The following is a 71,305-nucleotide window of genomic DNA, read 5'->3' on the forward strand; positions in this document are numbered from 1 at the left end:
GCCCACAAGGAGTCTGGCATTGTACCTCCAGCATTGTTGTTAGCATTTTGGTCACACTGACATTGTTAAATCATAGAAATTGCTGCCTGTAGCGGCAAGTGACATGACATCATTCATAAAGAAATGGGTATAAACAGGATTGTTGCACAGGGAGAAGCGATCTCATTTACAGTTTCCTGCTGGATCCCTCATACCTTTGGCAGCTCATCAAAATAACCATCAAAACCACTGAGAGCCCAGGCAAATTCACACGCAGGACACTACAGAGAGATTTCACTCACGCACTTTGTCAGGAGGTGTGCAATTTGCTTCGGTCCAATGACTGAGTGAAGCATTGAATCCCCTAAGGGCTGGCAAAGCTTGTGAACAAAATATCTTTTTGCAATTCAGAGAAAGCCCTCACAAATTTGTCACTTCCAATTGCTGGTGCTCATTTCTCTTGCTTCCCTTCCTCTGGCCTCCCTGGCCTCAACACCAATCACAGCTCCTCTACAAATCAAGATTTTTGGGTCAGAAGAAATGGTTGTTCCCTGGAACCAGAGAGAATTTTCTCAAAACAAAGATCTCATTTTCTGACAAGTGCATTTTATTTAAGGACAGATGAAATGAGAAAAGAGATTTTTGAGGAGAAAAGTACAAATTGGGCTCTCGTTAATCCCTTTATCTAGAAATCTATACAAGTTTTTTGGGTTAATGGGTTTCTTCATGTTTTTTTGCTTGATTTTTCTATTGAATTTTTGAATTACACATGAAAAATCAAAAGAAAAACCAACGCGGGAGTTAAGTTTTGGCTAAGTGTGTAGGTGGGTTTTTTCTAGATGCTAGGAGAGGATGATACAGGAATAAAGAAATTATTCTGTCTCCAAAATGCAAGATTGTTGTAAAATGGAATTGTAGGTACAGTTTTCCAACCTTGGAGATGGCGTTGATTTACTTGTTTTTACAATGAGATTTCTCCATTGGGCACTTAGGCCATCAGCTTACTTTAAGCGTTTGCCAAAGGCCCCACCAGCTGGCTGTGAATTGATGCAGATTTTGGTGAGCTGAAAGCTATATTCTAGTAAAAGCCACCGAGTCCTGAACAGTCTGAAACCTCCTAAAGAAACCAAGCTCCTCTTACTTTTATCTTCACAATGATAGTTTATTTTCCAGGAATTCTAGCCACAGATACACATCATCCCCGGGATTCTGCTCTGTATCATCTCAGCAAGCAGCTATTACAGAAATATCATAAAGAAGTGAGACCAGTTTACAACTGGACCAAGGCCACCACAGTCTACCTGGACCTGTTCGTCCGTGCTATATTGGATGTGGTAAGGACCATCTTGCCCCTTCCTATTCTTGTTAACGTCTTTTAAAACAGTCTGCAGTTCATGCAGGAGCCTATGAGAGGTTATATTCTTGAGATTGTAGTTGAACTGGCAGGGAAGTTGTGCTAGATTCATTTTAGCAGTTAGGTAAAATATTCATTAGGCAAATCATGCTTTCTAGCCCCCAGTGGACACTGTGTAGGGCAAATCGTCTAGATCATGGAATTAAGATGTTTTAAGAATTGTGAAGCTGAGTGTGGTGGCTCATGCCTGTAATCCTAGCACATTGGGAGGCCAAGGTAGGCAGATCACTTGAGCACACGAGTTGGAGGCCAGCCTAGGCAGCATGGCGAAACCCTGTCTGTACCAAAAATACAAAAACTAGCCGGGCCGTGGTGGTGCATGCCTGTAGTTCCAGCTACTCAAGAGGATGAAGAGGGAGAATAGCTTGAGCTTGGGTGGTTGAGGCTGCAATGAGCCATGATCATGCCACTGCACTCCAGCCTGGGTGGCAGATCCAGACCTTGTCTCCAAAAAAAAAAAAAAAAAAAAAAAATTGTGGTCATGGATCATAGTACATATTGTATGAATATTGCTGAAACCAAAAACAGTAATAGGTATTTTATCCTATGGTTCACATTTGTTATGATAATAACAGATTTAAGAAGAGATTCACTACTTATTGCTTGAGATTTAAAAGAGAGAAAAAAATGCCTTATTATCTTGAGTTTATAAGGGGGCTTTTATATCTAAAGCGTTTGCTAAGGATGGTGGAGAGAATTTGTTTATTAAAGCATCCTTTTTCTCCTATGTCTGGAAGATGGGCTGTGGGAATGAAACGAACACTGTAAAGTAGTTGGCAGAGTTCTTAGGAAGCCATCAACAAGTGATGATCCTGATGGTTAGCACCTCTTCCTCTTCCTCCTTTTTTCTAATTACAAAGTCTTTGATTTCAATTGGTCCCAGAGTTATTTTGATTTCTCTCTTTTTTCTTTTTCTTTTTTTTTTTCTTTTTTGAGATGGAGTCTCTCTCTGTCACCCAGGCTGGAGTCCAATGGCACGATCTCAGCTCACTGCAACCTTTGCCTACCGGGTTCAAGCGATTCTCCTGCCTTAGCCTCCCTAGTAGCTGGGATTACAGGCATGCGCCACCACGCCCGGCTAATTTTTGCATTTTTAGTAGAGACGGGGTTTCACCTGTTGGACAGGCTGGTCTCAAACTCCTGACTTCAAGTGATCCATCTGCCTCGGCCTCCCAAAGTGCTGGGATTACAGGCGTGAGCCACCACACCCGGCAATTTCTCCTAAAAACAGTCTTTACTGAGCTCGTTTTGTTAAAGTAATTTAATCATTGTTTTTCCATTTACTTCTCAAAAATTGTTTTCTTTTCTTTTTTTTTTTTTTGAGACGGAGTCTCGCTCTGTCGCCCAGGCTGAAGTGCAGTGGCACGATCTCTGCTCACTGCAAGCTCCGCCTTCCAGGTTCACGTCATTCGCCTGCCTCAGCCTCCCGAGTAGCTGGGATTACAGACATGCGCCACCGCGCCCGGCTAATTTTTTGTATTTGTAGTAGAGATGGGGTTTCACTGTGTTAGCCAGGATGGTCTCGATCTCCTGACCTCATGATCCATCTGCCTCGGCCTCCCAAAGTGCTGGGATTACAGGCATAAGCCACCGCACCTGGCCAAAAATTGTTTTCTAATTGAGGTAAAATATACATATGTGGAAATACACAGATATTAAGTGTACAAGCTGATGAGTGTTGCTAATTACATATACCCATATAACATTTATTTATTTATTTATTTATTTTGAGATAGAGTCTGGCTCTGTCACCCAGGCTGGAGTGCAGTGGCACGATCTCAGCTCACTTCAACCTCTGCCTCCCAGGTTCAAGTGATTCTCCTGCCTCAGCCTCCTGAGTAGCTGGGATTACAGGCATGTGCCACCACACTCGACTAATTTTGTATTTTTAGCAGAGATGGGGTTTCACCATGTTGGTCAGGCTAGTCTTGAACTCCTGACCTCAAAAGATCTGCCCACCTCAGCCTCCCAAAGTGTTGGGATTATAGGTGTGAGCCACCACACCCGGCTATTTATTTATTTTTTGAGATGGAGTCTCACTCTGTTGCCCAGGCTGGAGTGCAGTGGCACCATCTTGGCTCACTGCAACCTCTGCCTCCCGGGGACAAGCAATTCTCCTGCCTCAGCCTCCTGAGTAGCTGGGATTACAGGTGTCTGCCACCACACTCGGCTCATTTATATATTTTTTAGTAGAGATGGGGTTCCACCATGTTGGCCAGGCTGGTGTTGAACTCCCGACCTCAAGTGATCTGGCCGCCTCAGCCTCCCAAAAGTGCTGGGATTACAGGCATGAGCCACGGTGCCCGGCCATATAACCCATATCTCTATCAAGATATCAAAGATCCCCAAAAAGGTCCCTTGTTCCCTTCCTAGTCCATCCCCATCCTCTTCACCCACAGAGACAAATACTCTTCTGATTATTTCTTTCAGCAGTGATTAGTTTTGCTGGTTGTAGAACTCCATGTGATGAAATTTTATTGTGTGTACTTGATTGTGTCTGGCTTTTTCACTTGGCATTTTGAGATTCACTTCTGCTGCAGTGTGTATCAGTAGTTTGTTCCTTTTTCTTAATAAGTAGTATTCAGTTATGGCTATATCATGATTTGTTTATCCATTCTCCTGTTGACAGGCATTTGGGTTGTTTCTAATTTTAGGATAGTATGAATAAAGCTGCTAAGAATTTTCTTGTACGAGTCTTTTTGTGTGTATGTTTCCATTTCTTTCTTTCTTTTTTTTTTTTTTTTGAGACCGAGTCTTGCTCTGTCACCCAGGCCGGAGTGCAGTGGCGCTATCTCGGCTCACTGCAAGCTCCGCCTCCCGGGTTCACGCCATTCTCCTGCCTCAGCCTCCCGAACAGCTGGGACTACAGGCATGTGCCACGACGCCCGGCTAATTTTTTGTATTTTTAGTAGAGACAGGGTTTCACTGTGTTAGCCAGGATGGTCTCGATCTCCTGACCTCGTGATCCGCCCCCCTCGGCCTCCCAAAGTGCTGGGATTACAGGCGTGAGCCACCGTGCCCGGCATTTCCATTTCTTTTAAGTAAAACCTAGAAGTTCTGTGACTGGGTCACAGGAGGGTGTACACTTAATGAGAAACTGCCAAACTGATTTGCAAAGTGGTTGTGCATTTTACACTCCCACCAGTAAGCTATGAGAGTTCCTATTGCTACACATCCCTGCCAACATTTGGTGTTACCAGTCTTTTTAATTTTAGTCATTCTAGTAAGGGTATAATGGTATTTCATTGAGGTTTTATTAAAATTTCCCTAATGGCTAATGATTTTGAACTCTTTTTCATGTGCTTATTGGCTACTTACAGATTTTTCTTTATGAAATGCCCATTTAAGCCTTCTCTTATTTTTAAAATTGGGTCATTGGCTTTTTTTATTGTTATTATAGATTTATAGGAGCTATTTATACATTCTGGGCACAGTCTTTTTTTAGATATTACCTCCTATATTATATAATATGTAGTTATATCATTATTATAATATAATAACATATAATATAGTAATTACATAATACATACACATATTATATAATAAGTGTTTATTCCCAGTCTGTGTCTTCACTATTCATTTTCTTAATGGGTCTTACAATGAATAGAAATTTTCAAATTTGCTGACATTTGTTAGTTTGTTATGGTTTGAATGTGTCCCCAAAATTTCTTTCTTTCTTTCTTTTTTTTTTTTTTTTTGAGACAAAGTCTCAAAGGCTGGAGTGCAATGGCACTATCTCAGCTCACTGCAACTGCCACCTCCAGGGTTCAAGTGATTCTCTTGCCTCAGCCTCCCGAGTAACTGGGATTACAGGTGCCTGCCACCATGCCCGGCTAATTTTTTTTTTTTTTTTTTTTTTTTTTTAGTAGAGACGGAGTTTCACCATGTTGGCCAGGCTAGTCTTGAACTCCTGACCTCAGGTGATCCGCCTGCCTCGGCCTCCCAAAGTGCTGGGATTACAGATGTGAGCCACCATGCTTGGCCTTTTTTAAAAAAAATTTTATTTTTAGACGAAATCTCTCTCTGTCACCCAGGCTGGAGTGCAATGGCGCAATCTTGGCTCACTGTAACCTCTGCCTCCCAGGTTCAAGCAATACTCCAGCCTCAGTCTCCCGAGTAGCTGGGACTACAGGCAAGTGCTATCACACCCGGCTAATTTTTCTATTTTTAGCAGAGATGGGGTTTCACCATGTTGGCCAGGCTTGTCTCAAACTCCTGACCTCAGGTGATCCACCTGCCTCGGCCTGCCAAAGTGCTGGATTACAGGAGTGAGCCACCACGCCCAGCCTCCAAAATTTCATCTGTAAATTCATATGTTGATGGTATTTGGAGGTGCGGCCCTTGGAAGGTAATTAGGATGGTGGCTATATAAGGAGAGAAAGCTGACCTGACATGCTCTTGACCTCTTGCTGTGAGATGCCCTCCTCCATGTTATGATGCAGTGAGAAAGCCCTGATCAGATGCAGCTCCTTGAGCTTGAACTTCCCAGCCTCCAGAGCTGTGAAAAATAAAATTTTTTTTATATAAATTACACAGTCTCAGGTTTTCAGATATAGGAACAAAAAATGGACTAAGACAAAGTCCATTTTAATGAACTGTTTTTTAAATTTTTAAAAAGATTTTAAAAATGTTTTAAAAATTAAATTAAATTGGCTGGGCGCAGTGGCTCACGCCTGTAATCCCAGCACTTCGGGAGGCTGAGGCAGGTGGATCACCTGAGGTCAGGAATTTGAGACCAGCCTCAACGTGGAGAAACCCTGTCTCTACTAAAAATACAAAATCAGCCAGGTGTGGTGGTACATGCCTGTAATCCCAGCTACTCGGGAGGCTGAGGCAGGAGAATTGCTTGAACCTGGGAGGCAGAGGTTGCGGTGAGCCGAGATCATGCCATTGCACTCCAGCCTGGGCAACAAGAGTGAAACTCCATCTCAAAAAAAAAAAAATTAAATTAAATTAATTTTGTTTTCTTGAGACAGTCTTGCTCTGTTGCCCAGGCTGGAGTCCAGGGACACAATCTCACCTCACTGCAACCTCCGCTTCCTAGCTTTAAGCAATTCTCGTGCCTCAGCCTCCCAAGTAGCTGAGATTACAGGTGTGTACCACCACACCTGGCTAATTTTTGTATTGAATTTTATTTTCTAATTAATATATATTACACGTTTGTTGATGACAGGCATTAGACTCTAGTCTTCTCATCTGGTTTTGGTATCAGGATTGTGTTGGCCTTATAAAACAGAATTGTTGAGAATTGTTTCCTTCTCAGTGTTCTGACAGCGTTGTATAATGTGAATATTTTTTCTTCCTTAATGTCTGATAGAATTTACCAGTAAAATTATAGGGGTCTGGAACTTTCTTTGTGGGAAGGTAATCAAATGCAAATTCAAATTTATTTACACATATTCAGTTTTTTCTTGTGTCAGTTTTGTTAATTTGTATTTTTAAGGAATTTGTCTCTTTCATGCAGTTTGTCAAATTTATTGACTTAGTTGTTCATATATTTTTTTCTATTATTTTCATGCCCATAGGATCTCTAGCGATATGGCTTTTGTGTCTCATATTGGTAATTTGTATTTTCTCATATTTTCCCTTGACTAATCTTGTCATAGTTTTACCAATTTTATTTTTTTCAAAGAGCCAACTTTGGGCTTTGTAATTTTTTGTTTTGTTTTGTTTTGTTTTGCTTTGAGTCAGGGTCTCACTCTGTTACTTAGGCTGGAGTGCAGTGGTGTGATCACGGCTCACTGCAGCCTCAACCTCCCATGCTCTTTAGATATCTTTACATATTTATTTTCTTCTACTTACTTTGTTTGTGTTTTTGAGATAGAGGGAAGAGACAGACAGAGTCTCTGGGACCCAGTAATCTGATTTTTTTTCCCTCTAGTTTTGGCTTATACAGAATATTATATAAATGGAATTATATGTTATTTTACATTTTGTGCATGGCTTCTTTCACTTAGCATAATGCCTTTGAGATTTATCCATGTTGTTGCATAACTCAGCAGTAGTAGTTTATTGTACAGATGCACTACAATTTATCTGTTTACCAGTTGTGGGACACATGGATTGTTTCCATTTGGGGGCAATTATGAATAAAGCCACTATAAATATTTGCATACGTTTTTCTTTCTCTTGGATAAATGCTTAGGTATAGTATTGGTGAGCTGTGTGATGGGTCTATGTTTAATTTTATAAGAAACTGTCCAGCTTTTTTCCAAAGTGGCTGTTATCATTTTGCATGTCACTCATAATGTGTGAGAGCTTCAGTTTCTCCACATAATCATTACTCCTTGAAGCTGTCAATCTTTAAATGTTTTTTTTTAGACGGAGTCTCGCTCTTGTCGCCTGGGCTGGAGTGCAGTGGCATGATCTCAGCTCACTGCAACCTCTGCCTCCTGGGTTCAAGCGGTTCCCCTGCCTCAGCCTCCTGAGTGGCTGGGATTACAGGCACCCACCACCGTGCCCGGCTAATTTTTGTACTTTTAGTAGAGATGGTTTCGCCATGTTGGCCAGGCTGGTCTCTAACTCCTGATCTCAGGTAATCTACCTGCCTCAGGCTTCTGAAGTAGTGGGATTATAGGCATGAGCCACCGCACCCGGCCCAATTTTAAAAATTTTAACCATTGTAGTAGGTTTGCAGTAGTATCTCAACGTAGTTTTTAATTTTTATTTCCCTAACATTTGAACATGTTGAACATTTTTTCATGTGCTTATTTGCCAATTGCCAACTGTATATCTTCTTTGGTAATATGTCTGCTCAAATCTTTTATTTATTTTTAAAGTTGGGCTGTTTATTATTTTATTATCAGGTTACAAGAGTTATTTATATACTCTGAGCTTATTTCTTGACTCTATTCTATTCAACTAATCTGTATGTTTGTCTTTCTAACAATACCACACTGTTTTCATTACTGTAGCATTATGGAAGTCTTGAAATAAGATAATGTGAATCTTCTAATCTTGTTCTTCTTTTTAAAAATTGTTTTAACTTTTCTAGGTTGTTTGCATTTCCATATAAACTTTAGAATTGACTCATCAATGTCTATTTTTAAAAACTTCTGGAATTTTGATTGGTACTGCGCTGAATCTATAGATAAATTTGAGGAGAACTGACATCTTAACAATACTGAGTTATCCAGTCCATACATACAGTGTATCTCTCTGTTTAGTTCTTTAATTTCTTTTATTAATGTTTCATCATTTTTAGCATTTTGCATACATTTGGTTAAATTTATTCCTAAGTATTTCACATTTTTTGTTATTATAAATGGTATTTTAAATTTGAATCTAGTTGTCTGTTGCTAGCATACAAAAACACAGTTGATTTCTAGATATTGGTCTGGGATTCTGTGACCCTTACATTTCTTTTTCGCTTTAGAGGCTTTTTTTGGTAGATTCTTTCAGATTTTCTGTGTAGAAAATCATGTTGTCTGTGAGGAAAATCAGTTTTGCTTCTTTCTTTCTGATCTTTATACATTTGTTTCCTTCTAGTGTCTTGTTACCCTGACTAGGGCCTCCAGTACAATGTTGAACAGAATGGTATACTGCTCTATAAATATTAATTCAATAAATGTGGTTGATAGTGGTGTTGAAATCTTCTATTTTTTTTTTTTTTTTGAGATGAAGTCTCACTCTTGTCCCCCAGGCTGGAGTGCAGTGGTGCAATCCCAGCTCGCTGTAAACTCCGCCTCCCGGGTTCAAGTGATTCTCCTGCCTCAGCCTCCTGAGTAGCTGGGATTACAGGTGCCTGCCACCACACCCAGCTAATTTTTCTACTTTTATTAGAGACAGGGTTTCACCATGTTGGCCAGGCTGGTCTTGAACTCCTGACCTCAGGTGATCCGCCCACCTTGGCCTCCCAAAGTGGTGGGATTACAGGCGTGAGCCACTGCACCCGGCCGAAATCTTCTATTTTTTTTCTTCCAGTTGTTTTATTAACTTGATGGAGTGGAATGTTAAAATCTCCAGTTATGATTGTTGTTGTTATGATTTCTCTCTTTGGTTCTGCCAACTTTCGCTTCGTGTATTTTGAAGCTATGTTATTAGGTGCATACACATTTAGACTTATATTTTTCTTTTCTTTGGGGTTTTTTTTTTGAGACAGTATTTTACTCTGTCGCCCAGGCTGGAGTGCAGTGGCATGACTGTGTCTCACTGCAGCCTCAACCTCCTGGGCTCAGACAATTCTCCTGCCTCACCCTCCTGAGTAGCTGGGACTACAGGCACATGCCACCACACCCAGCTAGTTTTTGTATTTTTGGTAGAGACGGGGTTTTGCCATATTGCCTACCATGGTCACTAACTCCTGAGCTTAAGCAATCTGCCCACCTTGGCCACCCAAAGTGCTGGTATTACAGGTGAGCCACTGTGCCCAGCCTATATGTCTTCGTAATGAACAGATCCTTTTACTGTTATGAAACGCTCCACTTCATCTCTGATAATATTCCCTTTTATGAAGTTTTTCTTATGCTTGCTTCCCACATGGCATATTCTTGGCCATCCTTTTATTCCCAATCTATTTGTATCATTTGATGTCCTTTGTATTTGAAGTCATTTCTTATAACAATATATAGTTAGGTACATGCTGAAAAGAAATATATAGGCAGACCCTGTGTACACTTCACTCAGTCTCTCATACTGTTAACATCTTGCAAATATATATATATGTTACAGTGTCAAAACTAGAAAATTAACACTGGTACAATCTATAGAGCTTATTCAGATTTCTCCAGCTTATGTGTACTCGTGTGTGTGTGTGTGTGTGTGTGTAGTTCTATGTAATTTTATTACATGTGTAGCTTTTTGTAATCAGCACCACAATCAAAGTACATAATTGTATCAACACCACAGGGCCCCCAGGTGCTACCCCTTTATAGCCACATTCCTTTCTCTCTGCTGACTCCTAACCCCTGGCAACCACTAATCTTTTCTCCATCTTTAGGCTATTTCAAGAATATTATATAAATGGAATCATACAATATATTACCTTTGAGATTGGCTTTTTTCCTTTAGCATAATTCCCTTATGGTCCCTCTGTGTTGTTGTGAACACCAATAGTTCATTTCTTTTTGTTGCTGAATACTATTCCAGGTTAGGGCTTTTTTTTTTTTTAAACCAGTATGACAATCTATGCATTTTTTTTTTTCAATATGGAGTCTCACTCTGTCCTCCAGGCTGGAGCACAGTGGCCCAGTCTTGGCTCACTGCAACCTCCACGTTCTGGGTTCAAGCAATTCTCCTGCCTCAGCCTCCTGAATAGCTGGGATTACAGGCATGCGCCACCACACCTGGCTAATTTTTGTATTTTTAGTAGAGACGGGGTTTCACCATGTTGACCAGGCTGGTCTTAAACTCTTGACCTCAAGTGATCTGCCTGTCTTGGCCTCCGAAAGTGTTGGAATTACAGGTATGAGCCACAGTGACCAGCCAATCTATGCATTTTAGTGGAAATGTTTAGCTCATTTGCCAGTACCATCTTGCTATTTGTCTTCTAGTTTTCTCATCTGTTTTTTGTTCTATTCCTCATATCCTGATTTATTTTCCGTAATTTTTAAATTTTTATAAATATTAAAAATATTTTAAATATTGGATTATAGTTCCTCTATTAGCTTTTTAGCGATCCATCTTTGTATTTTTTTAGACTTTGCCTTAGGAATTTCCATATTCATCATTAACTTATTACAGTGTACTTAGAATTAATATTTTGACACTTCACATAAAATGTACGAAACTTACAACAGTAAAATTCCATTTACCTGCTCCCGCCTCTTTTGTGCTACTTTTATCTTCAATTTTACATTTACATACAAAATATACCCACAAAATGATGTTATTATTTTAAGGTAATCTGTTAAAATAATTTAATGATTCAGTTTCAATTTATTTTAATAGGGATGTTTTTCTATGTTACTATTTTAGTGCTAGCAGTGAATCAGAGTCTTTGATTTTTTTGGACTGAGAATTAGGCATTTAAATCAATGAAAAAATAAATTTGAAACTTAAGAGTACAAGGTTTAGGCAGGGCGCAGTGGCTCACGCCTGTAATCCCAGCACTTTGGGAGGCCGAGGCAGGTGGATCACCTGAGGTCAGGAGTTCGAGACCAGCCTCAACATGGAGAAACCCCTGTCTCTACTAAAAAAATACAAAATTAGCCAGGCATGGTGGCACATGCTTGTAATCCCAGCTACTTGGGAGACCGAGGCAGGAGAATTGCTTGAACCTGGGAGGCGGAGGTTGCGGTGAGCCGAGATTGCACCATTGCACTCCAGCCTGGGCAACAAGAGCAAAACTCCATCTCAAAACAACAACAACAACAACAACAAAGAGTACAAGGTTTAAATTTTTTTTCCTTTTTACTGATTCAGGTTACTTTGGTGTCATTTTCCCCCAACTTAGATAAACCCCTAATCAATTATTTCATTGTAAAGAGGAATATTTAAATAGTACCCCTAAAATTCCTTTTTTTATTATTTTAGTTTTGTTTTTATTTTTACTTTTTTTGAGATGGAGTTTCACTCTTGTTGCCCAGGCTGGAGTGCAATGGCGTGATCTTGGCTCACCACAACCTCTGCCTCCCGGGTTCAAGTGATTCTCCTGCCTCAGCCTCCCGAGTAGCTGGGATTACAAGCATGTGCCACCACGCCAGGCTAATTTTGTATTTTTAGTAGAGACTGGGTTTCATCATGTTGGCCATGCTGGTCTCAAACTCCGGACCTCAGGTGATCTGCCCGCCTCAGCCTCCCAAAGTGCTGGCATTACAGACGTGAGCCACCGCGCCTGGCCCAGAATTCCCTCTTTTAAACAACAAATTGTACTTTTCCCAGTTTTTTGTTTGTTTGTTTGTTTGTTGAGATGGAGACTCACTCTGTCACCCAGGATGTAGTGCAGTGGCACCATCTCAGCTCACAGTAACCTCCGCCTCCCGGGTTCAAATGATTCTCCTGCCTCAGCCTCCTAAGTAGCTAGGATTACAGGCACCTACCACCATGTCCAGCTAACTTGTATTTTTAGTAGACATGGGGTTACACTATGTTGGCCAGACTGGTCTCGAACTCCTGACATCGAGTGATCCACCCACCTTGGCCTCCCAAGGTGCTGGGATGACAGGCATGAGCTACTGTGCATGGCCATATTTCCCCAATTATCCTATTAAGTAAGAGTCCTAGCCCTAAGATCTTAGAAAATATTGTTTGTTTAAATACCAGGAAATACCTCTTACTAAAAAGCCTAGTCTTAAACAGCTTGAATAGAAAATTCCTTCAAGTTTTTTATTTTTATTTTTTTTGAGACAGAGTCTCACTCTGTCGCCCAGTCTGGAGTACACTGGTGCAATCTCGGCTCACTGCAACCTCTGCCTCCTGGGTTCAAGCGATTTTCCTGCCTCAGCCTCCCAAGTAGCTGGGATTACAGGTGCCCACCACCACACCTGGCTAATTTTTATATTTTTAGTAGAGATGGGGTTTCACCACATTGGCCAGGCTGGTCTTGAACTCCAGACCGCAAGTGATCCACCCACCTCAGCCTCCCAGAGTGGTGGGATTACAGGCATAAGCCATCCCGTCCTGCCCATCTTTTTCCTTTCTGACTTCCTATTTATTTTTATTTTTTATTTTTTTTTTGAGACAGAGTCTCACTCTGTCACCCAGGGTGGAGTGCAGTGGCACGATCTCGGCTCACTGCAACCTCCGCCTCCCAGGTTCAAGTGATTCTCCTGCCTCAGCCTCCCAAGTAGCTGGGATTATAGGCACCCACCACCATGCCTGGCTAATTTTTGTACTTTTAGTAGAGACGGGGTTTCACCATGTTGGCCAGGCTGGTCTTGAACTCCTGACCTTGTGATCTGCCCGCCTCAGCCTCCCAAAGTGCTAGGATTACAAGTGTGAGCCACTGTACCCGGCCCCTTCGTATTTATTAAGATAAAGAAAATTGCTGGCCGGGCGTGGTGGTGGGCACCTGTAGTCCCAGATACTCGGGAGGCTGAGACAGGAGAATCGCTTGGACCCAGGAGGCAGAGGTTGCAGTGAGCTGAGATCGCTCCACTGCACTCCAGCTTGGCGACAGAATGAGACTCCATCTCAAAAAAAAAAAAAAAAAAGTTGCTCAGGCTTTCCTTTAGAGGTTTATTTGGAGATAAATGGAAAAGGTGTAAAGTATTTATATTAATATTTTCCCTTGGAACAAGTGTATCGAATTGGAAATATTTTTCTAACTCTTTCTTCCTACCCTGACAAAAGAAAGTAAAATCAGATTCCTTATGGTAGGTAAGGAGAACACCATTATCTTTTTAAAGATGTGGGATTTCCCTACCAGAATTGTAGAATATACTTGTTTGTTATTAGACTATGTTAGACATGTCATCATATTGAATCTGGCAAATTTTCTTACAGAAATCTGAAAAAATTTTATATTCTGTCCCTCTAGTTTTATCCCTGTCTATATTATCTTCTTACATTATCTTACATTATCTTCTCCGGGTTCTCAGTACAACAATGAGCCTGGACCCATGGTTGTTTCCTGCTTGTAAGTCATTCATTCTGCTATTTCCCCTACCAAATGTCTTTCTCTTCATTCTCCATCTGCAAAATATTGTAGTCCTTCAAATCTCAGCTCTTAAAATAAAATTTCCTCATTTCTCCAAGGTGAGAGCACTTCCTTTAAATCCACTTAAGTCTGTGTGGATTTTCTTTTCCTTCCTTTTCTTTCTTTTTTCTTTTTCTTTTTTTTTTTTTTTGAGATAGGGTCTCACCCTATCATCCAGGCTGGAGTACAGTGGCGTGACCTCAGTTCACTGCAACCTCCCAGGCTCAGGTGATCCTCCCATCTCAGCCCCCCAAGTAGCTGGTACTATAGGTGTACACCACCATATCAGGCTAATTTTTGTATTTTTTGTAGAGACTTAATTTCGCCATGTTGCCCAGGCTGGTCTCGAACTCCTGGCCTCAAGTGATCCACTCACCTCAGCCTCCCAAAGTGCTGGGATTACAGGCATGAGCCGCCGGGCTGAGCCAAGTCTGTGTTTTTATTTTATTTATTTATTTTTTCTGAGCGAGACTCCGTCTCGCTCTGTCGCCCAGGCTGGAGTGCAGTGGCGCGATCTCGGCTCACTACAAATTCCGCCTCCTCGGTTCACACCATTCTCCTGCCTCAGCCTCCTGAGTAGCTGGTACTACAGGCGCCCACCACCACGCCCGGCTAATTTTTTGTATTTTTAGTAGAGATGGGGTTTCACCTTGTTAGCCGGGATGGTCTCAATCTCCTGACCTCGTGATCCGCCTGCCTCGGCCTCCCACAGTGCTGGGATTATAGGCGTGAGCCACCGAGCCCGGCAAGTCTGTGTATTTCTTAATGCACAGTTATTTGTTAAAATGTTAAATTATGCCCTAATGTAGTGTATGCTACTTGAGGGAAGGACTTTCTTACTCATATTCATATTTTCCATAACATGCAGCACTATGTATTTGATTTCCAAGATATTGGATTGATACTTGTCCAATGAATGAATGAATTAAAAAATATAAGGGTCAATTCTAGGATTATCTTTACAAATGGCTACTCTAAAAATGCTCTGTAAATGTCTCTATTGCATGTAGGTGGGATAAGCCTAAAGTTAGTTCCAGAGGCAGGGACAGCTCTGAAGGACTTGATAAAAATCACTCACAGATTCTGCACAGACAAGGACACTCCCAACGTGAATAGATAACTTGTTGGATGCATCTGCCAGCATCTGAACTGCTGGCAACTTTTGTTTAGAATGAAGAGCTTTCAGCCCAGCACCTCGCCTCCATTATAATGTTTTGCCTCCTGTTTTGTTTATATAAAAGACTACAGTCTTGTCTTAGAATTTCTGGGTATTATGAGTACCTTAGGGAAATCTGATTATAGAGATAATCTACTCAACAGTGAAGAGTTTCAATTTGTTTCTATTGAGTTTTGTCAATTCCGAATCCCAGATACCTTTGTATTCCAGTCCATTGACTAGAGCCTCCCAGCCAGACGTTGAGGCATCTGTTTCTATAGTCTCCGGAACTGGAAAAGATAAATAAGAATGTAGGGGAATTATCTGTATATTTGCTAACCACCAATTTAGATCTAAATAGACTCCCTCTGTTAGGAAGACTAATGAATTCCAATTCTCTGAAATATCCTTTGCTTTTAACAAGCAAGATGGAAGGTATCTAAAGAAAAAAAAACGGGGCGAGATACACAGAGGGAAAAGCTGTGAATAATGCCACCAGAGAACCAATTATGTTCACCAGCTGGCATTGAGAAACTTGTTTCCTTTGACAAAAAAAGATTTTAGTTTTAGCCTCAAAATACTTTTTGACATTGTGTTCTTCAGGGCTGAATGACGAATCCTCTCAACCACCCCCATAAAGTGTTAGAAAAAAATTCTTAACATCATTGTTATATGTAATGTGGCAAAGCAATGGGCAAGAAGAGAAAAACAAGCTAAGGCATCAATATGGCAGTTAAGAAGAGTCAACTGGATAAAATGATAGTGAAACGAAACATGAAAACAGAGACCCACCTCCCAGCCATATGACTGAATCAATGAGGCACATTCACGGGGTATGACAGTGATAAACAAACTGGTAAGAACATCGAATAGATGTAAAAATGTATTTCTTGTGAAAGCATAGTCAACTACTATATATCTCAGTGATATAAACTGCATTTTGAACTTTTTTTCTTTCTATTTGTGGGGAACCTCATTGATTGCAACCAAGCCTAGAATGGAACCTTTTGTGCTTTAGTGGGTGAGACGTAATCTATTTCATGATCTCTCAGTTGGTAAAATTTGCAAAGAAGGCTGGGCACGGTGGCTCACACCTGTAATCCTAGCACTTTGGGAGGCCAAGGTGGGAGGACTGCTTGAGTCCAGGAACTTGAAACCAACCTCGGCAACATAGCACCACCCTGTTTCTACAAAAATTAATAATAATAAATTAATTAGCTAGGCATGGTGTTGCACATCTGTGGTCCCAGCTACTTGGGAGGCTGAAATGGGAGGATCACTTGGGCCTGGGAGGTTGAGGCTGCAGTGAGCCATGATTGTGCCACTGCACCCCAGCTTGGGCAACAAAGCAAGACCTTGTCTCAAAAAAAAAAAAAAAAAGCCAAGAAGTGGTGTCACCTAATCTCGAGCTCTCATTAGAGCTTTTTTTTTCAGCTACCAGGACTCCCGTTGAGCCAGTCTTGTCTGGGAGTCCCCTGTGGTCCATCTGCTCCAAGTTGTTCCTTGGGGAAATACTTGTGAATTCAAGGTTTTCACTTTTTATACTACTTTAAAACTTGCCTTTCCCAAGTATCTATTTAACTTCCATTAATATCTGTAGAACAAGTTCACTCAGACCAGGCTTTGTTGAACCACTAAAGCAGGGCGACTACGTTTCCATGTGCTCCGAATGCCTTCTCTTTCTCAAAGAGAAAAAATAATGCTTATTGTTAGTAATTTGCTTTCTTGATTATAAAAAGGGGAAATTTAAAAAAGTTTCTTGTTTCTCTTTCAAATGATGCCACCTGGCGCAGAGCCACTGTGTAGTCTCTGTACTGCACAATTCCAGGAGCACCATCAACATGGACTATAATATCAGTGGTGCCTTCTGACTCCCTATCCAACCTGAATTCTCCAGAGTAGTACATAGTCTTGACCCTGTGCACAAAGAATGTGGATTTTTATGTCGCTGGATAATTGGACAATTAATTTCGTATACCCAGTTCTGGGGAGGAAACGAGAGCTGTTAGTTGATTTCATGCCATCAACTTCCTAAACACTTTCATTTACTGAAATTTGGTATTGTACTAAATATTACAGAAATACGAATGTTACCTAAGTGACTCTTGAGCTTTGAACCTAAATCAGCAAAGGAAATGTTTTACGAATTTGTTTTTTTTTTTTTTTGAGACAGAGGCTCGTTCTATCACCCAGACTGGAGTGCAGTGGCGCCATCTCTGCTCACTGCAACCTCCGCCTCCTGGGTTCAAATGATTCTTCTGCCTCAGCCTCCCAAGTAGCTGGGATTACAGGCTCCCACCACCATGCCCAGCTAATTTTTGTATTTTTAGTAGAGACGGGGTTTCACCATGTTGGCCAGGCTGGTCTTACACATTTTATTTCCTATTTCTTCATCTTGTGTTTTTTATCCTTTTATTCTCTTTTAAGGATGCAGTTTTTAGTGATGGATTATACATGGAAAGAAATGAAAAAAAAATGAGTTCAAGGAGAGTTCTTTAATAGTATGCATCAGACTTCTTATAAATATACTGGAAATGTCTTAAAAAATGATTGCCCTTTTCTTTATTAATACTTTTTTTAAATAGCAGGTTTTTTTGAGATTTAATTCAACCACAAAATTCACCAATTTAAAGTATACAATTCAGTGTTTTTTAGTATATTCAGTTATGCAACCATCACCACTATCTAATTTCAGAACATTTTTATCACCTCAAAAAGAAGCCCTATATCCATTAGCAGTCACACCTCACATTCCACCCCCAGCAGCCCTAGGCAAACACTCATCCACTTTTTGTTTCTATAGATTTGCCTGTTCTAGACATATTATATAAGTGGAATCATACCATAAATGGCCTCTTATGACTGATTTCTTTCACTTAGCATGCTTTCAAAGTTCATATATGTTGTCACATGCATCAGTATTTTATTACTTTTTATTGCTGTATGATCGATTGTATGGATATATCACATTTTGTTTATCCACTCATCAGTCGATAGATGTTTATATTGGTTTCACTTTTTAACTATCACAAATAATGCTGCTATGAATATTTTTATACAGGTTTTTTGTGTGGACTTATTTCTTCAGTTCTCGTGGTTATATACTTAGTAGAATTGTTGCATTATATGATAAATGTATGTTTAACCTTTTAAGTAAATATCAGACTGCTTTTCCTTTCCTTTCCTATCCTTTCCTTTCCTTTCCTTTCCTTTCCTTTCCTTTCCTTTCCTTTCCTTTCCTTCTTTCCTTTTTTTCTTTTTCAGACAGAGTCTCACTCTGTCACCCAGGCTGGAATGCAGTGGCACGATCTTGGCTCATTGCAACCTTCAGCTCCCGGGTTCAAGTGATCTCATGCCTCAGCCTCGTGAGTAGCTGGGATCGCAGGTGTGCGCCGCCACACCCAGCTAATTTTTGTATTTTTAGTAGAGACAGGGGTTTCACCATGTTGGCCAGCCTGGTCTCAAACTGCTGACCTCAGGTGATCTGCCTGCCTCAGCCTTCCAAAGTGCTGGGATTACAGGCGTGAGCAACCGAGCCCAGCCCAGACTGGTTTTCAAACTGACTGAATCACTTAATAATCCTGCCAGCAATGTTTGAGGGCTCCAACTTCTCTACATCCTTGCCAATATTTGTTATTGTCTATCTTTTTAATTTTAGCTGTCTTAGTGAGGATACAGTGGTATCTCGTCGTGGTTTTGATTTGCAGTTCCCTGGTGACTAATGATGGTGAGCATCTTTTCATGTGCTTATTGGCCATTTGTATATCTCCTTAGGAGAAATATATAGCCAAATCCTTTATCCACTTTGTATTATCATTTTTACTTGTCATAAAATACACAACATAAAATTTATCATCTTGACCTTTTTTAAGCATACAGTTCAGTGGCATTAAGTACATTCACATTCTTGTGTTACCATCACCGTGATTCAGTCTCCAGAACTCCTTTCATCTTGCAAAACTGAAACTCCTTTTTTGTTTTGACCATTCTTTCCATCTTTTATTACTACTGAGGTTAAACATTTTCATGTGATTACTGGCCATTCATATTTCTTTGTGGGACAGCTTGGTAACTTAAAAAAATACTAATGTTTTTCCGGATTATAATGTACTTATTGTAGATATGTAGAAAATACAGAAGAATATAATACTATAGAGGAAAAAATTCACATAATTCAAATTATAAAAACAACCATCGCTGCTAATTTTTACTTTTCTCTGCACATGTTTTCTTATAGAATTGATATTCTGGACAAATGTGTTTTAGAGTATATGTTTTTTCTTTCCTTTTTTTTTTTTTTGAGACAGAGTCTCGCTTTGTTGCCCAGGCTGGAGAGCAGTGGCTCAATCTTAGCTCACTACAACCTCTGCCTCCTGGGTTCAAGCGATTCTCCTACCTCAGCCTCCCGAGTAGCTGGAATGACAGGCACGTGCCACTAAGCCCGGCTAATTTTTGTATTTTTAGTGGAGACGGGGTTTCATGGGCCAGGCTGGTCTTGAACTCCTGACATCAGTTGATCCTCCCACCTCAGCCTCCCAAAGTGCTGGGATTACAAGGCGTGAGCCACCGCACCCGGCCCTGTTTTCTCTTTTTTGTAAAATTTAATTTAATTTAAAGTTCCAGGATACACGTGCAGGATGTGCAGGTTTGTTACATAGGTAAACATGTGCCATGGTTTGCTGCACCTATCAGCCCATCACCTAGGTATTAAGCTCAGCATGCATTAGCTATTTTTCCTGATGCTCTCCCTCCCCAAAACCCCACCCTGACAGGCCCCAGTGTGTGTGGTTCCCCTCCCCGTGTCCATGTGTTCTCATTGTTCAGCTCCCACTTGTGAGTGAGAACATGTGGTGTTTGGTTTTCTCTTCCTATGTTAGTTTGCTGAGGATAATGGCTTCCAGCTCCATCCAGGCCCCTGCAAAGGACATGATCTCATTCTTTTTTTTATGGCTGCATGGTATTCCACGGTATATATGTACCACATTTTCTTTATCCAGTGTATCATTGTTGGGCATTTGGGTTGATTCCATGTTTTTGCTATTGTGAACAGTGAAAACTGAAACTGTTTACCCATTCAACGATAACTTTCCCTTCCTTCACCCCAGCAACTCATTCTGTTTTCAGTCTCTATGAATTTCAGTACTCTAGGTACCTCATTTAAGTGGAATCAGGCAGTATTTGTCCTTCTGTGACTGGCTTATTTCACTTCCCATCATGTTCTCAAGGTTCATCCATGTTGTAACATGTGTCAGAATTTCCTTCCTTCCATTTTTTTGAGACGGAGTATCATTCTGTTGCCCAGGCTGGAGTGCAGTGGCGCAATCTTGGCTCACTGCAACCTCCATCCCTGGGATCAAGCAATTCTCCTGCCTCAGCCTCCCTCGTAGCTGGGATTACAGGTGTGCGCTACCACTCCTGGCTAATTTTTGTATTTTAAGTAGAGACGGGGTTTCACCATGATGGCTAAGCTGGTCTCAAACTCCTGACCTCAAGTGATCCACCCACCTCAGCCTCCCAAAGTGCTGGGATTACAGGCGTGAGCCACCGCACCTGGCTGTAGAATTTCCTTCCTTTCTAAGGTTGAATAATATTCCAATTTATGTATAGTCCACATTTTGCTTATCTATTCATCTGTCGATGGACACTTGGGTTGATTCTACCCCTTGGCTATTGTGAATAATGCTGCTATGAACATGTGTGTATAAATACCTGTCCAAGCCCCTGCTTTCAGTTCTCTTGGGTGTGTACTCAGAAGTGGAATTGCTGGATTATATGGTAATTTCATCTTTAACTTTTTAAGAAAGTGCCATACTGTTTTCCACAGCAGCTGCACCATTTTACATTTCCACCAACAGTGCACAAGGGTTCCAATTTCTCCCCATCCTCACCAACACTTGTTATTTTCTGCTTTTTAAAAAACAGTCGCCATTCTAATGAGTGTGAGTTTGTATCTCATTGTGGTTTTGATGATTTGCATTTCCCTAATGATTAGTGATTGTATTAGGAAGTTCGGGCTGCCGTAACAAATACCACAGACTAGGTGGCATAAACAACAGAAATTTATTTCTCACAATTCTGGAGGCTGGGAGTCCAACATCAGGTTCTGGCTGATTTGGTTCTTGGTGAGAGCCCACTTTCTGACTTTCAGATGGTCACCTTTTCACTGTATACTCACATGGTAGAGAGAGATCTTTCTCTCTTCCTTGTCTTATAAGGCCACCAATCCTATGAGATTAGGGTCCTATCCCTATGACATCATTTAACCTTAATTACTCCCTATAAGCCCTGTCTCCAAATATGAACACCTTGGAAGTTAGGGTTTCAACATATGGGTTTTGGGGGGACACCGTTTGGCCCATAGCAGTGACCTCGAGCATCTTTTAATGTGCTTATTGGTCATTTGTATATCTACTTTAGAGAGATGTCTATTCAAGTCTCTCGCCCATTTTTATTTTTATTTTTATTTTTTAGAGATGGAGTCTTGCTCTGTCACCCAGGCTGGAGTGCAGTAGCAGGATCTGGGCTCACTGCAAGCTCTGCCTCCTGGGTTCACTCAATTCTCCTGCCTCAGCCGCCCGAGTAGCTGGGACTACAGGCGCCCACCACCACGCCCGGCTAATTTTTGTATTTTTTAGTAGAGACGGGGTTTTGCCATGTTAGCCAGGATGGTCTCCATCTCCTGATCTTGTGATCCACCCACGAGCCTCAGCCTCCCAAACTGCTGGGATTACAGGTGCGAGCCACCGCACCCGGCCTCGCCCATTTTAAAACAGGGCTGCTTGTCTTTTGTTGTCGTTGAGTTGTGGGAGTTCTTTATATCCTGGATACAAGCCTCTTAATAGATATGTGATTTGCAAATATTTTCTCCCATTCTGTGGGTTGTCTTTTTCATTTCTTGATGGTGTTCTTTAAAGCACAAAAGTTTTTAATTTTGGTGAAGTCTCATTTATTTTTCTTTTGTTGTCATGTCTAAGAAACCATTGCCTAATTCAAAGTCATGAAGATTTACTTACTCCTATGGTTTCTTTTAAGAGTTTTATAGTTTAAGCTCTTACATTTGGGTGTATGATTCATTTTGAGTTAATGTTTATATACGGTGTGAGATATCCCTTTTTAAAAAATTCCTAAGAACATCTGAGTTTCAGAATGTTCTTTACTAGATTAGATATGAAAAAAATTGGTGAGGAGGGTTTTTTTTTCTTTTCTCTTTTTTTTTTTTTTTTGAGACAGAGTCTCTCTCTGTCACCTAGGCTGGAGTGCAGTGGCACAAACATGGCCCACTGCAATCTTGACCTCCTGGACTCAAGCAATCCTTCCACCTCAACCTTCCAAGTAGCTGGGACCACTAGGTGTGTGCCACCACACCTGGCTAATCTTCAACTTTTTTGTAGAGACAGAATCTCATTGTGTTGCCCAGGCTGGTCTCAAACTCCGGGGCTCAGGCGATCCTCCTGTCTTGGCCTCCAAAAATGTGGAATCACAGGGACGAACCATTGTGCCCAGCCAGGAGGGTTTTTTAAATTGCTGTTTTGGGGGGTCTTTTAAAAATATTATGGACTCATTGCAGACATGGGAAATCACATCTATTATATCATTTAAAATATGTTTCATTTATAATAAGCTCATTCAGTCTGTTTTATAAGCAGAGAAATCCAAACATACGGTAACTTAACAGGAATGGCTGCCAATAACAGTTGAGCTAACACTCATTGAAAGATTATGAATAATATCTTGATTACAAATCAAAGCTTGGTCTCATCTTTTTAGCCCAAAATTACTAAGACAACATAACATTTTTTAGTCTGATTAATGGTAGAGTAACTAATTAGAGTGGGAAAGAGATTAGCAAATCATTCAAGATGTCAAGGGCAGGCAAAGTGCCGTTTTGTCATAGATAATATAGTAAAGCTCATAGCGACAGGTGTGTGCATAATAAGTAAGAACTGAGAATGCCTAGGTATTGAAGAGTCTAGGTAATGTTTTTAATATCAGCATTATTTGGTTAGATTTGATTTTCTTCTTCTGAATTTCCTTACTGCTGAATTGGCCTTTGATTTATTGACATTCTAAGATTTGGAGTGGATTTTCTTTTTGCCTTGCAGGATGCAGAGAATCAAATATTAAAGACAAGTGTATGGTACCAAGAGGTAAATAATTATGTTTTCTTCTAAATATATTCCACTCCTGATCTGGATCTGCTGCAAAATATAGTTATTTAAGAAATAGGTATTATCTTTGTATTTATAGTTCCTTAGATCTGCAGCAGACCTAATGTATTATAATTCATTTAAGATGTATGGCCCTGGTTTCTAGTTGGGACTACCATCTTTAGGATTCAGATGGGAAGTCCTTTCTCCTAACAGGTAGAACCAAGAGGCTGATAAATTGGATTATTAATCCAAATGCCTCTTTAGTTCTTTAGCGAAGTAGACATTGCCCCATTTTGATGAGTTTTCTTTTTGGCTACTACTAACAGGTCTGGAATGATGAATTTTTATCCTGGAACTCCAGCATGTTTGATGAGATTAGAGAGATCTCCCTACCTCTAAGTGCCATCTGGGCCCCCGATATCATCATCAATGAGTTGTAAGTGTGCCGGTGTGTATTTCTGTGGGGTTTAGACTGCTTGGCATAGTCGGGCCAGTTGCTGCTTACTTTCAGTCAGTGTTGCTCATTTTTGCTTCTCAAGTTGAAGGGGAGCATATTGTTGGGAGTATTCAGGTTAGAAGTGCCATGTGTTGACATTATTTAAGATACAGATCTGGTTACTAATGTTGAGGTTACTCATTATGTCTGTGTTGTTATAGCAGCAAATGAGTTAACTTACGAGGCTGTCACTGAAAAGCTCATCTTTGCCAGGGTGAATCATCTCATGGAAAATGCGATTCTGTTTTTGCAGGGCTAGGCTGGTCCTGGACCTCATGGTCACTACCATCTCCTATGTTTTGAAATGACCAACATCCTCTCTGTGACAACAAGTTCTCTTGTGTTTCATCTAGTGTGGAAATTGAAAGATCCCCTGACCTTCCCTATGTTTATGTGAACTCATCTGGGACCATTGAGAACTATAAGCCCATCCAGGTGGTCTCTGCGTGCAGTTTAGAGACATATGCTTTTCCATTTGATGTCCAGAATTGCAGCCTGACCTTCAAGAGCATTCTGCATACAGGTAAACCATGAGAGATACCCATTAATGCTAGGTTGGTGCACATAGGTGAAATGATATTATACTATCCTTCAGGTCTATTTTATTCTTGCAGATAATTGGGTATTTAAAAATTGGAATCTCTTCTTGCGGTTTTTTGGCTCCTGCTGTAATCCAGACCAAGTATGATGCTGTAGACCCCCACAGTTGTTTTGGAAACACAGTGTTAGGCCTCTACTGCCATGGATAATATTATAGAAATCGCAGGCAAGCTCCATCATTCTACAGAGAGTGTACTCCAAGCCATAAATTCACAGTTGTTGTTTTTTTATGACTAGAAAGATTTTATTCCACATCCCTACCCCCTAATTCAAATAAGGCCATGGAGACTGTGCCTATGGGGGCAGGAGAACGAGGAAGGATTCGAATTGGGAGCTGGAAAAGTGGGTGGATGTTGGCATCTCTTTTTCTCTGGGAAAGTCAATTGTTTGTGTTGTTTGCAGTGGAAGACGTAGACCTGGCCTTTTTGAGGAGCCCAGAAGACATTCAGCATGACAAAAAGGCGTTTTTGAATGACAGTGAGTGGGAACTTCTATCTGTGTCCTCCACATACAGCATCCTGCAGAGCAGCGCTGGAGGATTTGCACAGATTCAGTTTAATGTAGGTTTTTTACTACCTGTCCCCGTTGCCCGCTTCTCCACAGCCTTTGGCCTTCTCTCTTGGGCCAAGGAATTTCTGCTCTATTGCATGTTCTCATTCATTATCACCCAAGAACAGGGACTTCAGCAGGCTCTGAGCATCCACCTGCATTCCAGCATTTCACAGAGCAGAGGTTCAGTGGGAGATGCTGGGCCCCTCCAGAAGATAACAGACACCAGAGGCCTGGTATTCAGACACCAGAGGCCTGAAGCATGCCCTGCAGCAGGAATCCTCCAATCTTTCCACACATACTCACATTATGGCTTCTAATTGCTACTCAGAAAAAAACACAGACAAACCCACACACAACAACAACAAATTGGGAAGACTTTCTCATCAACATTATTGTCCTATTTTTTTTTTATTGAGTATATTATCAACTAATTCCAGATGCAGATGCATAATACGATAATATTATTAACTTGAATATCTTAAGGGATTAGCCAATAAGACCCACAGAGACCACTGGTAGCTTCTGGATCAGAGGGAACAATTAACCCCTCAAAATTATGATGGGAACCCACACTCCTCCGATGCAGCCCTTGGCTGCATTGTTCATAGGGAAATTTGTCCGGCATGAAACTAGGGGATGGTGGGGTACAGGACAGTGAAGCCCGCTGATTTGTACTCCAGAGGCAGCCATTGTCCCATCTTTGGCCCCCTGGGAAACTGTTTTGACACATGGTCTGCAACAATTTCACACAACTGGTAAACTACATCATTAGTATTCAGCAGTGCATTCTTCTTTTCTGCAAAAAGTCAGCTAGTGGTGGTGGTAGTGAGGGAATGGTGGTCCTTCATGCCAAGTAATGGATTCAGTTGAAAAATAGAAACCACAGGCAGGTCAGGACTGCACACAAGATGAATTATCCTAAAAATATACCTTTGGAATAAGAAGGAAAACTTAGACTAGACTAAGGTGCTCTGGTACAATGGATATGCTAAGGGGAGGTGAAGAAATAAACTATCATTCGCTGAGTGCGGTGGCTCATGCCTGTAATCCCAGAACTCTGGGAGGCCAAGGCGGGCAGATCATTTGAGGTCAGGAGTTCGAGACTAGTCTGGCCAACATGGCAAAACCCCATCTTTACTAAAAATACAAAAACTTGCTGGGTGTAGTGGTGTGCGCATGAGAATCGCTTGAAGCCGGGAGGTGGAGGTTGCAGTGAGCCAAGATCATACCACTGCGCTCCAGCCTGGGTGACACAGGGAGACTCTGTCAAAAGAAAAGAAAGGAAGGAAGGAAGGATGGAAGGGGGAAGAAGGAAAGAAAGAAAAAAAGAAAGAAAGAAAGAAGGAAAGAAAGAAAGAAAAAAGAAAGAAGGAAAGAAAGAAAGAAAAAAGAAAGAAGGAAAGAAAGAAAGAAAAAAGAAAGAAAGAAACTATTATTGAGGTTACAGGTATCCCTTAATTGGTTAAAGGTGTATACAGCTTTCCAGCAAAGCTCTTGTTAAATCTGGGCCTCTTAGACACAGTTGTGGTTTGAACCTGACTAATGTATAATGCTGGCTAGTAGCTAATCGCAACTCATACCCTCCTGATGGTGGGCTTTGGGCTCTTGCCTAGAATCCTGCTTGGTTTTAAGCAAAGCTTGCATTGTGGCCTGTTTGTCCACTTTTCTTGTAAGGAAAAGGGAAGGAAAGCAAGCAAGCTTTTTTTTTTTTTTTTAATTTCAATGAGTTTCTTGGCTAGGAGTAAACACCTCATTAATTTTAAAGATATCAGCCTACAAACATTATTAATGCAGCCCGAATAATGGAGAGCATTAAAGGGAAATGTGAAGGAGTAGCACATGCAAGGTGGAACATAGTCACCTACCAAGCGCTCCTGAGAACACTGCACACACCATTACCTACACTGCACGGAGGAGACAAACACAGGAAAGAGATGGGGCAGGTAAACAAGGGCGTGTGCTTGCATACACAGGCACACATGTGCACACACACACACACACACTCTCTCTCTCCATAGAGCAGCTATTATTTGTAGTTACATGTCACTTTCCTTCACCCTAAATGTTAATTCGTCAACAGCAGCTGAAGGTTTTCTATATACCATCTCCATTTTAATTATGATGAACAGAGACAGAAGATTGTCTAATGGAGGGGAGGCTTCCCTGGATCTCAGAGCCATGGTCCAGTTCCTCTGCTCTCCTCACTGCCATGCTTCCCCCCGGGTACGTTTTGAAGTGGAAGTGTGCTGGAGGCAGGTGCAATTTGATTTCATGCTCTTGGAACTTTTCCATGGGTCCTTTTGCCCCGGGGGTGGACGTGGGTTATCTAGCAGGGCTGGCTTCTGCCCTGGTCCTCAGGAGCAGAGTAGGGAGAGAATCCTGAGTAGAGTCACAGATCATATTTGGTGGGACAGGAGGACAGACTCAGGAGCGATTCTGCAGCTTTAGAAAGACTAAAAGTGGATTCAGTGACGATCACAGTTTTCTGCCTCCCAACCTCGCTCAGCCTCCATGCATTTCTGCTCTGTGCACAGAGCCTAGGCTCATGCTCTTACTCCATACCAGACATCCCACTCTGAATTTAGCAACCAAGGCACCTGGCTTTCCTTCAACAGCCCTTGGCCAGTGATGTGAAATTCAGAGCCTGATTCTATTATGCCAACACTGGGCCTGCCAGGGTCCTGACAGCAAAGGACCATCTCCTCTTAATCTACTCGCCGGCTGTGTCTCAGTCCAGGCTGCCCAGCGGGAGGTTGGGGACGGGTAGGGAAGTCAGGAGAAGCAATAATCTATTCTAAATTCATCCTTGCCCTTGGCCTGAGGTACACTGCTGCCATTTATACTAAATCAAGTGCTCGGGATGCCCCATGAGTTTCAGCTAATGTGCAATCATAGCTGCCGACTCTGGGACACAAATTGTTTATCAGAGGACACCACGGATACTTTGGAGTCAGGCTACGTTCCACAGGGGGCCCAGAGCACAGGCACTTCTCCCTACAAAGATGTCTGTGTACAGCCTGGGACCCGGCCCAGCAGCCATGGGAGGGGAGGTTTCCTCCAATATATTATTGGAGGTGCTGGTTCCCAGAAACAGCAGGGTGAGAGCATTTGATTTTGCATGGCAGTGGTTTTTTTCTTTTTTTTTCTTTAAAGAATGAGGGTAGAAGTGGGAGGAGGTAGGAATACAATTTAGGAACTCGTGTTGGATGGAAAAGGGTGGACAGCTGTGGAAACTAAACCGAGCCCAACCACAGATATCCTCACACCAAGTAAAGTGTTTATTCGGGCAGGAATTGGGGTGCGCACAGGGTGTCCTAGAAAATGCAAAGCGGGCATTTGGGAAAGAAAGGTGCTTCATTTATCCTCTTTTTCTGTTATAATTTTTTTTCTAGATTAGGTAGAGTAACTTTGTTGAGATACTTATTGAATGCAGCTTATAAACTTGATAGAAAATCAAGATCCCTCTAAGTGCTAGCAGATCATATGAGAGAGAGAGAGAGAAAGAGAGAGAGAATTTAGAGCCCTGGATATCCTTTCTGGGTCACTCAAGTGATGTGGGAATCACAGACTGACTTTCTGCTAATCCAGAGCGACCCATAGTCTAGATCCAAGAAACTCTGACTCCGGTGCTTAAATGGCAGCAACTTTCCTGTTCTTTCTGAGTTGGGAATGCTGGGAGGGGCTTTGGAGAGGAGGCAAATGGGTTCTTCTGTATGAAGCGGAGTCTAGGCGTCAAAATTCCAACTGTGTCATAAAGATGGTCATGCAAAACTGAGTACTGGTGGGGTCTACCATCAAGGAGGCAATTACAGGCTAACCTTGGGGCCTATTCCATCTCCAAGGAGCTCTCCACACACACATTCGGAATTAGATTGATCTCTTTCATTAACATCAATAGGCTCCAAATACCTTTGTGTACTTATTATTACCTGGCTTTAATGGATAATGAAATTGTGGCATAATATTGCTAACACCTGAAGGGTGTCTAATGGGGAACATGGACTGAAACTAAAGTGCTTTTTCTTCCCTTTCTGTGGAATTTAAAGGCACCAGCTCCTTTAGTCCATTAGAAATGATGAGCTGTAGGTAGGGGCAGTTTTGCAGAGAGCAGTGTCTCACTGAGCAGGTGGCATGCCTTCTACTCAGCAGAAGCAGGAGTCACTGCTTCTTGCATGATCCGCAGAGAGGTCGCCCTCAGAAAGACTGACCTCAAGAGGATAGCCTCCATTCGGGCTAACTCCACACTCCCATTATATTGGAACTAAAAGTAGTGCTACTACCAGACTCCAGTACAATTCAATAAACATCTTTCGAGTTCTTACCATGTGCCAGGCTCCATGGTGAACACTTAGGACATAAAGATGAATAAATGAAGGCTCCTGACATCTATCACAGATCCCCAAAATCTGCCCAGGGAGACATAATAGCAATAACCACAAAGCTGAGCACTTAGCCTATGCCAAGCACCATTTTAAAGTTTGTACCTATAATCCTCACATCCCTAGAAGATGGGTGATCCAAGTATCTGCATTTTTACAAATAAATGAATTGAGGTGCAGAGAAGCTAAGTAACTTACAGGAGGCTGCAAGGTGACTGGTGGAGCCTGGACTTGAACCCAGGCAACTTGACTCCAGAAACTATGTGCCTAATTCCATATCATGCTGACACACAACTAAAGGCAGTGCAGTATATTCTGGTCCATTCTTTGCCATTTGCCCACTGGGCATTACTTGGCAGGTCACGTGTATTAGTGTCACAAGGCTGCCATAACAAAGTAGCCCAAACTGGGTGGCTCAAAACAACAGAAATTCATTTTCTTGCAGTTATGTAGGCTGTAAATCTGAAATCAAGACTTGGGCAGGGTTGGTTCCTTCTGGGCATTCTGAGGGAGAATCTGCTCCTTGCCTCTCCTCTGCCCCTGGTTGCTGCCAGGAACCTGTGGTGTTCCTTGGCTGGTAGATGCGTTGCTCCCGTCTCTGCCTCCATCTTCACACGGCCTTCTCCTTGTGTGTCTCTTCTCTTCTTATCAGAACTCCAGTCACATTGGATTAAGGGCCCACTCTACTCCAGTATGACCTCATCCTACTCTAGTACATCTTCAATGATCTCATTTCCAAATAAGGTCACATTCTGAGGTTCCAGGAAAGACATGAATTCTTGGGGGCCCTCTTCAACCTAGTAGAGTCTGCAACCCAAAATTCACTTCTGCTCCATGTGCAAATACATTCAGCCGCATCCCAACATCCCCCAAAGTTTAACCCAGCATCATTCCAGTGTCAACTCTAAGTCCAAAATATCATCTAAATATAAACTCGAAAAGTCCCAAATCTCATTGTTTAAATGATCTGAAGCAGGTAATGACCTTGATTATGGTCCATTCTGGGGCAAAATTTCTCTCCTGCAACTGACTCATGAAACACTCAATCACCAGAATCTGCTTCCTGATCCTACAAGATGGGATAAGGGCAGGGAACTGTCTTATTAATAGTACTAACTTCAGTATTTAGGATAGTACCAGACAACCTGTTCATGCTCAATTAATGTTTATTGAACAAAGGAATAAAGGGCTCTGATTATCCAATGAGATAATAAAAACAAAAAAATTCTGAAAACTATATGATGAAATTAGAGTTTATTTAGGCTGCACTGGGTTTGCAGGGAAAATTAGTCTAGGCCTGGCACTGTGGCTAACGACTTTGGGAGGCTGAGGCAGGTGGATCACCTGAAGTCAGGAGTTCGAGACCAACCTGGCCAACATGGCAAAACCCTAAAAATGCAAAAATTAGCTGGGCATGGTGGCAGGTGCCTGTAATCCCAGCTACGCAGGAGGCTGAGGCAGGAGAATCGCTTGAACCTGTAAGGCGGAGGTTGCAGTGAGTCGAGATTGCGTCATTGTACTCCAGTCTGGGCAATAACAGCGAAATTGTGTCTAAAAAAAAAAACTAGTCCATAGGCAACATTGCCCCTAAATAACCACAAGAAAAAGGTGGATTCTTTCTTCTGGAAGAAAACGAAAACCCGAAACTATAGGTACTATTTTGTGTGTCTTAGAAATGCGAACATCCTTCCTAAAGGTAAGAGAATGGATGAGGTGGTTTTGGAAGGCCTATCTAGTTTTGCGATTCTATAAGCCAAACAAAGACAAGAGACGGCTTTGCTTTATGTTACAGCAGAAGCTAATTGTCCACCCTTGTCCCTATGTCTTTTCCCTCTGCCTTCATTTACTGTTGACATCCAGTGAGGACTATCCTTCTGACAGCGTCAGCTAATAATATGCAGGGTTAGTGAAAAATGAAAATGCAGGACCCCTTATTCAAACATTTTTAAGAATTTCAAAATAGCACCAGTGGAGCACTAAACCAAGTGCAGGGCCCTTTCAAGAGCAGGCTCTGTGTGACTACATAGGCTCATATCCACAAAGCCTGCCTACCTCCTAACCTCTTAGCTCTTGCCACAGCTCTCCCTCAGATGATTTCTCGGGGAACACGTGGTCTGATAAACCTGTACTTTCTTGGAAATCAGGGACCTTGAGGGGCCACACCATCCATCTCTGGCTCTGTCCCAGACATAGATTTGCTGTCGTGTCAGCCTCTGGGTGGAGAGGTGTCATCTCAGCTTGTTTTCTTTACATAGGGACGTGCTGTAGAGAGCACAGCTGCTCATCTCAGTTGTACCCAAGATGTTTGGCAAGGCAAAAGTAAACTGCTTTTTGAAAAAGGAGGAAATCAAGGCATGGAGGAGTTGACTCCATCATCCAGGAGGACTTAAACTAGCCCATGCAGACACTTGGAATCAAAGGGCTCTGGAACTCTGTCCCCTTGGTGTTTTTTTTTTTTTTTTGAGACAGAGTCTCACTCTGTTGCCCAGGCTGGAGTGCAATGGCGGGATCTCGGCTCACTGCAACCTCTGCCTCTTGAGTTCAAGCGATTCTCCTGCCTCAGCCTCCCGAGTAGCTGGGACTACAGGCACGTGCCACCACACCTGGCTGATTTTTGTATTTTTAGCAGAGATGGGGTTTGACTACATTGGTCAGGTTGGTCTCAAACTCCTGACCTCAAGTGATCCACCCGTGTTGGCCTCCCAAAGTGCTAGGATTACAGGCCTGAGCCATCACACCTGGCCTGTCCCCTTGATTTTGAGTCTGGGCTCTTTCTGCTTAACCAACATGCCTTCTTGTACTTTGCTTATGTTTTTCTTCCCCTTTGTATAGTATCTGCCAAGTCTCTAGGGAGCGTTCCCATTTCTACCCTCCAGAGTCAGCAGGGGTGGTCACCCCGTCACCCCGACCCCACAAGGCTAGATCACCAATAGCCCAGAATGGGCCACAACATAATACCCCCATGGACTCTGGCCACTTGATTCCCTTTTTCCTGCCCCCACCTAACCACAGCCATCTCAGTCACTGCATGATGACAGGAGCTAGAGGGGTGCAGGCTGATGACAGTTAATTTTTTTGTTGCTTTCCTTGTTGACTGCACTTTGGTAGAAATGTGTTTTAACCAGATTATTGCAAAGCAGTGAGTGTCGCTCTGGTTTAGGTATTTGCAGCCAATTATGGTTTAATGTGAATGACAACAGGCAGACGACAATCTGCCAAACAACTCTGGCTTGCCAAGCTCCACAGAGTCGGGATGTGCTCCCAGACCCAATGGCTGGAGAGCTCCCACTCTTATCAGCAAGGTGATGTTTCATCTCCCCCAGCCAAGCTCTTCTCCCGGCACCTCCTGCTCCATCACTGGCCTTTGCACTTCACCTCTGCCCTGGCTCATTTCTTTGTGACACTCTTCTCCAGTGGGAGATGGGGATGAAGGAGAAGAACCCTGCACTCAACTCAGAGGTCTGGTCAGGTCAAGAGTTGTAGCTATCTTGTCCTGGGAAAAAGCACTGGGCTTGGAATCGGAAGATGTGGGGGCACATCCCAGCTCTGTTCCTTACTCAACTTACTCACTTAAGGGAGCTCAGCTTTCCTTTTGAAAATCTATAAAGTAGAGGCTATTACCTACCAAGTTTGCAGTGAGGATTAAATAAATCACACCATATGTGTGAAAGTGTCCGGCACACTATCTGACACATATTGAGCCGTTCATTGTTTGGTGAATCAGAGAAATGGGAGATTTCAAATGTCATTTTTGTCCAAATCCAACAGCAAAGGGTCCAGAATACTCATTTGTTTAATAAACATTTATTGAATACCCACTGTAAGATAGGTCTTATTTTTGGCCCCTTGGGGGATTATCTAACTACCCCAGAGATGGGATGAGATGACAGTCCAGGCCGTAGTGGGGAAACAGCCCTGCCATTCACCTGTTTCTCTTTAGGAAGGATGAGAATGGAGTGTGTGCTTATTAAAGACACTTGCCATCATCATTTCAAAGAAGTGAGGTATAAAAAAATGGCAACAATAGTAGTAATTTTATGAGACCCAAATTCCAAGCTACAAGAGGAGCTCTGTGTGGCCAGCACAGTGCAGGCCAGCAGGACAGCTTCAGGCGGCCTCCACTGAGACGCACTCCTTCACCCCCTGCATCTGTGCTCCTGGAAACTGAGCTGTGGCTTGCAAAGATGGGACCACTGGTCATGCTTGACCAGTAGGGAGAGGGAGCGGGCAGGGGAAGCAGTGGCAGGAGATGGGAGGAGGGAGGAGGGCCGAGACGGGGTACTTAGCTCTCCATTTCTGCCCCAGTGGAGTCAACACCAGGCAGGCTAAGAGAAAACCACAGGTCCTGTCTGGCAGCCTCTGCACAGCTTTCTCTTCAGGTCTGGTCACCACTCCAGCCCTTGACTCCTTCAGGCCTAAGGGTGGTAACAGATCAACCAGTCCCTGAAAAGCCCAGGGGTCTGCCCGCCATCTTGTGGTTTCCCTAAAGCCTGCTCACACCTTGCAGATAGTCTCATTTTTGAGCCGTCTTCAAACTTCCAAATTTAATTGTGCAAGTTTTCCTGCCCAGAATGATAGACACACAGGTGCTAAGGAGTTCAGAATCCAAGGAAGGAGATAGATTAGACCAAAAAGTAATACAATAAGCCAGGCACGGTGGCTCACACCTGTAATCCCAGCACTTTGGGAGGCCGAGGCAGGTGGATCACCTGAGGTCAGGAGTTCGAGACCAGCCTGGCCAACATGGTGAAACCCCATCTCTAGCAGAGCTTGCAGTGAGCCGAGGTCGCACCACTGCACTCCAGCCTGGGTGACAGAGCGAGACTCCGTCTCAAAAAAAAGAAACCCCGTCTCTACTAAAAATACAAAAAATAAGCTGGGCATGGTGGCACTCACCTGTAGTCCCAGCTACCTGAGAGGGTGAGGCAGGAGAATTGCTTGAGCCTGGGAGGTGGAGGTTGAGCTGAGATCGCGCCATTGCACTCCAGCCTGGGCAACAAGAGCGAAACTCCGTCACACACACACACAAAAGTAATACAATATATTGCATAATAAGTGGTTTCAGAAGGAAGATTTTAGTTTCAAAACAGTTTCTCACTTACCAGCTGGGTGAGTTTAAACAAGGAATTCAACCTCTTTGAAACTCAGTTTCCTGGTTTGTAAAATGAAGTTAATGATACCTGTTTGTAAAATGAAGTTGATACCCAGCCCTTAAAGTTGTGAAGACTGAGTAAGTTAAGTTTATGAGCCACTGAGTCTGGTGCCTGGCACACAGCAAGTGGTAAGTAAATGCTAGCTGCTGCTTCTTATTATCACTATTAATAATATTAATATTAGCTCTGTGTAAACCTTAAAGGATTTTTTTCTCTTTTCTAAACCAAAAAGTAACCTGAAACATATTTCTAAGATAAATTAGACAGATTTTTCACATTATGCAAAAACGTTGGGACTTCGGGGAGCATTCCTGGCTATGAATTTGGCCAAATCTGAGTCTGTTGGCCTAGATCCTCTTTTCATCAGACCGCTTGTTCCCGGCCAGGTGGTGATGCGCAGGCACCCCCTGGTCTATGTCGTGAGTCTGCTGATTCCTAGCATCTTTCTCATGCTGGTGGACCTGGGGAGCTTCTACCTGCCACCCAACTGCCGAGCCAGGATTGTGTTCAAGACCAGTGTGCTGGTGGGCTACACCATCTTCAGGGTCAACATGTCCAACCAGGTGCCACGGAGTGTAGGGAGCACCCCTCTGATTGGTAAGCAGCCTCGGGGTCACTGGACACTCATCTTACATGACCCCTGTGAAAGATCTGATGCTGGCCAGGCATGGTGGCTCACGCCCGTAATATCAGCACTTTGGGAGGCCAAGGTGGGAGGGCCACTTCAGCTCAGGAGTTCAAGACCAGCCTAGGCAACATAGTGAGACTTTACTAAAAATTTTAAAAATCAACAGGGCATTCAGTGCATACTCACTACAACCTCTGCCTCCTGGGCTCAAGCGATTCTCCTGCCTCAGCCTCCTGAGTAGCTGGGATTATAGGCACACACCACTACACCTGGCTAATTTTTTGTATTTTTAGTAGAGACGGGGTTTCACGATGTTGATCAGGCTGGTCTTGAACTCCTGACCTCAGGTGATCCGCCCACCTCAGCTTCCCAGAGTGCTGGGATTACAGGCATGAGCCCACTGTGCCTGGCCGCTTTGTTTGTTTTTATCCCCAATTTCAACCAATTACCCAAAGTGACTGAGCCATTGATTTCAGCTATTCAGGAAGCTGAGGCAGGAGGATTGCTTGAGTCTAAAAGTTTGAGTCTGCAGTGAGCTATGATCCCACCACTGCACTCCAGCCTGGGTGACAGAGCAAGAACAGAAGGGAAGGGGAGGGGAGGGGAAGGGAGAGAAAGAGAGAAAAAGAAAGAGAGAAAGAGAGAAAAGAAGGAAGGAAGGAAGGAAGGGAAAAAAACAAAAGAGCAAGCCAGATGCAGTGGCTCACACCTATAATCACAACATTTTGGGAGGCTGAGGTGGGAGGATTGCTTGAGCCCAAGAGTTCAAGACAACATAGTGAGGACTTGTCTCTCTCTCTTTTTTTTTTTTTGAGATGGAGTCTTGCTGTGTCTCCAGGCTGGAGTGCAGTGGTGTGATCTCCGCTCCCTGCAACCTCCGCCTCCTGGGTTCAAGCAATTCCCCTGCCTCAGCCTCCGGAGTAGCTGGGACTACAGGCGCCCGCCACCATGCCTGGCTAATTTTTTGTATTTTAGTATAGACGGGGTTTCACTATGTTGGCCAGGATGGTCTCGATCTCCTGACCTTGTGATCCACCCGCCTCAGCCTCCCAAAGTGTTGGGATTACAGGCGTGAGCCACCAAGTCCGGCCGTGAGGCCTTGTCTCTACCAAAAATAAAAAAAAATTAGCCTGGTGTGGTGGTGTGTGCCTGTAGTCCCAGCTATTCAGGAGGGTGAGGAGGGAGAATCACTTCAGCCCAATACGTTAAGGCTACAGTGAGCCATGATTGCACCACTGCACTCCAGCTTGGGCAATAGAGCAAGACCCTGTCCCTAAAGAAAACAAAAAAATCTGATGCTGCATTTCAGACTGGAGGCTAACTGCACCTCTTCTGGCTTCTCTCAGGGCACTTCTTCACCATCTGCATGGCCTTCTTGGTTCTCAGCTTAGCTAAGTCCATCGTGTTGGTCAAATTCCTCCATGATGAGCAGCGTGGTGGACAGGAGCAGCCCTTCTTGTGCCTTCGAGGGGACACCGATGCTGACAGGCCTAGAGTGGAACCCAGGGCCCAACGTGCTGTGGTAACAGGTGTGTGAGAAGCCTTGTGTTTCTCCCCCGTCTGGATTGATCACCTTAAAAATTCATTCCCGTTGATGATGTACTAGGTATTGCGTTGGCCTATGTGAAAAACCTACAACAACTGCTTCTTAGCCTGGGTGTGGCATTTTATATTATCTCTCTGGAGACTGAAGGCTGCCTGCTTCTGGCTTTCTAGAAAGTCTCATTTTGTTGTTTTTCTGTTTGTTTTGGTTTGGTTTTTTGAGACAGGGTTTTGCCATGTTGCGCAGGCTGGTCTCGAACTCCTAGGCTCAGGCGATCTTCCCTCCTTTGCCTCCCAAAGTGCTGAGATTGCAGGTGTGAGCCACTGCGCTCAGCTGAAAGTCTAATTTTGGCTTGAATTTCAGGCCCTCAGTTACTCTTTGTTTTGACAGAGTCTCGCTCTGTCGCCCAGGCTTGACTGCAGTGGCACAATCTCTGCTCACTGCAGCCTCTGCCTCCCAGGCTCAAGCTATTCTCCTGCCTCAGCCTCCCGAGTAGCTAGGACTATAGGCGTGTGCCACCATGCCTTGCTAATTTTTGTATTTTTAGTAGAGACAGGGTTTCACCATGTTGGCCAGGCTGGTCTCGAACTCCTGACCTCAGGTGATCCACCCACCTCGGCCTCCCAGAGTGCTGGGATTACAGGTGTGAGCCCACCGCACCCAGCCTATTTGTTTGTTTTTATCCCCAATTTTAACCAGTTACCCAAAGTGACTGAGCCATTGATTTCAGAATAGCACAGTGCTGGCATGCACGTGCACACATGCATACAAGGAGCTTGTGTACATTTAGGTTCTAGTTGCTTAATGTGAACAAGTATAAGAATCATCCCAGCCCCTAAAGCTCCTACTGAGTCCATTTGGGCTGACCTCTAACTCAGAAACTCTCCTGGACGGATCTAGCACACATACACCCTGCTTACATAATAACAGCTCTGACGTGTTCTCTGAGGCTTCCTGCAGTACAACTTTGCCTCGCCTAATCGGGTGGGGAGAGTACCCAACCCAAACACAACCCACTGCTCAGTTTCACCTGCAACTTTCCTTGAAGGATGAGGCCATCAGCTTCAAGAGAAAGTCCAGGTGGGTCTTGGTAGTCCCTGGCTCACCCAGGGTGTTTTCCTCCATCACACAGAGTCCTCGCTGTGTGGAGAGCACCTGGCCCAGCCAGGAACCCTGAAGGAAGTCTGGTCGCAGCTTCAATCTATCAGCAACTACCTCCAAACTCAGGACCAGACAGACCAACAGGAGGCAGAGTGGCTGGTCCTCCTGTCCCGCTTTGACCGACTGCTCTTCCAAAGCTACCTTTTCATGCTGGGGATCTACACCATCACTCTGTGCTCCCTCTGGGCACTGTGGGGCGGCGTGTGAAGACTGAAGTGTTCTTCAGTAATTGTGCTGGCACTTAGGAGAGAGAGGAGGGGGAATAATAGTGGGTTAAAAAGCTTTCTGGGTCGGGTGTGGTGGTTCTTGCCTATAGTCCCAGTGCTTTGGGAGGCCATAGCAGGAGGATTGCTTGAGCCCAGGAGTTCAAGACCAGCCAGAGCAACATAGTGAGACCACATCTCTACCAGTAAATAAATAAATAAATAAATAAATAAATAGCTGGGCATAGTGGCTCATGCCTGTACTCTCAGCTACTTGGGAGGTTGAGGTGGGAGGATTGCTTGAGCCCAGGATTTCAAGGCTGCAGTGAGCCATGATTGCACCACTGCACCACAGCCTGGGTGACAGAGCAAGACCCTGTCTCAAAAAAATAAAATAAAAGGCTTTCTGCCTTCATTGCCTCTCCATTGAGTCCAGCTTCATACACCTAATAGTCTGCTGTGTGACCCAAGAATCATATGTTCATGAAAATGTATAAACAGTATGAGTATACAGTAAAAAAGTAAACTTTCCTTCTTATCCCAGTCCACTCACCCAAAGCAACCACTGTTAGTAATTTCTTCCAGAAGATTTCTAGGCACACACATGCATCTATGTATGCTTAAGCAGTTTTTTAAAAAGTGTAAGATAGCTCCATCTTCCAGCCCTGCCTTGGCCATTTATTCAGTCACCCATTCAACAAAACCTTTATTGAGTATTAAGTCCTAGGCATTATGTTAGGCACACCAGAGAATACAAAATAATTCAGCACAGGTTATTATTCACTTGATGTGATTCCCATGGTCAACCTGGTACCAACCAACCAGAGCATAAAATTCCTGCCATATCCCTCACCTTCTGAGGCTCTTGTTACCACTTCCCAGCTAAGTCCACTGCCTCCACCCTCTTCCTGTGCCCCTTCAGCAGTGCATCACCACTGGAGAGAACCCAGGTGCCAAGGCTTCTTTTTTTTTTTTTTTTTGAGGCAGAGTCTTGCTCTGTCACCAGATTGGAGTGCAGTGGTGCAATCTTGGCTTACTGCAACCTCCACCTCCCGGGTTCAAGCTATTCCCCTGCCTCAGCCTCCCGAGTAGCTGGGACTATAGGCGCATGCCACCACACCCAGCTAATTTTCTGTATTTTAGTAGCAGGTGCCAAGGCTTCTAAGCCCAGTCTAGCACATCATTTAGTTCACACACAAGGGGCAACGCATGGAGTGGGAGGACAGGCATAGTTCACGGTCCTTTGCTTCAAGGAAGTTATAATCCACTGTCCCTGAGCTAGTCAGCTAGGAAATACTACACACTAAGTAGCTTTAAGAGAGATTTATTTTCTCACCAGTCTAGAAGCTAGAAACCTAAGATCAAGGTGCAAACGGGGTGGGTGGCTTTCTTCTGAGCCCTGTCCTTGGCTTGCAGGTTGCTGACTTCTTGCTTTGTTTTCACATGACCTTTCCTCTGTGCATGCTCATGTCTGTGTCCAGATTTTCTCCTCTAACAAGGGCACCAGTGTTGTTGGTTTAGGGTCCATCCTAGTGACCTCTTTTAACCTTAATCACTTTTTTCAAGGCCCTATGTTCAAACAGTCATATTCTGAGTACTAGGGGTTAGGATGTCAACATATGAATTTTGGGGAGTGGGCAGCAGACAGAGGGGACATATTTCAGCCCATAACACTAGTGATTCTGGAGGTTTAGCAAGTCCAGATTCTGCAGAGTAGGCTGGCAGGCTGGAGACCTGCTGACAGTCTTAACGCTGTCAGTAGAAGACACAAAAGTCCAAAAGCTGTTTGCTAGAAACTTTTTCCAGCACTAAAATTGCCTTTAGAAAAATCTGCCCCCCTCCATCCCCCCAAAGAAAAAGAATTTAAATTCAAACAGCCTTTACCTGCATCCTCCCTCTCTCATTACCTCCCAGTTAGTGCTCAGCGCCAATTGTCCATGAAATTCCACTGCTGCTGTTAATGAAATGAGGAACATAAGAAGTTTGTGAACAGGAAGTGTCCATGCAAACCTCCACCTGTTTCCTTCCTCACTTCCTACTTTCTACTGCTGGCCTCCTCTGCTTTGACGTGCTCAGTTAGGCATCACGGTCCTGATGTCACCTTAGCTTCCCATCCATGTCGATTCTGGCTTTCTCCACTTCCTCCTCCAGTTAACAGAGGAGGAAAGGAGGAAAAGGCCTGAGGTGAACTCCTCACTGTGGGGTCTCTCTCCTTCCCAACTATGTCTTAGAGAAAGCACCAGTGTCAGAGTCAGGAGTCCTGATGATTACGGTCCTGGCTCTGCCATTACCTAGCCAGGGGACCTCCGTGAGCTTAACTTCTCAGACTTCAACTTACCTTATTTGAAATTGGGGCTGTTTATATTTGCTCTACCCCTATCAAAGAGTTATAAGGATCAAAATGAAAAAATGTATTGAACAATGCTTTGAAAAGCAAATAATGGGGCGCGGTGGCTCACGCCTATAATCCCAGCACTTTGGGAGGCTGAGGTGGGTGGATTACCTGAGGTCAGGAGTTTGAGACCAGCCTGACCAACATGGAGAAACCCTGTCTCTACTAAAAATACAAAATTAGCCGGGCGTGGTGGCACATGCCTGTAATCCCAGCTACTCGGGGGGCTGAGGCAGGAGAATCGCTTGTACCCAGGAGGCAGAGGTTGCGGTGAGCTGAGATCGTGCCATTGCACTCCAGCCTGGGCAACAAGAGCTAAACTCTATCTCAAAAAAAAAAAAAAAAAGTTTGAAGTGCTTTGGGAAGGGGGAGGGATAGCATTAGAAGATATACCTAATGTTAATGGGTGCAGCACAGCAACATGGCACATGTATACATATGTAACAAACCTGCACGTTGTGCACATGTACCCTAAAACTTAAACTATAATTAAAAAAAAAAGTAAATAATGCATCACAAAATAAAGATAAGACCTGCTTGCTATCAACAGATGGACTCCAGTCTTGAGTTTTTGGTGTGGGATCTGATTTCCAGCTCCCTCTATCAGAATCCAGTCATGGGCTCTGGTACTCCTCCAGTTGTTCCACTATTATAGGATCCAAAGGCCAAGGGCTGAAGTCATCACATGCCTCCTTACAGAGAAACTTGTGTGGCAGGGGTTGCCAAAGGGACTTCCCAGTCCATCTCACATGAAGCTCACCTTTGTTCCATTCGCAGATGACATTGCCCAGGTTCTTTACATCAGCCTCTAACAAGCAGCCCTTTAAGAGTGAAGCCTGGCCACCAAACTGGTCCCCGGTACACTTCCTTTGTCTAGTGGCAAGTGGCCTTAATCTCAACTGCAGCCCAGAACTCATTCAAAGCCCCAGAGTCAGGCCTGCATCCTGAAGCAATGACATTGTAAACCAAAAATAAAATTCTAAGGGCCCCCCAACCATCTGAATGGACCCCATCCTTTCAGTGAGGACATCCCAAAGACTGGGGTTCAGGCCATGATGGGCAGCAGGGGTTGGAAATGCCTCATGATGCCCTCCTCTCTTTCGGAATTCAGGAAAAGTTGACCAGCACCAGCATTAACATCAATACAGATCTTAAGTCTGATAAGAAACATTTACAATCTGGCTGGGCGCAGTGGCTCATGTCTGTAATCCCAGCACTTTGGGAGGCCGAGGCGGGTGGATCACTTGAGGTCAGGAATTCAAGACCAGCCTGGCCAACATAGTGAAACCCCATCTCTACTAAAAATACAAAAATTAGCTGGGCATGGCGGCACGTGCCTGTAATCCCAGCTACTTGGAAGGCTGAGGCAGAAGAATTGCTTGAACCTGGGAGGTGGAGGTTGCGGTGACCTGAGATCGCACCACTGCACTCCAGCCTGGGCAACAGAGTGAGACTCTGTCTCAAAAAAAAAAAAAAAAAAAAAAAAGAAACATTCACAATCTACTGTCTCTGAAGCCTGCTGCCTGGAAGCTTCATCTGCATGATAAAACTTTGGTCTCCACAACCACTTACCATAATCCAGACATTCCTTTCTATTGACAATAACTCTTTTAAACAATAGCCAATCAGAAAAATTTTAAATCTACTTAGGATCTGAAACCCCTTGCCCCACTGGCTTTAAGTTGTCCCCCCTTTCTGGACGGAATCAATATGTATCTTAAATGTATTTGATTGATGTCTCATGTCTCCCTAAAACGTACAAAACCAAGCTGTGCCCTGACCACCTTGGGCACATGTTCTCAGGGTCTCCTGGGGGCTGTGTCACTGGCCATGGTCACACATATTTGGCTCAGAATAAATCTCTTCCAATATTTTACAGAGTTTGACTCTTTTCTTCGACAACATCATGAACAAATGGCACTACAGATCTCCTCCTGGAATAGTGTCCCTCTGTGGTGGGAGGAATATGGGGTGCCAGCAGCCCTTATTTGCAGAGCAGCTTTAGCTCAGCCCCTCCAAATGTTCATACATTTCATGATTCCTGTTTCATAGAGAAAGGAAACTGAGGAACAGAGCAAAAATGGGATTCTCCCAGCTGTGAGCGCTCCTACCATCTGCTCTTTCGCAGAATCCAAGGTGGTTTCAGCACTCACCAAGAAATCACAGCTCCAGTTCTGGGGACTTCACTGATGTCTAGAACAAAGACTTAGTTAACTCCCAGGCCAGCCAGGCAGCCCCAGTTCATCATGTTGTAGAACTTTCTCCTTAGTACAGCTAAAAACAGAGTCCTTGTCATACAGCCATGAAAAATTAGGCTTGCAGACACTTTGAAAATGGAATTTACTGGGCAAAAAAAAAAAAAAAAAAAAAAAAAAAAAAAGGAAATAGGGACTCTCAGCAAAGCGAGAGTCTGCTAGCCAGTTTTCCCACCTCACAAATTGAATTCCTAGTTACCACATCCCAGAACAGGAGAGAGAGGCCAGGCTTCTCCTCCCCGCAGAGGGCACGAACTTTCCATGGCTCTACCCTGCTCTTCCAGTATGCGGGCTGGTCAGGGGTTCTCCAGGGATCTTCCCCCTTTGTACTTGGCTCTCTTAATTATATTTCTTTTTTTTTTTTTTTTTTTTTTTTTTTTGAGACAGAGTCTCACTCTGTCGCCCAGGCTGGAGTGCGGTGGTGCGATCTTGGCTCACTGCAGTCTCCACCTCCTGGGTTCAAGCGATTCTTGTGTCTCAGCCTCCTGAGTAGTTGGGACTACAAGCATGCGCCACCACACTTGGCTAATTTTTGTATTTTTAGTAGAGACGGGGTTTCACCATGTTGGCCAGGCTGGTCTCGAACTTCTGACCTCAGGTGATCCTCCCACCTCAGCCTCCCAAAGTGCTGGGATTACAGGCGTGAGCCAGCACACCTGGCCTCAATTATATTACAAGACAACTTCTGAGTGCTGCTCTGATGACCTCCCCGAGCCTCTGCAGCCTTGAGTATTGCCAATAATCAGGTGGCAGAGGGTCTCCTTTTCCTCCCAAGATACCCACCACACCTTTTGCAGTTGTCCTAGAGGAGCAGGAGCTGCCATGATAAAGGAAGCTGAGTTTTTCACCTTTTAAACCACTGTGACACAGCACGTCTCCTGGGGTCTGACGTCCCAGCCTGGATGAGCCAGAACCGGGAAGCAAATGAGAGTGGCCATGAGGGGAGCCAGAGTGAAAGTGCCATTGCTAGAATGCATCCTCCTCTCAGCTCAGCCTCAAGGCTTCCCCAGATGCTCTCCCTTCTCAGAGATCTAATGACACATGTTAAGGCAAGGTTAGTAGAAGTGGGTGGAGTCTGAATTTTATCCTGCCCTGTGGCTCTGAGGCTTCTAGGAAACTTCAGAGCTTGGGTTTTAAGGTAAAATCCACCAATCAATTCTTGCATGGTGGATTGTCTCCTCAGGGCAGAGAGCCCTTCGGGAAGGCCGGGCTTCCTTCCTTGCAACCCTCTCTGTGACCCTGGGCTCCACCTCAGCCATCACCCTGTCGAGCTTAGCCTACCTTGTCCTGTTCCCTGGATCAGACTCCATCTCAGCAGCTGGAACTGCTCAGTCCTGAGTTATTTACCTGCGGAGACAGTAAGAGCTTCATAATTAGCTGAGCAACAGCATGGAGGCTTTTATGAGCAGCCACGCTCCCCCCCACACTCTGGTGTCCGTAATTGAAATGACCCACGCCAGTGATTAGATTAGGGGGCTGAAGAAGCCCAGCACGCTGCTCCCCGTCCTGTCGGGGAGGTGATGTAGTTAAGTTTGTGCTTCATTTGGCAGAGGCTATAAAGCAGGAATTGCATCAAGGTTTTCTGCAGGGGTGGAAGGAACTGCTGGGCTGTGGGCGGCCTCTGTGTCAGGCAAGACTACAGATCTGAGTGAGAGGGAGCCCCTTGCTCCCCCTTTACCTTACCCTCTGTACCTCTCCCACAGCCTGTGTTGGCCTTTGAAGGCCTGGGGTGTGTGTAAGTCTAGCGGGATGGTCATCCCTCCTCAGTGTCACTGGTAACCCGAGCTGCATGTGGACAGCCAGCTCCTGGTCACCCTGCTCATCCTCTTTGAAGAGCGCCAGGCTGAGAGCAAGGGAATCAGGTGCTGTTGGCAGTTCTTTTTCTCCCCATATCCCTGCCCAGTCTCGGCTTGCAGCTCTTCCTTACACAAGCCTCCTTCTCTACCCCAGCCCCATTCTCCTGCGGTCTCTTCCCACCACCTGCCCTTTTGCACGCGGGGCTGGCTTTGGCCAAGTTGTGCAAGAGCTGAAGTTTCTTCTCATTCCTTCCTCTTTCCCACGCGTATCTACCCAGGGACCTATGTTGGCACACTGCCCAAAGGACATCTCACTGTTGTGTTCTTCCCAAATCTACCTTCCCGGACACTGTGCACAAATGAGACCAAAATCCTTCCACTGTGCCAATGCCTTTTAAATGCAGTCATTTAAAATTAATCTGTTCTGAAATACAAACTGGTGAAATGAGTTCATGCCACATTTTCAACCTGGGGTATATTATCCCTAGCATGGCTCAGCAGTGTGCTAGCTATACTCAAAACCCCAGAATGAACATGATTTCCCTTCTAAAGCATTGGTTTTACTCAACAGTATATTGTTACGAGAATTATTTACTTTCCTGTGAAAATACATACTGATATATTTTGGTGAAGAAACAAAAATTTAGAATAAAACCTTAAAGATACAACTTTATTTTTAAAAATATTTTATTTTTAATTATTAGGGGTACATATTTATAGGGTACATGTGATATTTTGATACAAGTATACAATGTGTAATGCTCAAATCAGGGTAACTGAAATATCCACCATCTCAAGAATTTATCATTTTTTTGTGTTAGGAACATTCCAACTCCACTGTCCAGTTATTTTGGGTTTTATTTATTTGTTTGTTTTGAGACAGAGTCTCGCTCTGTCACCCAGGCTGGAGTGCAGTGGCACGATCTCAGCTCACTGCAACCTCCGCCTCCTGGGTTCCAGCGATTATCCTGCCTCAGCCTCCTGAGTAGCTGGGATTACGGGTACACACCAGAAGGTCTAGCTAATTTTTGTATTTTTTAGTAGAGACAGGGTTTCGCCACATTGGCCAAGGTGGTCCCGAGCTCCTGACATCCAGTGATCCACCCACCTCAGCCTCCCAAACCGCTGGGATTACAGGCATGAGCCACTGTGCCCGGCCTCACTCTTTGGTTATTTTGAAATGTACAATAAATTATTGTTGACTATAGTTGTCCTATTGTGCTACCGGTCACTAGATCTCATTCCTTCTATCTAACTGGACTTTTGTACCCATTAACTATTTCCTCTTTACCCCCCCTCCCTCCCCACTACCTTTCCCAGCCTCTGGTAACCATCGTTCTGCCATCTCCATGAGTTCAACTGTTTTGTTTTGTTTTTAGCTCCCACATATAAATGGGAACATGCAATGCTTGTCTTTCTGTGCCTGGCTTATTTCACTTAACATAATGACCTCCAGTTCCATTCATGCTGCAAATGACAATTTAATTCTTTTTTATAGCTGAATAATATTTCATTGTGTGTATGTACCACATTTTCTTTATGCATTCATCTATTGATGGACACTTAGGTTGATTCCATATTAAAGATAAAACTTCAGGCTTCATGGAAGGGGATCCTTTTTGGCTCTGCCCTTGCTTTAAAATATATCATACTAATACAAAATTTGAAGTATTGGCAAGGCCAACAGATCAGGAGACAATTGCTGGAAAAGATAGTTTATTATTCCCAGTTCCCAACAGGGGAGCATGAGCCACACTTCACTGTGGGAAGTGGAGCATGCATAGCAGAAAACACCCAGGTTGATTACAGGGTTAGGGGGTGGGGAGGCGCTGTGAGGAAGAGCCTTAATTGTTTCTGCGGGAAGGAGCAGGTAAGGCAGGGTAAGCAGGCTTAGGACGGGCTAGCGTGAATCATTTCAGGGGACTCTGGGGCATGGCGGCTCTCCCTAGTTGTCTGATATCCAGCTCTGAGATGATTAGGGCATGTGGATAGTGACCTGGAGTATGAGAACCTGATAAAAAAGGTTACTGGGGATGTGGGCACTGGATTGGTTTGTATTTGAAAAGTTTGCTTGTAGGCGAGTTGTTTGCTATCTCTAGGAATTGGCTATCCCTGGAAGGGGCAGTCTCGCCAGGGTCAGCAAGGCCCCAGATGTCAAAGCATCAGAATATAAAAAATAAAAGACAAGGTTAATACAGCCCCTCTGAGATTCCAGTCAGGACGTATCCTTTTCTTCTGGTTTTCTGGGTAGGTTAGCAGAAATGGGCAGCAGAACTCAAAGGACTGGCTTAAGAGGTGAAAATGTTGGATATTGTGGCAAGCATGCAGGAAAAGTTATTTGAGGAAAGCAATACCTGGGCAAGACATATTCATTCATGCATTAATCCACTCACCCACTCATTTGGTAGTAGTAGTTTGAGCATCAGCTCTGTGTCAGGGGCCTTGCCAGGTGCCAGAATAGCACCTTGAATAGGACACTCAGAGTTTCTGGCCTTGAAGGAGCTTTTAATCCAACAGAAGTGGTGCAGTAAAAAGAATACAGGTTTGGGGGTCAGAAACATGCATTTAAGTTCCATCACAGCACAGTTACTTAAAGCTGACATGGATTTCCTCTGAATGCAAACCTGATGGTTTGGCAGAAGCTGCCTGGAGTATTGTCTGGAGATAGATTTTTGGGCCACCAGTGGGGTCTGTGGGAAAGCATGCTGTAATGAATTAGTGCTGTCAGCCACAGGTGACATCAGGTGAGGGATAATCAGAGCTTGCCATGTGCCAAGCACTGTGCTGATGCTTTGGGTGGCAGTATTCTAGACCATTAGAATTTCTCTCGGTAGGTTGGTAGATAGGGAGGTAGGTAGGTAGATAGGTAGGTAGATAAATAGATAGATATATAGATAGATAGATAGAGTTATGGATAATACTAGGGATGTTATGAAAATTATATATATGAAGATATATATAATGACATCTCATAATATGTATAATCCTCATAATAACCTTAGTATTATCATTCCCATTTCACAGTTGAAAAAAGACTGAGGCACAGACAGATTAGGTAAATTGCCCAAGATTACTGAGCTAGAAAGTGACCAAACTAGGATTCAAATCTAAGCATCCTGGGTTCAGACTCCATGCTCTTGGACAGGTGCACTCCGACTCTAGACATGCTCCCTTCACCTCTTTCTTTTAAATAGAGACAGGGTCTCACTCTGTCACCCAGGCTAGAGTGCAGTGGCACAATCTCACCTCACTGCAACCTCAACCTTCTGGGCTCAAGCGATCCTCCCACCTCAGTCTTCCAGGTAACTGGGACTACAGGCATGCAACACCATGCCCAGCTAATTTTTGTATTTTTTGTAGAGATGGGGGTCTCACTATGTTGCCCAGGTTAGTCTTGAACTCCTGGACTCAAGGGATCCACCTGCCTCAGCCTCCCAAAGTACTGAAATTACAGGCGTGAGCCATTGCGTCTTGCCGAGCTTTACTTCTTAAAAGCCACTCATATTTGCCAACTTTATATGTAAGAGGGAGGGGCTCATGTTATAATAAATTAATTTCATTTCCAACCCCACCACTCATTAGGTTTGTGACTCTGGGCAAGTTACTTCACTATCTTAGAATCTCCGTTCTTTTCCATCTGGAAATTCTAGAAAGAGGTGGGTTTTGTTTGTTTGTTTGTTTGTTTGTTTGAGACAGTCTCACTCTGTCACCCAGGCTGGAGTGCAGTGGCACGATCTCGGCTCACTGCAACCTCTGCTTGTCCTGGGTCCAAGCGATTCTCCTGCCTCAGCCTGCTGAGTAGGTGGGATTACAGGCGCCCACCATCACGCCCGGCTAATTTTTGTATTTTTAGTAGTGACAGGATTTCACCTTGTTGGTCAGGCTGGTCTCAAACTCCTGACCTGAAGTAATCTGCCCGCCTCGGCCTCCCAAAATGCTGGGATTACAGGAGTGAGCCACCGCACCCGGCCTAGAAAGAGGTGTTTTGCTGAGGTATTGAGAGAATGGAATAAGATAGATTTATTGTTCAGTTCTCGGGGAGTGGGGAGGGATAGCTTTAGGAGACATACCTAATGTTAAATGATGAGTGCAGCACACCAACATGGCACATGTAAACATATGTAACTAACCTGCACATTGTGCACATGTACCCTAAAACTTAAAGTATAATTAAAAAAAAAGAAAAGATAAGATTTATTAAGTGCTGAGCACAGTGCCTTGCACTCAGGCATTGAAAGGATAGGAATTCTTCTTCATCACCACCTTACCACAGGGCTGTTATGAGAGCCCAGGGAGATCACATATGAAAGCGCTTTGTAAACTCGCCGGGTTTGCTCCTCAGAGTGTGGGTCCAGGACCAGCAGCATTAGCATCGCCTGGAGACTTGTTAGAAATGCAGAATTTCAGGTCCTCCCAGACCTCCTGAATCTGAGTCTGATTTCCAAGTGTTCTCTCAGGGGACTGATGTGCACATTGTCTTTGGAGAAGCAGGGATGGAAGAACAATGGAGGTAAAAGGTGAGAGCGCAGACTCAGGGAGGCCTGAGGAGCTGGGTGTTCAGGGGCAGCCCAGCGTTACATGCAGCCCACCCCTGCTGCCAGGACAGCTGGGCCCACGGGGCACCTGCCAATCACTGTGCTGCACTCGGTAATCTCCCCGCCTCACAATCAGAGCAGTCAAGCACTCAGCACAGCTGGGCGGCTGAATTATAGGCTGCAGGCAGATGGCAGAGATGGCTCTGCGTGTGCCGTCCAAGGAGAGAGTGAGTGAAGGGCAAAGAGGGCCTCTTCCACAGCCCCCTTCCCCTGCAGCGAACACCCTCTTTTCTGGAGAACAAGACTGGGCTGCCAGCACCAGCGATCAGGTGGCCCCCCGTTTCCCAGAGCCCACTTGCTGCCCTGGGCCAGCCTCCGGGCCCTCCTGCTTGCTGAGTTATGGTCATGGTACCTTAAGGGACCCTCTGCCCGGTGCCCTTAGTTGTGTGAGTCCCTCTTCCTGAGGGAGAAGCTTTCTTTAGCTGACTCTCCTCCTACAGATGCAGCCTTTTTGTTCATCCAAATGCTTCCCTTTCCCCGGAGCGTGAAACATAAGACATCAGGTGGAGGTAGGCCTGAGACCAGAGGTACCATGCGGTTGTCATCCTTCTGTTTCTCCAGTTTCTAGCACAAAGGCTGGCACAGGGCAGAGGCCTGGAGAGTTCTGGCTGAAGGAACATCCATGCCATTTTCCCCGGAACGTAGCCAGCTGGGCTGCAGCGAGGGAAGTGCCTGGCCGCCATCTCCTACCAGAGCCCTGGTGGTGGAGAGTGATGGGGAAAGAATCCCAGGTGACAGGGGAGGCTGTGCTGCTGCCACTGCTCCTTCCCTTTCCTCCCAGAGGTGCCAGTGCTTGGGGGAGGCATCACTCTTGTAGACTGGATGCTCTGTCTTCTCATTCTGGTCCCAGGCTGCCGAGTGGCCTGTTCTCCCTGCCGCCACCGTGTCTCAGCCCTGGTCCCTGGGAGGGATGAAAGCTCTCTCCATCTTCCTGATCTTCCCTTTCTGGTGATATTTCAAACACCCATTAGGTTTTACAGGGTATTGCTTCCAAGGCTACAGGAGATGGCTCTGGGGCTGCACTCCAGGCGCTTAGGTCCCCCTGAGCCTGTTGACTCTTCTGCCACGCAGCCTGTCCTCCCATCACACCCTACCCCCTTGCGCTTCAGCCACCACATCCCTCTCCCTGCCATCCTGAGCTTGACACAGAGGGCACTAGGCAGAGCCCAAGCTTGTCACTGTGGCTTTATAGCCCTGGGGTCCCCTACTCTGCTTCTTTGGGCAGCAGAGAGTGTGTGTACATGTTTCTGAGGCAGTAACTTGAAGTTGGAGGAGAATCTAGACCAACTCATGCAAAGCTCTCATTCTGCAGATGAGGCTGAGAGAAAATAAAAATATACCCAAGATAACACTAAAGACAATGATAATGATTACTGATAGCTACTGAAATGGGAAGCGTGTATGTGTCATGCATTGTATGAGGACTTTCCATGGTGAAGCTAATTTAGCCCACATGACCATCTTCCATGGTATGTTACATTTACAAATACAGAAACTAAGGCTCAGCCAGTTTAAGAAACCTGCCTACCATCACACAATGAGTGAGTGAAAGAGCAGAATTTGGTATTAGGATTATTTGCTTGAACATCAAGCAGCTTTAGTAGCTTCCTCTGAAAAGCAAAGTGGTGAGAGTAAGAGCCCACGCCCCTCCCACCCCAGGGAGCTGTGGAGGCTCCTGGGGTGAAAGCTGCAAAGGTGAGGGGTTATCATCCCCATGCAGTGTTATACCCAGCTGGTGAAGAGGCCCCCGCTCCAGAAGAGAAGATGCACACATTGCCTTGGGCTAGAATCCTGAGGCCCCCACGGGGGCCTCCCTGCCCAGGCTAAAGAAATGTAAATGGGAAGGGAAGTGGGGAAGGGAGAGGTGTCAGAAATGGGGCTGGGCTAGGTCAGCATGGTGGCTCACGCCTGTAATCCCAGCACTTTGGGAGACTGAGGCCAGGTGGATTACTTGAGGTCAGGAGTTCGAGACAAGACTGGCCAACATGATGAAACCCCATCTTTACTAAAAATACAAAAATTAGCCGGGCATGTGGTGAACACCTGTAATTCCAGCTACTCAGGAGGCTGAGGCAGGAGAATCACTTGAACCTGGGAGGCGGAGATTGCAGTGAGCTGCGATCATGCCACTGCACTCCAGCCTGGGCGACAGAGCAAGACTTCATATCAAAAAAAAAAAAAGAATCTTATTCAGATCACCTCATTAAGTCCTCCCCAAAACTCTGGGGTAGGTGACAGTATCCATCCTCCCTTCAGAGAGGCTGACTAACCTGTCCAAGGCATGTAGCTAGGAAGTGGCAGAGCTGGCATTTGAATGGTGTTAGGACAGGCTAGGTTATTGCTGTGGTAACACATGATCCCCAAATCTCTGTGGCTTACGACAGCAAGCTCTGTGCCCACAGAGGTCAGCCCCAGCTCTGATCTTATGTCCTCGCCCTGAGACCCAGGCCGCTGCAGCCTCCATTGCGAACATCACCAGTCACCACAGCACAGAAAGATACACATGTGGCTGGGTGTGGTGACTCACGCCTGTAATCTCAGTACTTTGGGAAGCTGAGGTAGGTGTGGATCATTTAAGGTCAGGAGTTCAAGACCAGCCTGTCCAACATGGTGGAACCCCATCTCTACTAAAAATACAAGAATTAGGCAGGTGTGGTGGCAGGCGCCTGTAGTTCTAGCTACTCGGGAGGCTGAGGTAGGAGAATCACTTGAACCCAGGAGGTGGGGGTTGCAGTGAGCCTAGATCACACCACTGCACTCTAGCTTGGGTGACAGAGCAAGTGACTCTGTCTCAAAAAAAAAAAAAAAAAGAATGCCATGCACGGTGACTCATGCCTGTAATCCCAGCACTTTGGGAGGCTGAGGTGGGCAGATCACGAGGCCAGGAGTTTGAGACCAGCCTGGCCAATATGGTGAAACCCGTCTCTACTAAAAATACAGAAATTAGCAGGGCATGGTGGTGTGCACCTGTAATCCCAGCTACTAGGGAGGCTGAGGCAGAAGTATTGCTTGAACCCAGGAGGTGGAGGTTGCAGTGAGCCCAGATTGCACCACTGCACTCTAGCCTGGGAGACAAAGGGAGCCTCCATCTCAGGAAAAAAAAAAAAAAAAGAAGATACACACGTCCTTTCTGCTCACAACTCAGTGTCCTACTGTCCTTGTCATGCAACCCACCGAACCACCACAAGGCCAGGAAGTATAATCCTTACAAGTGCCCAGAAAGGGGGAGAACTGGAATATTCGAGGCACAGGGCTCACAGTTACCACATAGTTTCCAATCACCAAGCTCGACTGAGTCCCTCAGCGCACTGAGCTGCCATTTCCTCATCGGAAAGGTGGGAATAGTAACTCTACCTTGCAGGGTCGTTGTGGTAAATAAATGAGACAATATACAAAAATCTCAAGCCTAGGAACACTGAGTCGTAGCCATTAGTATGTTCATGTGTGAAGTTCAGGAATACTCTGGGGCTGTTCAGTTCGACCCTTTTTCAGTGCAATGACAAATCAAGATACGGGATTTAGAAGAGTCCTCTGAAACAAGAGGACAAGTTTGGGAAATGCTGCTGCTCTCTGAGTGCATGAAACCACCTTCAGGGAACCCAGAGAGAAAGGAAAATTTCCAGGAGGACAATCAGTGGCAACAGCCAATGTGCAAATGTGATTATGTCAGCATACATGCAGACTGCTGAGCGCTTCTCCAGGACTCTTCATTTAAGACTAATTAAATGCTTGGAACCAGGAAGATTGAGAGGGTCCTCTCCAGGAAGCTATTCCAGGCCAGCAAGACACTTCAGGGTCTATTTACAGAGGTGGAACGCTCCAGAGGAGGAGGAAGAAGAGGGTAGCTCAACTGAGAGCACTCCAGAGGAGGAACAGGAGGCCAGAAGGGCTGAAAATCACTCAGGATATTGCGGGGTCCTCCCGCCCCAACCTTGGCCTCCGAGGGTCTGAGGTTTTGTGTGATGTAAGAAAACAAAACTAGGGTTTGTGCTGGTGATTGCAAAATGAGAACTGCCTGTGGAATGGCATGGGTTCGTTTTCCTTTGCCACGGTGAAGAATTACCATAAATTTAGCTGCTTGAAACAACACAAGTTTATTCTCTTACAGATCGGGAGGTCAACAGTCCGAAGTCAGTTTCACTGGGTTAAACCTATTCTGCCAGCCAAGTTGGTTCCTTCTGGAGGTTCTCAGGGGAGAATCTGTGCCCTTGCCTTTTTCAGTTTCTAGGGGTCACTGGCATTCTTCAGTTCATGTCCCCTTCCTCTGTCTTCAAGGCTCAAATCCAGTTTCTGCTTCTGTCATGCACAGCCTTCTCTTCCATCATCAAATCTCCTTCTGCCTTCCTCTAATAAGGACACTAAATCATTACATTTAGGACGGACTCTGGCAACCCAGTACAACTTCTCATCTTAAGATCCCTAATTTAATCACATCTGTAATTTTCCCTTTTGCCATCTAAGGTAAGAGCTATAGGTCCCAGAGATTAGGACCTGGGTGTCTTTGGGGCCATTATTCAGGATACCACACGAAGCTTTTGAGATGGTTTGAATAGCAAAAGGGCAACAATTGTCTTAGGCCATCTTGCATTGCTCTAAAGGAATACTCAAGGCTGGATAATTTATAAATAAAAGTTTGTTTGCCTCATGGTTCTGCAGACTATACCAGAAGCATAGTGCCAGCATCTGCTTCTGGTAAGGGCTTCAGGAAACTTCCACTGATGGTGGAGGGTGAAGGGGAGCAGGCTTCACATGGTGAGAGAAGAGGAAAGAGAAAGAGGGCAAGGCAGCTAGGCTCTGCAACAACCTGCTCTTGTATGAACAATTCGAGCAAGAACTCACTCATCACCATGGGGAGGGCACCAAGCCATTCAAGAGGGATCCACCCCCATGACACAAACTCCTCCCACTAGGCCTTACCTCCAACCTTGGGGATCACATTTCAAAACATGAGATTTGGAGGGGACAAACATCCAAACTATATCAACCGTGAACCCAACTGCATCCATAGATCTTCCACTTGGCCCTGGGGTAGGAAGCACCCTGCAGGCCTAGCTGTGTATGGAACCTCTGTGATGACCCCCAGCCAGCCTGTCTACACGTCTCCCTTCAGCCATGTCGCCAGTGCCCAATAGACAGTGATACAGAGCAGTAATCATGTCATGATTACTGTCATGTAATCAACCAATGATTATATGAGTTGACTCCAAGAGACATGTCATGGAATCAACCAATCTATTAGCAATCATGATTTCGGCATCCGTGTCCTGTGGCTGGCAATTCAGACCTGGGGCCCTGCAGATTCTCTGAGGAGGAGATTCAGTCAACAAATATTTATTGAGGTCCTACTATGTGTTGGGCACTATTCCAGGCACTTGGGATAGATACATCAGTGAACAAAGCACACAGAGATCCCTGCCTTCATGGTGCTCATCATCAGAGACAGACAGTAAAGTGTCAATTGAAGTCAAAAGAAGTTAATTGTGTAGAATGTTAGGTACTAATGGGGCTATGGAAAAATAGAAAAAGTAGGGCAGGGGAAGAGGGATCAGGCATGAGAGGGTGGGATGGGGCAGATGAGGGTATTACATGGAGTAGCCACGGGAGGCCTCACTGAGCAGGGGAGATTTATGTAGACTTGAAGGAGAGGGTATTTGCCAAGTGGACATGCAGAGCGGGGGAGCTCCAGGCAGAGGGGAGAGCTGGGGCAGAGGCTGTAAGGCAGAGCACACCCGGTCTGTGCAAGCAACAGAAGGAAGGCCATGAGGTTGGAGTGGGCAGACTGATGGAGAAAGTCACAGCAGGCCGGGTGTGGTGGCTCATGCCTGTAATTCCAGCACTTTGGAAGGCTAAGGCAGGTGGATCACTTGAGGTCAGGAGTTCGAGACCATCCTGGCCAACATGGTGAAACCCTGTCTCTATTACACATACAAAAATTAGCCAGGCATGGTGGCAGGCACCTGTAATCCCAGCTACCAGGGAGGCTGAGGTGGGAGAATTGCTTGAACCCAGGAGGTGGAGGCTGTGGTGAGTCACTGCCTCCAGTGCCACTGGAGTGCCACTGCACTCCAGCCTGGGCGATACTCCTGGACGACTCGTCTAGTGGGGGGGCGGGGGGGAGGGGGCGGAAAGAAAGTCACATCAGGAGAGGACAAAGAGGTAACAGGGGCCAGATGAGCTATGAGGGCCTCTGTGCAACTAACCAGGCCAAACCTGAAAAGAAAAAAGAAGACAAAGCAAATGAGGGCTGCAAGCACTCTGGTACAAGACTCACGAAAATCCTCCGAACTGGGAGCTAGTTCCTGTGTTGGGTGTTGTGTGACCTTGCTCGAGTCACCTATCACTGCAGAGATTCACTTTCCTCACTTATAAATTGTGCAGCTTACACCAGATTCATTCACTCATCCACCCATTCCACAGGCTCTGACTAGCACCTCTGAGGCCCCAAGCACATGGACCAGCACTGCAGACACTGAGATGAGTCTCTGCCCTCCCTGTCCAGAGTCCTTCCAGCTCCAACACTTGGGGCTGAAAGAATTGAGGGGTTTGTGCCCAGAGAAGAGAAGGTGTTATGGTGTAAGGACTTTCACATCAAAAAGAAGTTAGTCCCAAAGGATAGGACCGGATGGGTGGAAGTTTTAGGGAAACAGTTTTGGGGATCAGTGTAGAAAAGAGTTCTCCAAAAATGAAATGGGCTATCCTGAGAGGTCTCATCACTGGAGGTCTGCAAAGGCTGAAAGATCATTTGCTGGGATGTCATCAAGGTTTGTGTGCTGGGAAGAGGCTGGACTAGATGATTTTTAAGGCCCGAGGGAGTTTTCTCTGCTATCTCTATCTCTGGAGGACTTGGACACCAAGGCAGGCTTGTGTCCTTTGGGATGTGCTGAGGGTCTTGCTTTCGGCTGGGAATGGGCTGCCCTCCCACAAATGCTGAGGTGAATGAGACAGTGAGAGACAAGACTAGCTGGATTTCCTAGGCTGACTAAGAATCCCTAAGCCTAGCTGGGAAGGTGACCGCATCCACCTTTAAACACGGGGCTTGCAACTTAGCTCACACCCGACCAATCAGGTAGTAAAGAGAGCTCACTAAAATGCTAATTAGGCACAAACAGGAGGTAAAGAAATAGCCAATCATCTATTGCCTGAGAGCACAGCGGGAAGGACAACCATGGGGTATAAACCCAGGCATTCGAGCCAGCAACAGCTACCCTCTTTGGGTCCCCTCCCTTTGTATGGGAGCTCTGTTTTCACTCTATTAAATCTTGCAACGACACTCTCTTCTGGTCCGTGTTGGTTACCACTCGAGCTGATCTTTCGCTTTCCATCCCCCACTGCTGTTTGCCGCCGTTGCAGACCTGCCGCTGACTTCCATCCTTCTGGATCCAGCAGGTTGTCTGCTGTGCTCCTGATCCAGTGAGGCCCCCACTGCCACTCCTGATTGGGCTAAAGGCTTGCCTTTGTTCCCGCATGGCTAAGTGCCCAGGTTCGTCCTAATGGAGCTGAACACTAGTCACTGGGTTCCACGGTTCTCTTCTGTGACCCACGGCTTCTAATAGAGCTATAACACTCACTGCAGGGCCCAAGGTTCCATTCCTTGGAATCCGTGAGGCCAAGAACCCCAGGTCAGAGAACACGAGGCTTGCCACCATCTTGGAAGCAGCCCGCCGCCACTTTGGAAGCGCCCGCCACCATCTTGAGAGCTCTGGGAGCAAGGACCCCCGGTAACAACAGTGGCCCCGGGGCAGGAGGGCGACGTGACCTCCTCAGTGGGTCTTGCCTCTCCACAGGGTAGTGTGGGCAGAATTCTCATAAGGTGAGGTGTCCCCTCAGAGGAACAGGGATGTGGCACCTCACTGCCTCCACCCTTTCTCCCACGCCTGCCCTCTCCTCATTGTCTCATCTCTCTGTCTACTCATTCCGGACTACAGGCTCTGTGTCCCAGAGCATTTCCTTTCTCTAGGTAATGGCAGCTTGGCGGCCCAAATGTTCCCCATGGCCAGTGAGTTCCATTGTGTTTCACTGCTCGAGACAGCAGCAGACCAGAGTCCAGGCAGCAGTGGGACAAGGACTGTCTGCTGAGCGCATTCCCAGAAATAGAGGAGGCAGCCAAGGATTCCAGCTCCAGGGCTGGTGGCATCCTTCCCCCTCAGTTGACTGGCCTCTGAGGGAGCAGGGAGAGCCCCAGAGCACAGGTGTATTTTGCCAGATCCCCCTATTTATCTGCTAACGCCACTCATTCATTCAACAAATATTTGTTGAGCATCTACTATGTAACAGACACTCTTCCAGGTTCTGAGATTGGAACCAACAAATTATATAAAAATATCTGCCTTGTAGAGCTTACATTCTAGTGGAGGCAGGGGCAGAGAGAGATAATAAGCCAGAAAAATACCCAATACATATATGTGGTATGTTAGATGTTGACAAGTGCTATGGAGAAGGACTCTAGAGAGTATTAGGGGGTATAATTTCATCTATAAAATACGGTGGTGGATGGAGAAGGTCTCACTGAGAAGTTGATCTTTGAGGAAGTTGATGGTCACTTGGGTCACACTTGAGCTATTGCTTTCCAATCCTCTCTCCAGGATCTGCCCTCAGGCCTCGGAGACAGGCTGCTCAGAATAATCCCTCTTATGTTATATTGCTGTATTTAACTCTTTTAGACTGTTCATGACCTATTCATTTATTTATTAATCCTCTCAATCTCTTCTATTTGTAAATAAAAGGGACATATGGTTTGTTACGGGTTATATAATTTCATAGTTTGCTGAGTATATGCTACATATGCTGAGTACTTTATCTACAACAACTCATTTAATCTTCACAGCAACGTATGAGGATAAATATGGCCATGCCCCATTTATTTATTTACTTATTTATTCATTCATTCATTCACTCGTTCATTCATTTATTTGAGGCAGGGTCTTGCTCTGTCATGCAGGCTAGAGTGCAGTGGTGCTACCATAGCTCACTACAGCTTCGAACTCTTGGGCTCAAGTGATTCTCCTGCTTCAGCCTCTTGTGTAGCTGGAATTACAGGTGCATGCCACCATGCCTGGCTAATTTTTTTCTTCATAGAGGTGAGGTCTTGCCATGTTGACCAGGCTGGTCTTGAACTCCTGGGCTCAAGCAATCCTCCTGCCTCTGTCTCCCAAAGTGCTGGGATTACAGGCGTGAGCTACCGTGCCCGGCCTATGCCCAATTTAGACATGAGAAAACTGAGGTTGGAGCTGGGCGCGGGGGTTCATGACTGTAATCCCAGCACTTTGGGAAACTGAGGCGGGCAGATCACTTGAGGCCAGGAGTTCGAGACCATGCGTGGTCAACATGGTGAAACCCCTTCTCTACTAAAAATACAAAAATTAGCCTGGCGTGGTGGCATGTGCCTGTTATCCCAGCTACTCAAGAGGCTGAGACAGGAGAATCGCTTGAACCCAGGAGGTCGAGGTTGCAGTGAGCCGAGACGACTTCACAGCCCTCCAGCCTGAGCTACAGAGTGAGACTCCATCAAAAAAAAAAAAAAAAGAAAAGAAAGTAAGAAAGAAAGAAAACTGATGTTGAGTTTGGACGCTTCAGTTATTGCTATAGACTGAATGATTGTGCACCCCCAGCATTCACATGTTAAAACCTAACCCCCAATGTAATGGTATTAGGAGGTGAGGCCTTTGGGAGGTGATTAGTGCCCTTATAAAGAGATTCCAGAGAGCCGGTAGCACCGTGAATTATGGTTTTTATGATTTCTGTGTAGGGGGAAGAGAGAGTGGATATCAGAATATCTGGGAGAAGGGGCATGCATAATTTGAACCAGGTGATGTTGATATGGCCTTACCCATTCCAGATTAATAATTACTGAACTATAATATTCCCAAAAATTCTGGTGAATTCGATAGGTGAATTTAGTAGGCAGGGCAATTGTTTCTTTATTCCCATTAGATAGTTGATGAAATTGAGTATGCAATTAAGACAGTTTAGTTGGTTTGCCCAAGATCACATAGTTCACAATGGAACCAGGACTGGGGCCAGGCTCTATTCCATTTTCCCGTTGCTTCTTGTTAAAAACTCACTTCATTTTTTTTGAAATAAAACACTCATTTTTAAAAATAAAATTTAAAGCATAAGACGGTGGAGAGTGAAAAATGACTTTCTCCCTACCCTGTCTGCCAGACATACATTCTACCCTGAAAGGCAACAACCATTACAATTGTTGTATTTTCCTCCTGTTTACATTTTTCCTCAGTAGAAAAGGCAGAAGACAGAATCAGATCTTTAGGAGTGCTGTCTTAGCTTGGCTGAGGGTTCTATACCAGGTTTGGTCATACATAGCTGAGTGACCTTGGGCAAGTTAGTAAATATCTCAGAGTTTTAGTTCCTCATGTATAAAATAAGGGTAATGTCACTGATATGGTTTGCATATTTGTCCTCCACAAAGCTCATGTTGAAATGTGATCCACAGTGTTAGAGGTGGGGCCTAGTGGGAGGTGTTTGGCTCACGGGGGCAGATCTCTCATGAATGGCTTGGGCCATGCTCATAGTAATGAGTGAGTTCTTGCTCTATTAGTTCACAAAATACCTGATTTATTTATTTATTTTTATTTATTTATTTTTTTTTCAGACTGAGTCTTGCTCTGTCGCCCAGGCTGGAGTGCAGTGGTGCGATCTCGGCTCACTGCAAGTTCCGCCTCTTGGGCTCACGCCATTCTCCTGCCTCAGCCTCCCCAGTAGCTGGGACTACAGGCGCCCGCCACCACTCCTGGCTAATTTTTTGTATTTTTAGTAGAGATGGGGTTTCACTGTGTTAGCCAGGATGGTCTCGATCTCCTGACCTTGTGATCCACCCACCTTGGCCTCCCAAAGTGCTGGGATTACAGGCGTGAGCCACCGCGCCCTGCCAAGACCTGATTATTCTTAAATGCCTGGCATCTCGTCCTCTCTCTCTTGCTCCCTCTCTAGCCATGTGACATGCCTGCTCCCCGCTCTGCTTCCACCATGAGTAGAAGCTTCCTGAAGTTCCTTACCAAAAGCAGATGCTGGCACCATGCTTCTTATACAGCTTGCAGTACCACGAGCCAAATAAACCTCTTTTCTTTATAAATTTACCAGCCTCAGGTATTTCTTTACAGCAGTACAAATGGACTAACACAGTCACCTGCCTCAGAGTGTTAGAATGAGTTCATGTAAGAGAGAACATGCCTGAAAGCATGTTGTAAACCATGCATGGCCATACAAAGATTGGTCAATGTGATTATTCTCTGCTTCTTTTTTTTTTTAATTTCCTCTGGAAGAGCTCATGGATGACCATTATGTTTCCACTCCTTCTCAGACTCTGAAAAGGATGGATCGGAGATGGGACTCATTTCCACAGGATGAAAGGATATGATTCAAAATTGTACCAAGTGCAATTAAAGTTAGATATTAGAAGAAACTTTGTTTTAGAATCCCCAAGGGATTTTTGAGGTCTCTTTGAAAATTTCTGAGAAAATACTAATAATACATTAAGCATCTGTTTTTCCCAGAAACAAGAAGATGGATAAGATAGCCTCTCGATCCCTTCTTTTCTTGAAGTTCTTTAGAATTCAAGTAAGAGGGAAATTTAAACCCAACCACCTTCTGCCCCAGGTCCAGTTCCAGGGTGGCCGGATGGGCAAATGGCTACTCGCCATGAATAGGATGACCTCTCTGGTCCTTTCCTCCTTTAAGTTTATTAACTCTCTTGAGTTAGAGAGAAATCTAAGCCAAATGACCTTCTGCCCCCAGGTCTAGCTCTGGGGTGACCAATAGGCTGATGACCAATCCCTATCCCCATTAAAGCCTAGCTTTTGCTACCAGCTTGCTAATTTTAGATACAATTTCCAGGGTGACCTACCCTGAAGAGCACTCTAGAGTTGTCTGAGTTGTTTGGGGAACAGAAAAAAGCTTCCACCCACAAGTAGTTGAAAAAGCTAGAATTTAATGGAAATTTGGGGAAATGAGGAGGGGGAAAGTTTCATTTTCTAGGAAGGAGAGATACTCAAGATGCTAGAACATTTCCATCTTGAACACCTGTAAGAACTGGAGTGAGACCATCCTTCTGTGCCAGAAAGGAGGTGAAAGGGAAGAAAGAAGGAAGGATCCTGCCTGCTTTGCCATTTCTCATACCCATCATTCCCTGATGGCTTGTATGAAGGATTATCTCCTCCCTTATGAGCGTAAGTCCCCGAATCTGCAGAGTTTAGCACCAGGAAGATCTCCAGGCAGACAGAGCAAGAACCAAGGAGCACCATGAAGTTCTTTGGGTCTCAGCTTACTCTGGTGCTTCTCTCTCTCATACAGGTGTTGCTGCCACCACGCTGGCCTAACCAGGAACAAAGACCCCTTCCTTCTCTTCCACTCAATGTGGAGCATGAAGATTGGAAATTCCAGTATGAATACATTAACGGAAGAGACAGGGGCAGTAAGCAAAAGGGGTATGTGAAGATTGAACTATGAACTTGTAACACCCAGGAGTTTCAGTTCTTTTAGACCTGTGCAATTTTCCTGAAATAGCTTTATAGAGTCCCAAAAGTACAGTGCCACTTCAGAGGCCCATTTGGGTTTTTTAATTCCTTCTTCTTCTTCCTTTTTTTTTTTTTTTTGAGACAGGGTTTCACTCTGTCACCCAGGCTGGAGTGCAGTGGCGTGATCTCAGCTTACTACAACCTTGGCCTCTAGGGTTCAAGCACTTCTTATGCCTCAGCCTACTGAGTACCTGGGATTATAGGTGAGCACCACCACACCTCACTAATTTTTGTATTTTTAGTAAAGACAGCGTTTCACCATGTTGCCCAGGCTTGTCTCAAACTCCTGACCTCAAATGATCCACCGCCTTGGCCTTCGAAAGTGCTGGGATTACAGATGTGAGCCACCGCACCCAGCCAGGTTTCATAATTTCTGTTCCTTGCCTGTAACTGTGTAGAAGATGGCAATACACACACCCAACCAATAGGAGCAACCTCCCATTCATCTGACCTTTTGAGGTCAAAATCGAGAATAAAAAGCTTCACTGCGTCACTACTTTAAAATTTCCAACCTGTCCGGTTGGAGATCTAGAAGAGACCTCTTCCCCTCTTCTAGATGATGGGGACAGGAGACAAAAAATAACCACACCTTTCAGATGAAGCCAAACCCCATGCCCTCAGACCCAACATAATAATAATACACTCCCAAAACTCTAGCATCTCTTCCCTACCATGAGGAGGGCTGCAGACAGCTCACTGCAGCCTCAAACTCCCTAGGCTCAGGTGCTCCTCCCACCTCAACCTCCTGTGTAGCTGGGACTGTAGGCATGCGCCACCATGCTGGGCTAATTTTTCTAGTTTTTGTAGAGGTCTCACCATGTTGCCCAGGTTGGTCTCAATTCCTGGGCTCAAGTGATCCACCCGCCTTGGCCTCCCAAAGTGCTGGGATTACAGGTGTGAGCCACTGTGCCTGGCCACTTTATCTCAATTTCTTCATCTGCAATATGGGAGTAATAACAATATCTTCTTCATAGGAAATAAAGATTAAATAAGATAAAGAGCTGAGCACAGTGCTGGGCACATAGTATATGCTCGATGAATGAGGGCTACTGTTGGTGGAGTGGTACAGAACAGGGCCATTCCAAGGACCCAGGGCCTTGGTGGAGGAAAGCTCTGAGTCATACATGATAGGACAGCAGGGCAAAGAAGACCAGGAAGGAAGGTGCTCTTCTATGTCTGTTGAAGACACTGCTGTGCCTCTCTCCTTCCTATCATGCCCACTGCTGCCTCTTCAGGCAGGTGAACTGGGAAACTTGAATCAGGCATTTTGCCATCCTGCTGGCTTCCACCCCCTCCATGAGTAGACAGCCGCTGAATCTTCCAGCCTCCATACCAGGATGGGTCAAGTCTCTGGAACTGGTTAGTAGGAAAGGTGCTCCTTATCTGACCCCTAGCACAGAGAGAGGTAAGCTCTGCAGGGACACTGTATGAGCAAGTGCCAACCATGGGTGCCCAACCAAAGGGGCGATAAGGGAAGAGGAAGGCAAATCTTCCCTTTAGCACTGTGATAACAAACCTTAAGCCTCCCCCAGCCCTTTTCTAGCAGGTGGGTCCCTAGTGTGGCCAGATGTTACTAAGGGTCAAAGAGTTTTGGTACATTTATAGGTTTTAAAAGGTCAGGCTCTTTGGTGGTAAAAGTTTTACAGACTAGTAAAATTTTACTGCAGAAGATGGGAAACACAGCTGTAATAGAAAAGGCTGGAGCCAAGAGTCTGGAAGATCTCAGTTCCGTCTGAAATTAGCTGTGGGAATTAACGCATGTCATGGAGGTTCTCTGGGCTCTGTGTTTTAACCTGGAAAATGGGAGCAAGAAAAGCAATCAGGGGTAGGACAAGGGGCAACGGCATCCAGCGATAGATGGGAAGTTGAGGCCCACATGTGATCACATCCTTCTCTCTGCAGTGCTAGAGCCGCTGGACACAAGGGGAAGGAAGGCTCAGGCCTGTGGGTCCTGCAGTCTCGGAGCTTTTCATTACCCAGACTGGATCGCTGCCATCTGTGTGTCTGCCTCTATTCCTTGGGAGGAGCCTGGCCGTCTGCAGGCAGAGCTCACGAATCAAATTAGCCCAGGCTCTGCTTTTCCCTCATCCCCACCGGCCAAGGCGAGTTCATCAAGGCCTCGCACTAATTCTTATCTTATTTAAAAGGGGCAAAAGTGACTCCACAGTTTCATCTGAGGCAATTTACACCCCGCCACTGGCCACACGGCTCCAGCTTCCCCCTGTCTGTTGTGCCATCAAATCCATTAATAGGACATTTCTTCAGGGGAAACTTGATTGCCGCTCCATCAGAAAGGCACACAGGCAATACATCTCCATCCGAGGCCATGGCCTGCCCGGCTCCCTCTAATCCTGTTACCTAAGGAGCTAATTCTCTAATGCACGCACTGTGCAGAGGGCATCCTCTTTCCTTCCTAACACAATTGGACAGTCCCAGAGGATTCCAGGAGCTCAATGCAGAAATGAAGGCTTGGGACCGGTAGGACAGGATCTCCTAGATTTCTCAGGACCTCTGGAGGGGTTGTAACACATGCTCATGGCTGGCACCCCACTCCGCCTTGCCGAGAGCCTGCTTTCTAGAGTACTACACTGGGGAGGGGTGAGCCACACCCAGACCACCCTGGCTTCATAGTTCAGCCACCTCCTGCTTCTGCTTCATCCTTCCTCCGCCTCCTCCTTCTCTTTCTTTTCTCCTTCCATTTTCCTCTCTTTTTTCTCCCTTTCTTCTTTGCTTTTTCCACCAATCTTCCTTTTCCTCCTCAGTTTCTTTCCTAACTTTCTCCCTGTCTGGTCTTCTTTTTCTTCTTGTTCCTCTTATTTTTTACTTCTCCCCTCTTCTCCTTCTCCAGATCCCCACAACTGTGAAAATATTGTTTTACCTTTCATTTTTTTTGTGCTCCATTCCCTCCCGCTTTGGTGCTGTCCTTTCAGAACAAGTTCAGTTTCTAATGCTTCTTCCCAGCTGTCTCCAAATGGTTCAGCTCTGTGGGAGGAATGGGCCCCAGGCCACACCAGCCTAGGTGTGGAGCAAGAGGTAGGGAGGCCCTCGTGGATATACACAAACACCCCAAATACAAAATGGAGCATTGTGGTAGTGGTTAGGGTGTGTCAGGGGAGCAATTAAGTTCTATTCGCTCTTCAATGAGGAAATGATTATAATGGCAACCCCAAATGGGTTTGTTACTGCTAAAGGCCAAACCCTAGCTTATGGCTGTATGAAGGGACCCCATCAACAAATGGCATAATGCTCTATGCAGATTTCATAATGCACATAAACAGGAGGAGAAAGTCGTCTAGAAATTTTCAGATTTCTAAGTGCTAATGGCCACTTAGACGTAAGTGGGAGCTTAAATACTTTGTTGGCCAGGCACAGTGGCTCAAGCCTGTAATCCCAGCACTTTGGGAGGCCGAGGCGGGCAGATCGCTTGAGCCCAGGAATTTGAGACCAGCCTGGGCAACATGGCAAAACCCTGTCTCTACTAAAAATACAAAAATTAGCCAGGCATGATAGCATGCCCCTGTAGTCTCAGCTACTTGGGAGGCTAAGGTGGAGGGATCACCTAAGCCAGGGAGGTTGAGGTTGCAGTGAGCTATGATCATGCTACTGCACTCTAGCCTGGGTGATGGAGTGAGATCCTGTTTCAAAAAAAAAAAAAAGAAAAAATAATCTTTGTTGGGCTTGAAGATGCATTTAGGAATCTATAGTGTTCTGCTTGGGCCCCATTCAAGACCTCAGCCTGGTGGCCTAGGAGGCAGCCTGGTTCTCTTGCCTTGCTTTATCCTGCTGTCAAACCTCAGGTCTGAGGACATTCATTCTGGAATTCTGGAGAGGTCTGGCTCTATAAATTCTCTAAAAGTTTGGGGCCCTCTTTCTATTCACTGCCCTCGTATCCATTCCCCTGAGGGAAATGCTTGGAGCTAATTGTCCATGTTTTTCTGGATTGTGCAGTTATGAAGCACATGACTTAAGAGAAGAGTAGCCCAGGCTCCCTGAACTTGACTGCACGTTGCAGAACCACACCCCGCTAACGGCCACAGGAAAGGACCCCAATGGTGAATGGTATAATGCTTTATGCAGATTTCATAATGCACAGGAATAAGAACCAAAAGGATGCTGCCCTGACCAAGGTAGTTTCTTTCTTTCTTTCTTTCTTTCTTTCTTTCTTTCTTTCTTTCTTTCTTTCTTTCTTTCTTTCTTCTTTCTTTCTTTCTTTTTCTTTCTTTCTTTCTTTCTTTTTAACTTACCTACAATTCAGAAAATTCCTCCTTACTGCAGGGTTCCTAGCCTATTCCACACTTAGAGGCAAGTGGAAAATAAATTAAAAAGAAAATGTTTTGTTGTTGACACTTAACTTGATTGGTACGGGGACATCTACCCAAATGGTGAGCTGGGGTAGGACTCCTTCAAATAAAAATGCACAGTAATTCTTCTTGCAGGCAACTTTAGGGGTACACAGCTGAGGCCTGAGGGATAGATACTTGTCTATTTAACTTGCAATGAAGAAAGAAACACTTCTTTCAAGAAAGACGCTTCCATTTAAGAGGAAGGTATTGAAAATGCTTCCGAGGCCAGGTGTGATTGCTCATGCCTCTAGTCCCTTTGGGGGACTACCAAAAATACAAAAATTAGCCAGGCATGGCTTACATTTGTAGTCCCAGCTCTTCAAGAGGCTGAGATGGGAGGATCAGCTGAGACGGGGGAGGTTGGGGTTGCAGTGAGCAGTGATTGCGCCACTGCACTCTAGCCTGGGTGACAGAGCGAGACTCTGTCTCAAAAAAAAAAAAAAGAAAGAAAAGAAAAAAAGAAAGAAAAGAAATGCTTACGAAATGATATCAGGCAAAAAAAGAGGGTACAAAATTATATGTTTGTGATATTTACTTCATTGTATACACATTACTGAAGAAAATTATGGAAGAATATATACCAAAATGTTAACAGTGGCTGTCTCTGAGTCATAAGTTTACAGATGATTTTAATTTTTCTTCATATTTTTCTGCCAAGTGCATGTATTATTATTTTTTTCTATATGTATTTATTATGTATGGCAAGAATGCATGAAATAAATATGTATAGTAAAAGTTTATTTTTATTACATATTTTATTATTTTTAATATATATTTTACTATTTAAGTATGACTAATTAGATGAGGACAAAAGGGCAGACCTGTGGTGACTCCAGTTACCCTTCCCGTAACTACAGAGGTGCCCAGTCACCTGCTTGGTTATGTCACCCTGGGGAGTAAGAGAATGGTCTTCCTGCTCCTGCCTGACTCACCCTATCCTGCCCCAGCCCAGTGCCACAGAAACATACTTGCCAAGGGACATCAATGAAATCAGCAGCGTGGTGCACCTCCCAGGGGTCAGGCTGCACCCTTGTCTCATGGGCTTCTGCAGCCCCTGTCCCCACCTAAGTTACTCCTTGGGGAAACATGGCCAAGCCCCCTGGCTGAATGGGTGGACTGAGCTCCCACAGCATGACATCAGCTAGGGCGGGCTCCCCTCTCAACTGTCCCCTCCCCTTTCCTCCCGCCTGAAACATGATCCAGCTGAAGGACTGATTGCAGGAAAACTTGGCAGCTCCCCAACCTTGGTGGCCCGGGGAGTGTGAGGCTGCAGCCTCAGAAGGTGTGAGCAGTGGCCACGAGAGGCAGGCTGGCTGGGACATGAGGTTGGCAGAGGGCAGGCAAGCTGGCCCTTGGTGGGCCTCGCCCTGAGCACTCGGAGGCACTCCTATGCGTGGAAAGCTCGCTATGCTGCTGTGGGTCCAGCAGGCGCTGCTCGCCTTGCTCCTCCCCACACTCCTGGCACAGGGAGAAGGTAAGCAGACTTCGGGAGGCAGCAGGACTTGGCTGACCATCTGCTGAGGTGGGGCAGGGGATGCTTCAGTCCTCCGAGGGCTGTGGAGAGGAGGGTGGGGAACAGTGCAGCTGCAGGAAGGTCAGCTATCTTACCACCTATGAGCATGACAGCATTTGAGGCATCATGATTAAGCTAGAGAGAGTTAGAAATGTTGAGTCCTGGGGTGGGGCAAGAGCGGAGCTTGCAAAGAAGGGAGCAGAGAAGTAGCCTGGCGTATCAGAAATAAAAAGACAGGCACCAGGAGGGGGCTCCTCTCCTCTTTGTCCTTTCCCTAAACTATTTGAATGAAAGCTGCAAGCGGACCTTAGAACTCATTTGGTCCACCCTTGCCTGTTATAAATGGGAATGCTGTGGCCCAGAGAGTGGGGAGCGGATAATTCATTCAAGGTCACACAGCTTGTTAGCAGCAGAGTGGGGACCAGAACTAGTCTAGTCATCTTTCCTCAGCTTCACTGGTTTTGTTGCATGAGTTCGTTCTCTGGGCCTGCGGTTCCCCAAGTTCCTTTCCAAGACTAAACTCCAGTAACACCCAATTTCTCTCCACATTCCCTACACCCGTCTTCTCCTGACTCCCTTGAATGTAGGGTGTTTTAGCCACAAAGGGACCAGCTTCCTTTTTCTGCAGACCATGTTCATTCCCCTCTAGGAGGTTTCTCTCCCTACAGAGCTGGGGTGGAGCACACTGGGGCACAATTAGAGGAAGCCATCCAGGGGTTGGACAGACGTGAAGAGCTCTGGGTAAGATGTCCTTCCTCCCGGGAGTGGTCGTTTGGGAGTGCTCTGTGGGTTAAGCAAACGCAAGCTGTAAGTGATGACTGTGGTCGAGGGCTTCCTTGACTGAGAAGAAACTCTGTCCCTCCCAGCAATGGTCCTTTGCCCTGGGCCTGCTGGGATGAGTTCAGTGCTCTCCAAGCTGGTCAGGATCCCAGTCAATAGGACCCAGGCTCTTGCTGGTGTAGTAAAGACGAACACGGATCTGCGTTTGAATCTCAGTTCCTCCACTTGCAGAGCATGGTGCTCACCATTCTGAGGCTTGGGGATCCTTGTGTGCAAATAGCCACTCTGGTGGACTGTTCTAAAATTAAATGAAGAATATGTTCATTGATGTTATTCCAAAGGAGACACTTAAAAAAATAGTTTGTGTGTGTGTGTGTGTGTGTGTGTGTGTGTGTTCTCTCTGCTCTTCTCTGTCCTTCTGAGGGAAGCCAGTAGCTTATCAGGGAAAAGGGGGTGAAAGGAGGGGGAATCTGCAGGAGTGATTTGTTGTACAGGTTGCACACTAGATGAGAGAAGACACAGTCTTTTTTAGCAAAAGCCAGGCCTGCCGGCACCTGGTTAGTGAAAGACCCTGGCTACCTGCCAGCTCCATCTCCCCTTTGCTGCCCGTATGCTGGCCCTCTAGGTTGTACTCCCTTCACCGTCCCATGAATTTTCACTTTTGCATGTCAGGCCACCCTTCTGGAAGTGCTCCTGCTGCTTCCAGTGTGAAAACTGAGCTGTGCATGAAATCTTCATAGAACAGGACCAGGGTCCAGGAGCTGGGCTGTCTCATTACTGGTTTGTCCCCATAGGCCACCTACCCCGGAAGTCGTTTGATTTCTTCTCACTCCCTCCACACCTCGCCACAACCATCTTTCTAAGCCCATCATGTTTGCCCATACAGCAACCCTAGGAGGTGGACTGGGCCAGCCCTCCACCCATAGCTTGTGTGTGCCTGGGGCAGGGTGCGAGGATCCTCTTGGGGTGGCTTTTGCAGGATGTAAAGGAAATGTCAGTTTTCACCAGATGCCCACACTTCCTTCTTTCTTTACCTGTTTCATACTCAAAAAGGAGATGTTGTGTGCAGATGCTGAGGTTTGACCTTGGCTGAGGAAAACCCTGATGCAGACCCTTGGGCTTAGAAATTGTGCACTTGGGGTCATGCTTTCTGGCAACCCTCTTGCTTTTAGTATCACACCCTGAGAGCCAGCTTCCTTGTTGCTCCCCAGAGGCCCTCGCTTAGGCCCCATGGGCCACCTACTCTCCAACCTTCTTAGCCCTCAACCTGATTTGAATCTCAGCTGTCTTGTGCCACTTGCTCTTCCAAGCCAGATCTCTGCTTTCCTGTCAATGAATGCATAGGTCCTTTCTACAAGGTAATACATTTGAATTATGGTAGAAATCTCTGCAGACAAAATGCTCTAGTGGTGAGAATGTCAGTCTGTGTTTAGAATTTTGTGAGGTGGGGATGGTGGGGATACATCTCTTTTAACAGCTTACAAACCAGGACAAGAGAACCGGGGAAAGTCTTGGGGGGCTGGTGTCTACTTTGAACTGTTCTTCTTCCCAGCCAGGAGGAGCCGAAACACCACCAGGCCCGCTCTGCTGAGGCTGTCGGATTACCTTTTGACCAACTACAGGAAGGGTGTGCGCCCCGTGAGGGACTGGAGGAAGCCAACCACCATATCCATTGACGTCATTGTCTATGCCATCCTCAACGTGGTGAGGCTCAGCCCCGAGCTGCACACAGGCAGACCTTTTGGGGGTGGGAGAAGGCCATGTGAGACAAGTCACTCCCTATGCAGCTTGGTAGGCATTTGAGAACCCATAGGACCTACGGTCTGGCACCACAGCTCAGGATGGATTGTAGCATCATCTGCACAGCTGCCCAAACCAGAAACCTGGGGTCACCTTGTGGCTGCTGCTCCCACACCCATACAGTGAGGGGGTCACTTCCCACATGTGGTTCTTCATACACTGCATAATGATAACCATCTCTCTATGTCAGCTGTATGAGGATTAAGACTGTCCCATGCATCTCTATGCCCCCAGTGCCTTACACACATCCCTGGTACCTGGCAGGTGTCACTAAATGATTGTTGAAGAATCAGCCAACAGATCAATTATTCCTCAATTCCTTCATCAACTACCACAGTAGGGTGGGGTGCACTGCTTGGAAGAGGTGGTCAGACATTGTGCAGAGATAAACAAGGAGGCAATTGCAGAGATGCAGTGGCTCTGTGTTGGGGTCAGGTAGGCAGGACCCAACTTCACAGTGGCTACTAATTTTAGTCTAGTAAAATTACTCTACCAAAATTAGTCAGCCCGCCTGACTAATTTTTGTATTTTTAGTAGAGACAGGGTTTTTCCATGTTGGCCAGGCAGGTCTCGAACACCTGGCCTCAAGCCATCCACCTGCCTAAGCTTCCCAAATTGCTGGGGTTACAGACGTAAGACACTGCTCCCGGCATTATATGTATATTAGAAGTTGAAACATAAATCACTGTTGGCAGAGCACGGTGGCTCACACCTGTAATCCCAGCACTTTGGGAGGCCGAGGTGGGCAGACCACTTGAGGCCAGGAGTTCAAGACCAGCCTGGACAACATAGCAACTGCATTTCTACTAAAAATGCAAAAATTAGTCGGGCATGGTGGCACACACCTGTAGTCCCAGCAACTCAGGAGGCTGAGGTATGAGAATCGCTGGAACCTGGGAGGTGGAGGTTGCAATGAGCTGAGATTGTGCCACTGCACTCCAGCCTGGGCAACAGAGCAAGCAAGACTCTGTCTCAAAATAAATAAAAAAAGAATCATTTTTACTTCTTTCTGGGTATGCTGTAGTGAACAACTAACTTTTCCTCTCTGGCCAGGGAGCTCCAGTCTATCTACTTTCCCCACCCCGGCCCCTGCTCTTCACTTTCACTTCCCAAAGCAATAGGAACACATGGAAGCCCCTCCTTTAGGGGCTGGAATGTGCAGGGTGGCCCTCCAGTCCACAGGGTTACTTGTTCAAGCTTCCTTTCCTTTCCCAGGATGAGAAGAATCAGGTGCTGACCACCTACATCTGGTACCGGCAGGTGAGCAGACCCGCCCCTCCCTGCCCCCGTTACCCATCCTCCTGGGAAGG

The 71,305-nt window shown here is 45.2% G+C and overlaps 2 protein-coding genes across 7 annotated transcripts in view; both read left to right on the top strand.

Moving 5' to 3' along the window:
• Positions 1 to 404: 404 nt before the first annotated feature.
• HTR3B (5-hydroxytryptamine receptor 3B) lies at positions 405 to 42,215 on the top strand. 5 transcript variants are annotated; one of them, XM_055094860.2, is made up of 9 exons: positions 1,248 to 1,313; positions 18,785 to 18,853; positions 23,229 to 23,273; positions 23,603 to 23,712; positions 24,126 to 24,295; positions 24,775 to 24,932; positions 34,843 to 35,053; positions 36,431 to 36,613; positions 37,760 to 42,215. In XM_055094860.2, the coding sequence occupies exons 2-9, from the start codon at positions 18,848 to 18,850 to the stop codon at positions 37,993 to 37,995; spliced, it is 1,119 nt and encodes a 372-aa protein (XP_054950835.1). In that variant the 5' UTR covers positions 1,248 to 1,313; positions 18,785 to 18,847; the 3' UTR covers positions 37,996 to 42,215. The 5 variants fall into 5 exon arrangements, with proteins under 5 accessions (XP_054950833.1, XP_054950834.1, XP_054950835.1 ...); XM_034933738.3 differs by lacking the exon at positions 1,248 to 1,313 and adding an exon at positions 15,830 to 15,982; XM_055094858.2 differs by lacking the exon at positions 18,785 to 18,853 and having other exon boundaries at positions 405 to 1,313.
• Positions 42,216 to 62,566: 20,351 nt separating this feature from the next.
• The window catches only part of HTR3A (5-hydroxytryptamine receptor 3A), a 19,749-nt gene continuing 11,010 nt past the window's right edge, over positions 62,567 to 71,305 (top strand). Inside the window, exons 1-3 of one of the 2 annotated variants that reach the window (XM_008971835.5) lie at positions 62,567 to 67,376; positions 69,748 to 69,899; positions 71,211 to 71,255. In XM_008971835.5, the coding sequence (XP_008970083.2) occupies positions 67,292 to 67,376; positions 69,748 to 69,899; positions 71,211 to 71,255 (282 nt within the window). In that variant the 5' untranslated portion in view covers positions 62,567 to 67,291. The remainder of the gene's footprint in view (positions 67,377 to 69,747; positions 69,900 to 71,210; positions 71,256 to 71,305) is intronic. The other variant, XM_003805484.6, reaches the window with a different exon arrangement.

This window comes from Pan paniscus, chromosome 9, assembly GCF_029289425.2.
Source record: "Pan paniscus chromosome 9, NHGRI_mPanPan1-v2.0_pri, whole genome shotgun sequence".
NCBI classification, from domain to species: Eukaryota; Metazoa; Chordata; class Mammalia; order Primates; family Hominidae; genus Pan; species Pan paniscus.

Excerpts from the sequence above, each read along its gene's own strand:
- HTR3B (XM_055094858.2), top strand. The coding sequence starts at position 1,134 with ATGATAGTTTATTTTCCAGGAATTCTAGCCACAGATACACATCATCCC. Across the intron at positions 24,933-34,842 it reads TTGCACAGATTCAGTTTAAT|GTGGTGATGCGCAGGCACCC; the intron begins GTAGGTTTTTTA and ends GTTCCCGGCCAG. Across the intron at positions 36,614-37,759 it reads CCAACGTGCTGTGGTAACAG|AGTCCTCGCTGTGTGGAGAG; the intron begins GTGTGTGAGAAG and ends TCCATCACACAG.